The sequence below is a fragment of the Erithacus rubecula genome (genome assembly GCF_903797595.1).
Source record: "Erithacus rubecula genome assembly, chromosome: 1".
Classification (NCBI taxonomy): domain Eukaryota; kingdom Metazoa; phylum Chordata; class Aves; order Passeriformes; family Muscicapidae; genus Erithacus; species Erithacus rubecula.
In genome coordinates this window covers 78,987,279-79,045,301 of record NC_136658.1, presented here as the reverse complement: position 1 = coordinate 79,045,301, position 58,023 = coordinate 78,987,279, and the positions used below count along the sequence as shown (strand labels likewise).

Sequence of the window (58,023 nt, the reverse complement as noted above, 5' to 3'; positions counted from 1 at the left end):
GTCAGAACCTGTGACCTTAAAACCATTTCTTCCACTTCTGCCTGTCTTTCAGTACCATATGCAGTTGCAAAGAGGATAAATTAATCACCTTGTGGTGTTTTCTCCAGTAATCCAAGAGAAGCACATGCATCAAGGAGTCTTTCAGTTCCACATACAGAGGTTCCAACATCATTTGCAATATCCACAGCCTTCATTGGACCTTTACCTTTCAGATGATCAAATATCTTCAGCTTAGAGGCTACAAACAGAGCCTGTGTGTAGGTAAGGAATTGTTATTGTGATGTGTTTAAAAAGACTGCAATCAAAAACCAAAATAATTATATTGCTTGCCTTGAATTTTTCTACACAACCACTGTTAAACTACTGCAATGCAATTTAACAAACCTCCTAAAAACTGCTCCCTTTCCTTCTCAGAGAGTTTCAGTATCTTGGCCAAGTAGCAGAACTTTTAACAACGGTGTTTGGGAAAGAAGGGAACTCACAGTATTCTGGAATGCAGCCTACCAATTTTGTATGAAGACCCACTTCTTTATTGAGATATTTAGCACTTCCCCAACTATATGACTGTTTGACCTAATGGAACATTCTTCAGCATATGAACCAATATCAAAAGATCAAATTAAACTGTATATACCCAAAGGATAAGGAACTCAAAACCCTCCACTAAGACAGTGTAATAGCTTCAGTTGCTAAAATACAGGTCTTTATTAAAATTAAGGAAAAGCCCCAAAAGATTAAGAATAAAAATAATAAAACTTCACAGGACAACTGTACTACAGGCACTCCTGCACAGGATATGTAGACATGAAATGGGGACAAGAGAAGTTAGTGCCTGAAGGTGAAGAAAAACTCATGGGCAATGGCTGCCCTAAACTGAAAACTTTAGCTGAACTCTTTTAAAGATATGCTAACCAAACCAGGGAGTGAAGTTAATGAGATCTGGTAATATATACATCTCCATTCAAAACTAATTTGCAATTCTACAGTTTCTGTATTCTGAAGCAGATAAAACAATAAACCCAAGGAACTTATGGAGTGCACAACAGTGGAGGCAAATACAGCAATCACAGAATCCATTTCTTTACAAGCAACTATAATGAAATTTAAATCTAAAGCTAATCGAGGAAAGAAGGGCCTTGACATTCTGCTTAATAAAAGTCAAAGGTAGAAAAAAAAATATTAACTTTGAGAGGTAGGTCTGCTACTGTGTGTCTACATATTCTACCATTTTCACTTCTTTTTACAGTTTCCTTTGTTCTTTGAGTAAGAACATACAGCTGGGATTTATTATAATTCAGGACTTCACAATACTGAGCCAATTATATCTAGTTTACCAGATGGCTTCTGAGACCTGCCCAGTCTTTGGACTGATACCAACTGGAAATTATTAGAACAGGAAAAAGAAGGTGAGAAGATAAGGCAGAAAACTTGGCTGACCTACCTATTCAGTAATTCTCAGCTCCAGAGGAAAAAAAAAAAAAAAAAGAAAAAAAAAGAATGAAAGAAGAAAAACTGTCAAAGATCTAAGTACAGATCAGACTATGTAAATTTGGAACTTCAATAAACTCCAAAGTTTAACGTGCAAGTATTTAACCCTGATCCCTTCCTGTTCTGAAACAGAGTGGTTCAGAGGAAATTAGGCAGCAATATCTTCACCTGCAAGAGATTTTATTCTGCTTTATAAAGTTCTTGAAGTGACACCCAAAAATCAAGATGAAAAAAACTTGAGAGTTTTTGTGGAAATAAATGCTTTTGTGTACTTAAACCTATTCTGCAAATGGACTTCACACTAAAGTAGTGGGAAAGTAAAGCTCTTCCTTTTATTTCCAGCCTCCACTGTTTTTCACTGTACAAAACTATTCAGCATCACATCACTGTAAACAGTATATGTACATGCTGGTGATTCTCCATATTTATTTTTACTCAAATTGAAGAAATGCTTAGCATCATCTCACCCATTCAAACGTGTCACTCCCTATGGATACACAAGAAGTTCACAAATGCAGCAACCTCAAAGCCACTTTATTCCAAACCTCTCAGGACAGCTGTGCATGCCTGCAAGCAGCACACCCACAGAACCACACCACATGATCACACTACAGTCTTTCTTCACAACTGAGCACAACTCTCCACTGTTTCAGCAAGACTATTGTTCACTGTCTGGTGTGCCTCCCTCCATTCACCTCAAAGTTGCTGGATCTTTACTTCCAAGTGTGCATTTCACTACCACTTTAGTACTTTTTTCCAACCTCTTCCTAAAACTCAACTTGATAGAGACCAGTAATCTATTAGAATGATCACTGTTCATTTCTTTTTCTCCTTCTTCACTATTGTCTTTGCTACACTGGAACTATATAGAAAATCTAGGAGAACTGAAAATGTCCAGCTATGCATTTCTGATTACGCCTGGCTGATGATAAACAGAGCATGTGACCTTGTTTGTGAGCTGTTATGAGTATGCCTCCATCAGATACAGCAGGGACATTATCAGTTAAACACATCCAGAACACAGAACAGGTTATTAAAAAAAGAAAAAAACATCCTGGAGAGGAAATAAAAAATTAAGATCTTACACAGAGTTCTAATGCAAAACATTAAAAGCTACAAAGGAAATATATACAATTATTGTCAAAGTTTTAAATCAGGTGAGTTAAGCACATTAAATGTTTTCTTTGAAGAGTATATAATTCTAGTTTGGTTGTGCTCCTCTGACCAGTAAAAAAAAAAAAAAAAAAAAATTAAAATCGGCAACTTCTTTTCCCTCTCAGCTCAAGAGATAAAATTATCCAACATGTAACTGAAATTTCATAGAACACATTAAAACAAATACAAAAAGACAAACCCAGCAATGTTTGCACTGTATCAGAAGTTTTGGTCATCTTGTGACTCTCCAGAACATCAGTGGTCCTTTTTTACTACTTATTAAATACATTTCTCCCCCAGCTGAAGTATTTCACAATGTCTGGCACATACTGGAGTCCAGTGAAACAAATGTATCAGACAACATTGTAATGAGTAGCTTTATTTCTCCCTTACCTTTGAAGCTCTAAAACCATCCATCAGCTCTAAAATTTTGGATGGAAGTTTTGATGCACTCTGTGGCACTCCATTCTGATTTTCCAAAGGTACTGTAAAACCAGGTCTGACAGTAGAACTGTTTTCAGAAGTGTAAACAGCTCCTGAGGAATGCATCCCACTGCTGTCCAACTTACTAGAAACTTTGTGCTCTGTGAAATTTGAAGATTCACTTTTTCTATCACGTAGGTTTCTAAAAGTGTCCACAGAATGCACAGAGTCACACTTTTTATCTTGTACATCATGTTTAGAGGGCGGATAGTACAATTCTGCTAGCTTTTTGCAGAAGTGATTCAGAGGAAATCCCACCACATTCAGGAAGTCTCCATGGACATACTCAACTAACATTCCACCAAGGGCTTGGATACCATATCCACCAGCCTTGTCCCTGGGGAAGAGAAAGCAAAAACAGCATAGATCTAATTAAGGATAAGAATAGAGGTATCACAGAACACTAATAATCCACCAGTACTGCAGAGGCTGGAATAAAAACTAGTGTACCTAAGTTGGAGACAGATTAAATCTATTAGGTAGGCTCAAGACTTTAATTTGTAAATCACAAGATAAAGATCAGTATTTCTACTAAGGGTGAGTAGCCAAAAGTCCTGATGCTTCAGACAGTGCAGGTGACTGCAGTCAGAGTGCATTGTCATAGGTTACTAAGTTGTGGCTACCTAAAAGGTAACAGAGTCACCAAGCAACACTGCCACTGGGTCATTAGAGCGTACTGACCCTCACCCAATTTCAGCCTCACAAGAGGCTGAAAAGCCTTTAGGAATGTTACATCCTAAAAAAGCTCAACAAATATGACCCTTTGGAACTCAAATGCAGAGCCCAGTGATAGGAATACCTAAAAATGAGGATTAGGAAGACAGACTTTGGGAAACAGCAACCTTTTCAAACAAGATCCACTACTCCATTTGGCCCTATTGATCCATCCATCTCTTGTGCAACATCTGAGACAGAATAGAGCTGTGGCTCACAGCACTGTGCTCTCAGATGTCATGGTAATACTAGTAATTTGGCACAGGAATGTACATGCACAGAAACTAACCTTCAAAATCTAATTTGTCTTTAGGTGTAATTATGCAAATTCTACAGAGTGGAATGGAAATAAATACAAGTCAGATAAGCTGCAGTGGACCCAGCAATTTTACTGTTCTCATACAAGGAACAAGGCAATTAAAAGTATGTTTCCTACATAACAAAAGAACCTGAAAGCCTACGTCAGCAAGATTAACAACCAAAGGTCAGCCAGTCTCAGATCTACTAACTTAAGGTAGCATAGAATTACAAAAACTGCTTAAGAAAGAAGGTTACTACACAAAAAAAAAAAAATTACTAATTTTTTAATCTTAGAAACAGCTCTTTACTTTTAGTACTTACCTCTGGATTCCCTTTCTAATAGCATGGTAAAACAACCAGAGGAATCATTATACCAGCAAGTAGGATTTTCTGAATTGCTGTAAATTGTGGAATAGGAATTTTCCTTTAATCTTGCATTGTAAGCACTACCTTATAACTTCATCATTGTTTAAATTATTTCTTCTTTTATAACATTCTTACAATTTACATCAACTAAATTAGGAATATTATAATGACTAAAATGTCTTCTCATTTTTCAGTGAAGCTGTAGTCATTTTGGTATATGCTTACAGGTATACCAAAAGCAGTGGTGTCATACTCCCAGCAAGAACATTAACAGAACTGGCTATGTATTCATTTTTCTACAACACTTTATGTTCTGGGATTGGATCCTGAAAAGAATATTTATATTCTACATTTTATTCCTTCATAGGGAAGTGTGAAACTGTAGAGCTGCAGGCTCTGTCATCACCTCCTTCCCAGACTGCAGCAGGGTCCTTTGCTTTCACTGCCATCAGAGCAAAGCTACAAAAACCACATAGGATTTTCAGGCTAGGAGTTGTAAGCAGAGAGAGAAAGTTGCTCATAAGGGAAAGATTACAAAATAAAAAGCTGGGTCAAAGAGGCTGGCAGAAACTAAGTCTACTCATTATACAAGCCCAAACCAGTTAGGATTACTGTGGGACAGCCTTCTTTCTACAGATAGAAAAGAAGAAAGAGACAGTGTCTGCAAGCAGAAAAACCTTGGTTAGAAAGAAGAACAGGACTAAATCAAAAAGCAAAACAACTTTCTGGAGCCAGAATTTGAGTTTTTTTTATAGCCTCATCACAGACTAACTTGAGGCAGCAATTTCCCTTCCTTCCTTACCCATAAATTAGGTCAGCTATGAATTTCTAGTACTACTCTCCATCACCAGTGATTGACTTAAATACTATATGCAAATTTTCTTCTTCACAAAAAAACAAATTCAATTTAATCCTCTTTTTATTTTATTTTTCACATGACTACTAAGTCTTGTATTATTTCAGAAAATTATTTTGTGATGTAATTTTTTATTTTTAAAAAGAATGGTCACCTTTGGTTTAGAAAAACCTGTATGCATACAATTGTGTAACCTGTATGAGTGGACATGGAGGAAGGAACAAAAATAACCAAAAAAAAGTGCTCTGAGATACTCCCTACTGTTTTGCAAAATTTATAGGACACTGTGTTTAGTAGCTCCTTTGCAAAGTCAGAACAAATGCTTCTTATCCCCAGGATTATATAAACAAAGATCAATTGGCTTCTGCCTCAGAGAGCAATGAAATACATTCTCAGAACCTATGGTCCCTGAGAAACCCTTGCTGTCACACACCCTTTTTCAGCAGAATGAACAGAACAACACAGCACTGCTCATGAGCTGGTTTGGTGCAGTGAAGTTGAAGTACTGCTAAAGCATACTTGCTTCCAGAGGAAATATTCAGAATATTCCAAAATCATTTTCAACCTCCAACTGTTCCTAAAACTCCAGGGTAATTTCTCCTTCAAAGTGCAACTTTATGGCCCACTAAATCTAAGCATCATACTAATTGGCATAGTAAGCATCCCCTTCCAAAAACCTATGTAGGAATTTATTACAAGCTCCACATAATCCACTTTAACATAGGTCTATTCAATAAGCTGTGAACCTTACATGTTCACAAAGCAAGCCTCATTTATACATAAACATTGAAGTATATCCAAAGTCTACACTGGTTTCTCTTTCCCCAGTAAAGCAGAGCTTTATTGTTTTATAGCACAAATTAGTTTAAAAACCGCCACAATTTACATTCTTATATGGTCACAACTGAAGCTACAGGGACAAAAGTTCACACCAGATCACCTGATATGCAGTCCATAGTGCTAACTATGCCTTCATGTGGCTTCAGCTAACACAAAGGAAAGACAAATTCCTTTCCCTTGCCTCCAAATAAGTACTTATTTTGTAATTTACTCTTTTTTTAGCAATCTAGTGAACTTCATCTTAGGATGAAGGATATTAGGCATTCTGTTCTCATCCTATTTCTTCCATGGAATCACTGTTGTCTGGTACATTGTCTTTGTAAATGTTGCCTATATAGGTCAGTAACTATTACCAGTGTAGCAGAAACCCATAAGTTGAAGGACAATTTTGGCACAGCAACACACACAGACTGTGTTTTCACTTTTCACAAGTATAAGTAAAAATTAAGCTGATGCTGCTTGCATCAGAGCAGTGATTTTCATAAACTAAATACACACAGTTCCATGATGCCCTCATTATCCAACACTAACTCTTGTCACCTGTTCATAATGCATTGTCTTGGGCATTGAAAATCCATTAATGTCTCTGCTAACAGAAAAGTAATTGTATATTGCACAAGTGCTTGCTCTAATCTGGGGTATTTCAAGTTTTCCTTTTTTCAAATTCATTAGGGCTCTAAAACGGTAGCTGACTTTCACTGGAGAAATGACAGCTTTACACAAGAACAAAAGAATAGTGACCTTGCATCATCCATACTGTCATTTATCATACACACAGAGCAAAATTTCAGAAAACACAGGACAATGTTTTACACTGGCTTAATAATGTACCCTAAGGCCTATTCTCAAGTGTTGTGTGGTGGCATCAGGCCTTACTTACATTGGCTCCCCACTGTGAATGTACTCCCATAAGAGCTCCTCAGACAGCTCAGAAAATTTTACTTTAGTCTCTTCATAGAAATCAGTGATTTCCATCTCTAGCTGATTGTCTACAGAAAGAAAAAGGCCTTATTAGAAACAGTAATTGTAGTTTAGAGAGCATAGCATCTAGGTTGTATTTCTTAATCATTTGACAATTTTGCTTGAGAAAAATTAAATATATTGCATAGATGTATGAAATGACTGATGATGTTCTTTAGGGACAGTGGACTCAACTTCCCCAAAACAGTAAGAGTTTGCATTTTCAACCTCTTCAGTTCTGTCTCAGGGCTAATAGACTGCTCTTCCTGTGTGCAATATATTCATAAATTAACAATGCTTACACAATGCTATTTATGGATGCTGGCACACATCCTGCACTGTGTACAAAGAAGGCTACAATCACCCTTCCAACTTTATGACTGTTGTCAAAGAACTCTTAACAACATATCAGAGTTCAACATGTAGCTGTCATAAAAGTGGATACGTGTAGCTGCACCTGCCCTTCCGACTTGGGTGTCCAGCAGTCCTATCAAGAACCCTTGCTGTCATCTTCCAATCCTCTCTGAAGAGATTACAGACTATTTCAGATTTCTGTAGCTGGAAGTGGCTGTGAAAAGGTGCAATAAAGTATTGCATACCTGGATATGGACCCTGCTGCGTGTGGTACACTGTGACCCTGCTGACATGGCAGACAGAGCTTTTCTAAAACATGTTCAACAGGTAACAGCCTTGCACAAATCAGTGTGCACATTACAGATTATTAATTGTCTCTACTCTCTTCTATAAACACCAAGGTCAGCATCTTCTGTTACCACAGTTATGGTAGCAGTGGAAATGCTTGAGGAGAGTAAGAAATATCTACACTACAGACCAAAGGAAGAATGTTAACCAATTTCCAATAGTGATAGTGTGAAACTCAAATGAAGTAAGAAAATTGGTGCATATGAAGACAGATTACCATGTCTTTCAATATTGATAAAAAATTCTAATCAGCTTAAAATAAAAATTTCATCTTTAGCAAGTTAAAAAACACACTGTAACTATAAACTGTAAATAAAAACATATTCTACAAAACTGTTCTCCTATAAATTGCATCTCTTGGGGAATCTGCAGACTAAAGGTATATTTTTCTTCATCTGACTGTAATGCAGTTCAAATTTGCAAACTTCAAATGAGATGTGCTGTTATAGCATCACTATCACAGTTGAGTGCACTTAACTTTCTTCCTAGAGTAAACAGTTACAGGTGTTATTTACATTGCTGGGTTGCTCACAGGAAACCCTTGGTAACATGTTTTATTTCTTTTGCAGCAGGTCTCCCTCTACTGTACTAGCATATTAGCAGTACTGCATCATTAACTTTAAATCTATTTTACAAGAGTTAAGAGCAACCATTCCAGAAAAGATTAAAAACTGTTAATTTTTGTACATAAAGACTATGTCCAGTGAAATGTCTGCAAAAGCTCTACTAAAGGACTATTAGCACAATCATCAGACAATGCCCTTCAAACACTCCTCAAATTACATTAATGGTACAGTTTCCACAAAAACCATTCACTTTCTCAATAAATTATAAGATAAAGAACATTGGTGTATTGCTCTATACAACTTCTTAACAGTTCTTAACAGTCTGGGGCATTAAGCCTCAACTGGTATAAGCACAACACAGAATGAATTTGATACAGATCACATTCAGCTCAGTCTCACAGTCTGTAGTACCTTTTGTGGGGAGTCTTTAATTTATATTTTGATAAGGTTTATCTTGAGTAGAAAATCAATTCAGACTGTCTGTGAGACATTTTCATCCTGGGTCTTTACTTGTACAAGCTGAGATTAATTTTTAATACAAATACAAATATTGAATTGCAATAAAATCACACGTACCTTTACTGCAGCAGTGTATAATAGCCACCCCTGTGAAAACACTGTGCTCTTTCCCATTCAGTCTGCCAGGGAAAAAATGTCCATTAAGCAACAGTCTTATGAAATGTTCCACAGGATTATGTTGCTACAACTAAGCAGACCATGACATGAATATATCACTCTATAGATCTGACATGCATCCTGAACAAATAAATTTTATTTCAGTATTCGTGAAAAGTCATTGGCAAAACAAAACAGCCACATAAAAAACAATATCAAAAGGTGCAGTCATTTAAAGTCTCCAAAATATCACTTGTCCATGGTATCAGCTCATTCACTGTACATCAGGAAGGTGACTATTCCAAATGCATTAGAAAAGGCCAGTTGGCATGAACATTACTGTTACAGCCATCTTCACTGGAAGCTGGCAATAAATATCTAGGTGATGCAACTCAGACTAAACATGTAATAGGGAACTAGAGCATATGTTCTCATTTCATCCAGACTGGGCCCCAGAGATCCCATGGCAAGCCACAGTGCAGAGGAAGAGCCCAGACTCCCTTACCCCTGGCTCTCTCTTGCAGTGGCTCCAGAGTGCCACGCAGTGGCCAACTAGTTCTGAGGACTTTATCTCCTGTGCAAGCAATAGATGTATAATACCAGGGGACTGTGAATCTTTGAAAAGATTGTTTAAGGAACAGTCTCATATTGATTAGCCAGGGTGTTTTTGGATGTGATCAGAAGCATGTCACATGCTCTGTCCACCACAAGATTTCACACTGAATTGTAAGATGAAACAGTTTGTGAAAATTTTTATTTGACACCTTGGATACATGCAAAGATGCATCATTCTGTCTGCCTTTTTGCCTGGAATTCTAGAAAGCTAAGTATTAAGTGCATTTCATATCCCTAATTAAGAGATTGACCTACTAAACTTACAACAAACGAAACAAAACCTCCAAAAAATCTGCATGTATCCCTTCTGTGGAGCCCTTTTGAGAATCTAAGTGATGGAGAAATTGCACCTTCAAATTTTGTATCTTACTTAAAACTACGGACCTTGACAGCATCCTGTAGGCATCTTGCTTATCAACTGGTTTCTCCAGGATCTGCTCATCCACAGACTAAAACAGAAAGACAGAGTAGTGAGTGTGCTGCTTCTTCTCACTTTTCAGAAACTGAGGTCAGAAATCATGTTTAAATCATTATTTCAGCCAGGGCTTCAAACCTGAGTGTATCTAGTAAAGCAAGAATAGATACAGTTACTTTGGTAGAACAGGTAATTTAGTGTCAAGCATATGAGTGCCTCTACTCTCCAATGACTGCACCTCTCAAACAAAATGATAATTCAACTTTTTCTGTCCTTAGCAGTTCACTGTCTCTGTGAAGATGTCAGATATAAAATGATCTCCTCCTACAAGGCACAACACTGAACAGCTCACATGATCTGGACTTCTTGACAGACAAGTCACCTGAAAACAGAATTTCCATTACATATTAGAGGATCCAAGCCAGTATTTATGGCAGTGTAAGTGTCCCCAAAATCTGCAGCATGGCTTCTAGCTCTCAAAACTTAAAAAATTACCTTATTGGGAAAAAAAAACCTAAAAGCCCCATCAGCAAAACCCAAAAAGATATATCATAATGCAGATGTAACTTCACAGTGAAGGCAGCTTTCAAAGTTAAACGTAAAGATACAAGTGTTTTCTACACTTCTCATAAATTAAACTAATGCTAAATCACTACAGACTTCTTACCACAATAGTGTCTGCTCCTATGACAACATCAGGTGTTATCTGATGCTTCTGAAAAAGCATAAAAAAGAAGACATTTGTTAGAAGATGCAAGGAGAACAAAATCTTTTAAGACTTAAGATAAGAAAATAGCAGTTTACTGATTTAGTAATAAGGCTGTACACTGACCTGAAAACAAGACAGTGTTTCTCCTTTTGCACTGTTTGCAAAATAGTAATCATTTATATCACCATAAAAGTGAGGCTTCAGCACACCATTCTCAAGCCACATACTTGCCCAAATATGTTATTGATGAATAAATGCATCCAGGAAATAAAGTGCATTCTCAAAAGTCAATCTGGTCCTCAAGGTGACAAACAACTCCTTTAAAGAAAGTGCCTAGTGTTTGGAAGCCAGAGAATACAACCCTCTAGGAACATTTTTCCAAGCAAAATTTGATTGAAAAATAAAACCCCTTTTTTAGCTACACTTTGTGGTTTTATCTCAAAAGGGTACAGTCTATTTTTTTTTAAACATGAGAGGTAGTCATATATAAAAATTCCTTGTAAACCTTTCTTGACTTTAAACTGTACCTGTCCTTATAGCTAAGTTTTGATTTACCTGCATATTCTAAGGTACACTGCATTTACTATCACACACAAGTTTCATGTCAATTTGCATGTGTGACCATTACAATGAAAAATTTATAGGAAGGCAATTCTTCTAGACAAAGACTTGATGTGCTCTATACTGTTTAGTATTAGTTCTACTAATTCTTGTATGAAGAAACATTTCGAAATCCACATTATCACCAGCACAAGTGTTTTGCAATAAAAGCCCAAAGTAAGTCATTTAGTGAGGTTGGGTTTAAAATCCACTCTCCTATGTTGTACAGTTGTCTGCAAAGTAATTGACAGAATCCTGGGTAACAATTTACATTGGAGATCATGCAATATTTGCTTTGAAGAATAGTGACAACTGCCAACACTATTAATTTATAAATGTTCAACACCCTTTTTCTGCTGCTAGAATAGGATGCACAAAAACCCCTCTCTTTCAGAGCTATATTATTAAAAATTATTATGGTCCATTGTGTGAGATTTAATTAGCTCAACTTTTAAATAGGTTTTGGTAGCAAAGAGCCTTATGTGTTCAAACAATGATCACAGCCAAGGGCCTAAGTCAAACACCACTGATAGTGTAAGTTGCATCACTGGTTTTGATAAAATTTAGGATACAAAACAGTTGCCTTGTGTAACAGAACCTGAAATCATGTCAACTTCTCCCTTCTTAAAATTAAAGGAAAATTCTGTTTTAAAATATTCTGGGCAAAACAGTAATCCTTTTTTCTGCTTTCCTCCAGTACCTCCATACTCACAATTTCTGACTATTCTTGTCACTCCTTCAGTGTATTTCCATGGAGTCTATCTCCACAATCAACAAATACCTGGAATGAGGTCAGCCATACATCTGACTGTTTAAAGGAACTGTGGAATATATATATCCCACATAAGAGTAGGTATGATGCTGACAAAAGATGCAGGCCACTTCAGTTTGTGGAAAGCCTGAACTGCAGGAATGAGACTTCTGATTAGGCAATTTCAAGACACCATCTTTCACAAACGACAGGAAAACATTCATTAGGCTTCAGTGGAGAAAAAGGACTCAGGGATCATTTAAGCCGTGCAAGCAAATTAAGTCACAGTAGTATGTATCACCTTCAGACAAAAAGCTCATTGCTGGAATAGTAACTTACTACATGCATTCTGTTTGCTACTTCAAGAGCTTTCTGCTTTGCAGTTTCCACAGCATACTCATAAGGGGCTGTAAAAGATGACTTTTCAAGTTTCTCCTTAAACCAGGATGGAACCACCTCAAACCGCAGGCCCTGCAATACAGGAAAGTGAAGCAGTCAATCTGACTTCATTATTAAACACTGCTCCCAAGGCACATTAAGCAAGTAGCAAATTTGACATCTGCTTTATTCACTTTAACACATCTCCCTCCCAAACACACAGAGAGGAAAAAAAACCCCAATGCTTCTATCAGTGTTTAGTGCATACATATCCTTTGCAAGCAATCTCAAACAAAACAGTCAGAACTTTGAAACTGATGTATTTGATTTTACCCTTATTAAAACCTAATCACATTAGCAACTGCATTATTCTTTTCATATGAAAACTAACAGCGTAAGCCTACACACTTCATAAACAGATTATACTATTGGATTTTTAAAATTGAATCCCTCCATAGCACTTTACTCATGCAACAGCAGTGCACATCCTTACAGGAGTTTTACTGCACTTTTGGTGTCACACAATAAACAGAAAACAAAACCAGACAATTTCTAATTGGCTTCATCAAATAATGCCCAACTATTCTTCCAACTTTTTTGCCTCTAGGTTACACTTCTACATTTATTACACCTAGCAGGCACGCTATGTTTCTAATAACTTAGTGCCTGACTCAACCTCGGTGATTCTCCACACAAGTGTATTTTGAAGTTATTTTTTCACTTAAATTCAGTGTATTGGCTGAATTACTAAGAATGGTAATACTAAGCAACCTAAGTTGGATAGGTAATACCCAAGCGCTGTTCAAAAGTCTCCCAGCGAGCGTCAGGGAGAGTCTATCGCCCAGCGAGACCGACGCGTTCCCCCGCACGGGCTGAGCGGTGTGAATGACAGATTAGAGCCCCTTGCTCTGTACTAATGCACTTCAGAAGGGACACATGCTTTACTCCCCGCTCCCTCCCACGGTCCCACGGAGCGGGCGGGCCGGAGGCTCGGGCCCGCAGGCCGCCGCAGCCCGAGCGCCCGGCCCGTGCGAGGCCAGCGGCGCCGGCCGCACTCACCACGTTGGTGAGGATCTCCTGCCGGCGCGGCGAGGCGCTGGCCAGCACCACCCGCTTGCTGACCAGCTTCCCCAGCACCGGGTTCAACACCATGGCGGCGGCCGCCGGCCCTCAGCCTCTGCTCCGCGCTGCTCGGGGGCGGGGAGACGGCGGCGGCGGCCTTATGTGCGGCGGGGCGGAGCCGGGCCGGGGAGGGAGCGGGGAGCCAGCGGGGAGCCTGGGGCCGTTCCCGGGAGGGAGCGGGGAGCCTGGGCCGTGCCCATGCGGCATGGGGCCGTGAAGGGAAGGCTTGAAACACAGAGTCAGTCAGATTGGAAAAGACCTCTGAGATCGAGTCCAACACCACCATGTCGATAGACCACATCGAGCTTTTCCTTAAACACCTCAAGCGGTGGTGACCGCACCACTTCCCTGGGCATTCCATTCCAATGTCCAGTCACCCCGTCTGTGAAGAAATTCTTCTCCATGTCCAATTTATCCCTCCCCTGGCACAGCCTGAGGCCATTTCCTCTTGTCCTGTGGCTGGCTGCCTGGCAGAAGAGGCTGACCCCTGCCTGGCTGCCGCCTCCTTCCAGGGGGTTCTAGAGTGACAAGGTCACCCTGAGTCTCCATTTCTCCATGTTTAACAACCCAGCTCCCTCAGCCGCTCCTCTTAGGATTCGAGCTCCAGACCCTTCACCAGCTCCATTGCCCTTCTCTGGGTCCACTCCAACACCTCAATATCCTTCCTGAGTGGGGGGCTCAGAACTGGACACAGGACACGAGTGGCCTCACCAGTGCCGAGTACAGGACACACATCACGTGTAACATCCCATCCCTTTGCTCCACTGATGCTGACATGAGGCATTTGGAGAACAGGTGTTATCACTTTTTCTTAGCTCAGAAGGAACCCCAACATTAAAGTGTTGGAGCAAATCCAGAGGAGGCCATGAAATTGATCAGAGGGCTGGAGCACCTCTGCTGTGAAGACAGGCTGGGAAAATTGGCGCTGTTCTGTCTGGAGAAGAGAAGGTTTCATGGAGACCCCACAACAACCTTTCAGAACCTGAAGGATGAAAATGGAAATCAGAGAGGGATGTTTCACAAACTGAAAGAGGGGACATTTAGGTTTAGATATTCAGAAGAATCTTTGAGGTCCCTTCTATGACCATTCTATGGTTCTGCGACTCTATTGTCATCATCACCTGTTGCATTGTCATCAAACTTTAAATATCCCTTATTTGGCCTTTTAAGTGAAGAAGTAGAAAAAGTAATAGGAAAAGAATGTAAAAACTCAGATATTTTCAAATAGTGTGATCCTGCATGCTTTCTCAGTTGGTACGGAAGAAAGTGAAATGTATCCTCCAGCATTAAAAATATGTCAGTCATTAAAACAACAGTTTGCATTGCATGTTTACACCTATCTCATAGATCTTGTGTCCCATTGGTGGAGCCAGGCTCTTCTCAGTGGTTCCTGCAGAAGCTGATGCTCACAAATTTTCACTCAAGTATGATGAAGAAATTTAAAGTACAGTTGACCATGCACTGGGACAGGCTGCCCAGAGAGATTGTGGCATCTCCCACATTGGAGATATTCAAAACCCATTTGGACACAATCCAGTGCAATGTGCTCTAGGATGGCCCTGCTTGAGCAAGGAAGTTGGACCAGATGATCCCTTCCAACCTTTCCCACTGTGTGACTCCATGGTTTGTGTAAGGGGTTGGCAAATCTGACAGCCCAGTGGAGGTGAGGCTGCCTCTGCCCCGTGCCCCAGGTGCCCCCAGCAGCAGGGTTGAGTGTGCATTCCATTGCCAGCAGGCAGACATGCACACCCTGGATGGCATGTGCACTTGGAGACATGAAAATTTAAAGACATTTTTTCCCAATTACAAAGTACAAAGAACCTAGGGAAATTATGCTGAATTAAAAACGGGTAAAAACGTTAGATTAAATACAACTGTGAATGTTGACAGCTGCATTTTGCAAATGCATGATACTGAATAAAGTTCTGGGATATCTGGAGAGCCAGCAAGGAAAATAGGGAATAGTCTGTGCTTATCCTCTAGCTTGTCAGAGCAAATTCACTGTTCCTTTTTCAGGGCTGTGGAGTGTGACACTGCTCCTTGCAAATGACAGGTCTGAAAGATATTGCAGAAATGAAAAACATAGTATCTTTCTTATGATACCAATATAATTTTTGATGGAATAAAAGGACAAAGATCCCATCAAGTAGCAGAAGCTTATGTTTCCTGGCTCATACCAGAAAAGACGTGTGTGTCACATCTTCAATGTGACTGCATTACTAACCAAAGAAAGTGAAATTGCAATTGTATGGGTGTTCCTAGAATCTGGGACACATTTCTTATCCAGAGTCATCTTTATATACTATGCCTTGCTTTGTGTTGAATATAAACAAGCATGACAAACTAAAGTCAGACTTCAGAGGACTAAGATGATAATGCAAAGGTTTAATTATCAAACCAAACAGGCCAAATTTTCTTTTCCTCATTTTGTTCAGTCTTCCAATATAGTTTGGCTAGCATACCACCAGAGCAATGAAGCTGTGACTCCATCCCAATCTGTGTGTATGAATAAAGGAAAGACTTGAGATGAAAGAACACCTGTTCCTGACCGCCAAAAGAGTTTCTACTTGAAGAAAATGAGATGTGGATCTTGGATTATTTTTAAGGAGTGGTAATTACTAAACTTGCTACTCTGTTAAAATTACACGGCAAATGGTGATTTTGTTTATGTAAAACACAAAACCACAGACCTGTTAAAATACATATTTTCATTTACAATCTTTATATGCTATTTCTACTGCTCTAAATGTCAAACTGAAGAACCCTGTGAGAAAAGCCAAACCACATCACATAAGCTGCCACGTCTGGGGGAGGTTTGAGGGAGGGCTGTTCACTGCTCCACAGCAGCCTCACAAGCCAGGCACAGCAACTGTGAGGCTGCAGTGAGCTGACCAAGGGGAAGATCAATGACACCAGCAGTTATCAGAAAAGTTTGTGTCGTGGCTGACTGTGCTAGTCAAAGATTAGCTTGTCCAAGGTTGGTTATGAAACTATTGACTTTTTCAAATATCCAAGGTATTTTGAACAGGAGCAAAACAGCAGCTAAAGCTCTGAACTGTAGAGACCTCGATATTTTTGTTCTGGACTTCTTTGCTTTTCTGTCTGTGTGTTTACTTAGTGGCCATCACAGTAACACCTTCAAGCATGTAAAGAGCACTGTGATCATTGAGTTCTTATGCCTTCTTTTGTGTTTATTGTGTATGTATTTCAACCCAGATATATTATTTGCCTGTGCCACCTGTGCAAGCACAGAATCATTTTGTTTGGGAAACAATGCATTTCCACAGTGAGGAAATTAATGAACCTCTAGGGGCTTAGCCATAAAGTTGCTGTGAATGGAATGAGCATTTCACCTTTCACAGGGCAGCTTGACTTTTTTAGGATAACATCATCAAGTCAAAGAGCTCAAACTTATATTTTTCAAGGAAACTTTTTCTGCCACCGAAATCCTTGCCACAGTCTAATGTGTCTTCCTAATTAGTGAATTAATACCTCTTGTTTCTGTTACTGTAGGGGAAAAAATCATTAGTTGTTTGCAGATGGATTCTATTTCATCAGCTAATCATCAGCAACTGTTTAAAATCTTGGTGTCATTTAACATTCCCTATGGGGGTTTTTTTGCCTTTTTATATACATCCTGTATTTAGCTAGCAGCCTTCTGAGCAGAATTACTGCTTCATATAGCACTCCATCTCCTTGGTATTTTAAGATTGCTTTACATATTCACCTAGATTTGTGGTTTATGAAGAGGTATTCTGGATTTTTCCAGACTTAGGGAGTGCTTTCAGAGCAGATACCCCAGATTTCTTTCACAGTCTTATTGCTTAGTTCTGTGTTCTCATTTTTAAGAATCCCTATCAATTTGTCAGCTCAGGTCCAAATGTTCCTTCCTCTTCATCTGTCCAGTTTAGAAGACTTGTAATATCTCAATGTCTCTATGTGGCCACTTCCCAGAATTTCCTTTCTATTTGAAGTAAAGTAGTACTACAATCATATAGAGGCATTTTGTGGAGACCACAGGAAGTCAGATTAAATAAGATTTAAATTCGCAGGCTGTAGGATATGTAATGTCCCTGTAAATGTTTTTATATATACTTAAGTTGAAGATTTTTGTCTTCATAGCATAGTTATCAAAAGACATCATACCTTGGGAAGAAAGTTCACAGCTGCTGAGGGAGTGCAGTATAACTAGTACCAGAAGAATACCAACCAATTTTTAGGCAGCTCCATTCCCAATCTCCTGGGACAAGGAAAGCAGCTATGTCAAACATGGATGTAGCAATGCCCAGGAGGAGGACATGGCCATTCACAAAGCAGCTTTTAACAGTACAGAAATAATTATCCAAGCTTCAAACAATCATCTTTGGCCAGCACTTTTAAATAGTGAAAAAAATGTTCTTCCAAGAATAATTGAAGAAAGGATGTCAGGAATTTAAACTAACTACTTTGCTTTGGCCTCTGCCACAGAAAAGATATTGCAAATTGGAGAAGCCTAGAGCCTTAAAAAAATTTCTGCATGAAGACAACCAAGTCCTAGTGAGAGGAGCACAGAATGACAGATTTTGTGCCTGTGCTGGCCAAGAGGATGAGCTGCCAGATCCACGGTAGAAACACAAGATAGAAGAAAGAAAAGAATGCTCCCTTCCTGCTAGTTTCTGCCTGATATCAAAGATGTGCTGTATCCTCCTCCAGTATAAAGTGGAGTGCTACAAGCACATCCCAATTTACATGACTTAGAAACTGCATTACATTACACACGCTGCCAGTGCTGACTTCCCCAGCTGTTGCCACAGCCAGTCTCTGCTGCTGAGAGCAACTTCTGGCCTGCAGCTTTCTTTCCCTGTGCTGTGAGCTTGAGGCCAACAGGCAGCCTCAGAAGGGAAGACTGAGCAGAGTCTACTAACCCTGTAGACTCTGGGACAGGAGGATAAGTGTTTGCTGATAGCATCCCTAGATATCTGTGTGTTTGTGTGTTTGACAGCCAGTGAAATATATTGAATCCATGAGCCTCTCTTGAAGTCAAATGTCTGGTTTTTGCTGCATGTGCAGGTTTCACCTCTAATCTCAGCATTGCCCCAGCTTCTCTTCAGTTAACACTTACATAGCCTCTAGACAAAAAGAAGCTGTGTATCAGACTATAAAAAACACTGGTTCTATGTTAATTTAAATTTGAAAAATGCATAAACAAGTACATAACATATTTTGAGGAAAATGTGCATAGACATTATGCATATATATTATATATGCATATATATATATTATATATTATATATGCATATATATATTATGTATGCAGCATGCACATGTTATCTATGTGTGTGTACTTATAAAATATATATGCATACATATAGGATGTAAGATACAAATATATAGTTATCCAAGTCTGGAAAATAAGTCCTCCTTCATTTTGTACATTATAATGATAGCTGCAAAGACAATGGCATGAAGTTAGGGAAAATTAAAATAAGGTGCAGAGAAGAGACTATTAATTGGCTCAGCTGCGATCCCAGCTTTTCCAGAAAATAGCTTCTGAGGCTCTAAGGTCAAGAGCATCTGTGGAGCTCTTATATTTATTATCTGAATCTCCACTGGAGGGCAGTACGTCCCGTCTTTTTCCTACGTGTGAACAACTTTCATGACCTTATTCAGGAATTCATGAACCTTGAATTTCAAGTACCTCTAAAATGCTGCAACTTCTAAGAACTAAAGCCCACACACCCCAAACGCTCACATTTTTAGTTTTAATTTTAAAGATTGCATAATAGAGCAGTTTCAGGCCATTCTCTTTGTCTTGTCACTGGCGACCACAGAGAAGAGCTCAGTGCCTGTCCCTCCTCTTGCCTCGAGAGAAAACTGTGAACTGACATGAGCTGTGAACCCTCAGCGTCCTCTTCTTCAGGCTGAGCAATAGATGCACATCTGTGCATGCTGCTGTGTGCCTTTAGGGCCAGACAGAGCTGATGTGAATGGCAATTGTCCAGAAATACCTTGAAAGAGATGCATTGAGATTGGAGCAAGAAAGAGACACCATAAGCACACTAATAAGTGCTAAGATATGATTGCCTTTGCCTCCTCCAACAAATGTTCAGGGTTATAAAAACAGGAATAATTCTACCCTATGAAACAAATACTTTCATTGAATATGGAAATAAACACTGTCAGATTTCTGTCTTCTATCATCTCAATTTTATCAGATGTATGAACTGAAGAAAAATTAAATGTTGTATTTTAACTTATTTTTGTACTTGTTTAGAGATTTAAAAAAAAAGCTCAAACATATGGACACTTTATGTGAAAGTGTACAAGAGAAATTTGCATTACTCATCAAAATGGGTGGGATACCAATGCATTCTGCATATATTATGGAATGCAAGATGAAATAGAGAAAAGAAAAAATGTCAACATGTTGACAATAATAAGGAACTGGGGAAACCAAGTCAGAGGTGTTGTGGTGCTGAAACTTTTTGAGGGAGAAAAAGCCATTGCACTCCATAAAGGGTTTCTAACTGAGAAGGTGGACAGACTCTTTTTAGAGGTAAATTATGGGAAGAGGCTTTAACTTATACATTAACTTATATATTTTCCTTTATTTTCTGAAGCCATGTGAGTTGGGGAGGTAAGAATGACCCCCAGTCCATTTAAGTGCTTGCTGGGATCCCCAGGAATATTATTGTAACCTGCTGTTACAAGCATGAAGATGACAAAATTCAAAACCAGCTGTCAAGATGAAGATGGTAACAGTTGTGGGATACCAACATTGCTTTTGTAGTGTGTCTATGATAGCACAGAGATCTGCTGACATCTGGATGTCTGAATGCAATCAAAAGCAAAGCAGCATTGTTTAGGAAATGAAGGAGACAGTCATCAGCCATCATGAATGCTGCCAAGCAATAAGATGCTTAGGACACCACTTGATCAGGTAAGTTACACCTTTTGTACATGGCAAGCCCACATTTCCAGAGGTTTGAGTCACTCTGTGAGATGTTTGTTCTGTATCTCAATAGTGTTTATGTGTCAGTTAATCACATTCCTTTCCTTACAGCAGAGATCTGGAGATTTACTGCTGCTTCCAGCTTTTCTGCTGAGAAGGCGCCATGTTTCTAAAATGAAAGTGGTTGTTTATGAAGAAAACTATTTACAGACATTCTCTAACTGCAGATAGCCTATTGCAGAAACTAACTTCCTGTGCCTCTCTGCAGTCACTTAAAGTATTTCTGTGCCCAGCTGCCACAGAAGTTACTTCTTTAACCCCTCTCCCATCTCTGGGTCTCTGGTCCCTTTATACTTCATGTAAGTCTGTTGTCCTTTCTCCTTTGATAAAGCGTCTCAGGTACACAGAAGAGAAAAACCTTTAAATTTCCTCAGATCTAAGGCACTCAACAAAACCCTTTTCCATTTTCCTGTGACTTCACCACATCCAACAAAGAAGTTAAAATTGTGCAACACACTAGGAAGAGGTCCAAAGTACAATTAGCCTTGGTGGCTCTCAGTAGGACAAGGGCCACTTTTCTTCTGCAAATTGGGGCAGGCCAGAGCCAGGTCATGTGGGCAGTGGTGCAGAAACTGGGTGAAGAGAACAAGCTGAAAATTTCTGCAGAAGAAAATGACTGCAAGACATCATCATGAGCTAAGACAGTCAATAGGGGAGTTGAGGTATTTATTTATACTAAAAGCTGGAAGGTATTCTGTCTGGCAGCTCTGAACTTCAAATTTTATAATTAAAAAGGCTTGAGAATCTCCTAATTTGGTAACATATTCCAGCTTTAGACTTTAAGGAAAAATGCTAGAAGACTTGCAACTAAGTCATGAAAGACCAGGAGTTCAGTGGCAGTCCAGACTTTAGTTGAAGGGTTGAGGTTTTTTGTCAAATAGAAAAGAAAGCTTTAAAACATATTTTTCAACTAACCATTATGCTGTATTCTATCATGCACTTTATAGGTTCAAGAAGAAAACTTATTTGAAAACTTAATCCAGACTGAAAGTAATCTAAATATATCAAAATAGTATGACTGAAATTTTCCTCTCAATAACTCCTTTTGAGACTATGAACTGCAGCATAAATGAGGAAAGTGCATTTATTGCTATAAAAGATTCCTAGTTTTTTTGTTGTTGTTGTTTTTGGTTTGGTTTTTTTTTTTTTTTTCCAGAATAGATTTAATTACTAGGGACAATAGCCAAGGCTTATATCCTAATCATTCTTGTGACAGTTATTTTACAATTTTCATCTGGGACATTTAAAATAACTGTAAATTTAGATTTATTCGAGCATACCATGTGCTCTTACCTTGATCTCTTTTAGTATTTTTTGATCCTGTGTGTGATAGAGGCCAGAAGTGCAGAGAGTAATCTAGGTATGGGTGAGTCATGGATTTCTATGATGCTGAGCTGATGAATAGAATTATGGATTAAGATTCACAGTAGTTGCTGACAAGCAACATAATTCTATACACAAAGCTGTTTCACACATAAACATTTGTGCTATCCCTCCCATCTTTGTGTAGCATATACGCTAACCATCACCTTAGAGAAATAACATCCCAGTCGGTATTAATGTAAATCTCATGGTATTTTAAACAATTTGGACTGGAAAAAAAGATAAAAAGTGTTGAGTTGACTTCAGGATAATCTCCGTCTCTCTCATGTGTCAGTATATGTAGCCAAATGGACAATGACCCCCAAAATGGAGCATAGCCAGTCTGGGGATCATTTATGAAAGCACAGCATCACGAGCTGGTTGAGTGAGGTGATTGCCCTCCTTTTCTCTGTGCTGGTGTGGCCTTACCTTGTGTCCTGGGTGCCACAATGAAGGACAGACATGAAGTTCTTAGGGAAAATCCAAGGGAGTGCTACAAAAATAGTGAAGTGTGTAGAGGAGAAGCTTTATGAAGAGCAACTGAGGGCACTTGTTCTGTTCAGCCTGGAGGAGACTGAGGGGAGATCTCATTGCAGCTACGACTTTCTTATGAGGGGAAGAGGAGGGGGAGACACTGGCCTCTTCTCTCTGGTGACCGGGGCTAGGACAAGGGATTGGCCTGAAGTCATGTCAGGGGAGGTTTAGGTTGGATATTAGGAAAATATGCTCTATCCTGAGGTGGTTGGGCACTGGAACAGGCTCCCCAGGAAAATGGTCACAGCACCAGCCTGACAGACTTCAAGGAATAATTTGACAATGCTCTCAGGCACATGATGTGATTCTTGGGGATGGTCCTGTGAAGAGCCAGGACCTGGACTCAATGATCCTTTCAGATCACTTCCAACTTGATATATTCTATGATTCCATGACTACTGACGCTGACTGTCCAGTCCCAGTTTCCTCCAATATCCTGCTCCAGGCTGGGGTGGACAGATTCTGACTGCTAGGCTCCTTTGCAAATGCATAGAAATTAAAAAATATATGTATTAGTGCACCTATTAGGCAAGGAGAAAGATTCAAGTTAGCCAACATCTCATTAGATTATTGATACTTTTAAAATTTGTGTGAATAGTCTCTGACAATGACAACTTCTAACATATATATCTAACTTGGAAAAAATCTGAAAAAAACTGAAAAAATCCACAATAACAATGAGAAACAGATCAATTTTATTTCATAACTTTGTTTCTCTGCCCTCTCCTATGTTTGGAAGTATTTTGCACATGGCAGGTGAAAACAGGAATGAATCTTAAATCGCACTTTTTATATTTTTTTGCTATTATCAATTTATGTACAAAAAAGTTCAAGCACATTCATAGGTAAATTTCTATACAGTAATTAAAAAAAACCAAAACCAAACACAAACTCCCCTCCAAATCCCAGAAACAAACAGAAGCCTTTACATTCTTGTCTTTTCAGTTAAATTACATTAACTACATAGTAATGCTTACCAGTCAGCAAGTTGCCCAGGACCTGTCTTCCCCAAACTGAACATAATATGAACATGAACTTCTCAATAACCTCACAAATTGCAATGTACAAATATATACATATTTATGTCCATATATTTCCATGTGTAGATATATATATATATAGATGTCAATTTATACTCACTGATCAAGGAGCATGGAAGCCATTATTCTTATGATGCTCCAGAAGGATATGTTTCCAGATTCAAAGAACAGTATGATGGGCCTCTTTTAATAATAATTTATTCTTTTCCTCTCTAATAAAAACTCTCCAAGACTTCACAGTATATGCCATTGGACTTGAAGAATTGGTGTTGATGGGTTCATTTTCATATTCCTTTCTCAAGGAACAATCCCACTGACCCAATCAGGAATCTGAGCTACTAGAGACTAGTTAGTGAAATGGCATGAAGTGTACTCAAATGAGGCATCCTAACTGTTCATTTTTAAACATTTTCAGAAGAGAGATGAAAGCTTATGAAGAGCTGCATGAGGCTGGAGAGAACATTTTCAGGCAGCTGTGAGCATCTTTTCTCAGGTGAAAAAGGAGCAATTCACTATTTTTCAAAATATAGCAGTTGATGTCCCAAGTGCAAGGTTTCTGCCCTTTTGGCTCTATTTTGTGTCAGTTATAGTTCAGGCACTTTGCAGCATATTTTAGGAGGAACTATGCACTTGAGGACCATGTTCAAGATAAAACAAAGTTTGCCTTAGATGTAGCAGTAAAGGCTTTCAATGTAAAAAGATTTCCATGTTAAAAAAAAAAAAAGGAGAGAGATTTCAGGATAAACATCAAAAAATTTTCTGCCATAACAAAATGCAGAAAGTAATTTAACAATGGTGAGAAAGCTGGAATAATGTGAAAGTGAATAGTGAAGAGTAGCTGCCAGGCAAATTAATGGGAGGGTTTAGGTAAGTATCATTAAGGTTGACCTTGTACACAAAAAATGTGCAGATCAATTAAAACTAACACTGTGAAATGCCACAAAGCATTGAATGTTCACAGTGGCTTGTGAATGGTAGTGCTAGGTCCACTCACATTGATTCTGCTCCAAAAACTGACAATACTTTAGCAGAAGATAGGATATTCAAATATCTCACTGTGGTGTTGTTGTTTTCCACCCTACACTGTGAAAAAATTCATGGTGATTAGTGGTGGAAAATTATTTTTTAATCATGAGATACCCAAAGAAAAATGAAAAATTTTAAGGGCCTTGGGAGTTGCCTATTACTTAGGCACAGGAGCTCAGTGCAGCATGAAATTTCTGAACTATCCACAATCCTGCACTCAGCTTCCTCCTCAGTGTTGGATGGAGTCGCAGAGCAGCAAAAGGTGTAGCTTTGTCTTGCTTGTGAGGGCGACTCTTCTGGTCTTCTCAGGTGATTTGTTTCTCTCCTCTGTCAATGAGGGTTAAATATAGGTAAAAAGCTGTAAATACTACAAGAAAAACTTATCTTTTGTCTGTCTCCAGTGTATGTTCTGTAGCAGTTGTCTTTCCAAGCACACAGGCTTGAGATGTGAGAAGAATTAAACATGGCACAGAATATGCAAACAAGCTGTAGAAAGATATTTCAGAGGAGGGCTCCAAGCACAGGACTGCTCAATCCACCTGCCATAAATTATTTTCAAGATGTTTGGTACAACTCCCATTCTCAAGTCTTATTTTCCTCTTTCTTTTCCTCTTTCTTCTTGCCTGCCTGAAAAAAGCATGTTTCTGACATCTGGCTGTCAGGAAAAGTTTTCAGCTGGTTTCTGCTGACACAGAATGATGCTCCAGTCTGTGGTTGAATTTTCCTTTATCCAGCTGAAAATAATCCAGTTTATAATCTACACCATCTCTGTAAGGAAGAAAAACTCACTCTCTAGGCACTATGTAAAGCTAAATTCTGCTGAGGGGGATGATTCTTCTATGTGTACCCCACAGTGAGTTGGTGAAAATGACCACTTGATACCAACCACATACAAGCAGCATTGGTACTGTAATAGGTTAATGTGGGAAAGTCTGTTTCCTTAAATAAACTGCTCCCCACAGCCCTGAGAAATTAAAAACTTCAAGAAATGCAGCAGTATTTGAAAATGTTAGCTTTCCTTTCATTGTATGAGATGTTTTGCTGTATAAGATTGAAATAAATTATATGAGTCAACCTAACCTTTTCAAGTGAAAAGTGTCAGTGTGGTTTGACTCTGACAAGCAGGTGAGTGACTGTTGTGGTGATTTCACAGTGGCTGTGCATTATGTATTAATGGTAAAATGCCAGCTAATTTTATTCTTTCTTTTATAAAAGTACAACAAAAGAGAAAGAAATGTAATTTTAAAAAATCACGAAAACAAAAACAAAGCTTAGCACATTACTTAGAAAAACCCTGCTTTTATATATGCTCTATTTCATGTACAGTAATATTTCACATTCACTGAGAATCACAAGTCTTTGGTTAACTATCATACATCCTGAGAGTAAGTGTTCTAAACCTATCCCTCAGTCTTCAGCAGCAAGGCTGCTGTTTCCAGGCTGACTGTGTTTGATTTGCTTCAGTGCCTTCTTGAATAAATTCAATTCCTTTAGTACTTCAATTTCTGACCAGAAAATGCTGAAATGCAATTAAAGTACAGCTTGAGTTCTGTCACTTGAGCAAGGTCTTTTGAGTGTGGCTATTCAAAAGGAAATGTTTTCTGTGTCTACTCATGAATTTCACAGGTATCTTTGTTCTGAGAACATCTAAAGCTAAAAAACACTTTCCTGCCTTTGCAAATTGACATTTACTCCCTCTAACCCATCCATAGGTCCACTTGACATCGATCTGGCTGACATGGTCCTGCCAGAGAATAAACTTTCCCTTCTGTTTTCCAAGCTGTCGCTGAGCAGTACCGTACGGCGAAATATTTGCATGAATTTCTGGCAAAATTCCTTTGATGCAAAATAATAAATGAAGGGATCTACACAGTTGTTGAAGCAACTGAGGCACAAGGTGAGCTTGTAGGCAGGGTACAAACTGCTGTTATAAAATAGGCGGCTGATCATATGTGCAAGTAGGATGAAGTTATTGGGGGCGAAGAAAGTGACAAAGGACAGAAGGACAATTACTGCCAGGTGTATGGATCTAGTCTTTTGCCCATTACCATGTCTGCCTGATGTCTGAACTAGCTTCCTAATGATACCAATGTAGCATCCAACTGTTACAACAAAAGGGATGAGGAACAGGATAAAAAATAAAGTGAGGAGAAAGGCTACCCAAGCTCCAAAGGTGGGCAGCATATCCCATTTGAGGACATCAAAACAGGTTATAATCCCTAATTCTTTCACTTCATAGGTCAGGTCTGTAGTTTCTAGTGGGTAGAAGGCTAGTAGCAAGGAAATCCACATAATTAGGCAAGCAGCCAAGGCATATCTTTTTCTTCTCCACTTGATCCACTTCATGGGGTGTACCACACCCATGTACCGCTCCACGCTGATAAAGGTCATGGTCAGTATGGAAGAATACATGTTGGAGTAGAACATCACTGTCACAAGGCTGCAAAGAGTCCTGCCAAATATCCAGTGATTGCTTTGCAAGTGATAGTAGATCTGGAAGGGGAAACAACTGGCCAGCATAAGGTCTGTGATGCTTAAGTTGATCATGAAGATAACAGAAGGTGTTTTGGGTTTGATGTGCCAAAAGAGCACCCAAAGGGAGAAAAAGTTGCCAGGGATGCTGATCAGACCCACCACTGTATACACAACAGGGAGGGTGATGGCGACTGTTTTATTCTGCAGCATTGACAGCGTCAAATCGTCCAGGTGGGATCCGTTTTTGATCATTATTCACAAGTAGGTTGTTGATCTCTGTAAGACAGCTGGATCATATCATGAACACTGGGCTTGAAACCTGGAGGAGAAATGTCAAGTGAGAAAAACAATACATCAAAACAGAAATTAAGAATATAAATCCTGTATTAATCAACTAAAAATTATTTCGTTTGATAGATTTTCCTTGAAAGCACTGAATCCATTGAAATTTTTTTCTGAAAAGTTCTGCCTTCCTCCAAATCATCATAATGTCTTACCAGCCTGACTTTTTCCTATCTTGGAACAGCTACCTTTTCCCTCCTGAATGGTTTTTTGATACTTAGAATCATAGAATCATTAAGCTTGGAAAAGACCTTCAAGATCATGGAACCTATGAGCAAGCACCACCATGTCAATTAAATCATAGCCCTGAGTATTGTTAACCAGCACTCCTAGATTCTTTTCCATTGAGCAGCTTCCCAGCCACTCTGCTCCAAGCCTGTAGTGCTGCATGGGGTTCCTGTGACCCAAGTGCAGGGCTTGGCATTTTACCTTATTGAATCTCACACCATTGACCTTGGCCCATCAATCCCTCCCATCCAGATTGCTCTGTATTCTATTCATTATCACACCTCCTATGTTACTGTAACATAAAGAAGATCACATATCACAAGTTGAAATTCAATTGATGTCTGTGTGAGAACATTAGTCCATAAATTCTCCATGAACCAAATCCATTGTATCTACTGTAGGTGTCATGACCTTGATTTCTGTAGTGAACAATAACTTCTGAGCTTCCCCCCCAACTAAATTATGATCCATGTCAAATAATGGCTGGAATTTAATGTTTTTCTCACTTTTTTTTTCATCTTAGGGAAAGGAGAACATGCATTCAATCGCTCTTGCTATATTTATAATATAAACATTATAAGGAAAGAAACATGAGAACCAGGGAGAAATTGCAATTGCTTGGACTGGTTTACAGGCTGGAGAAGCCCTCTTCTAACTAAGAAGAAAAAACTATTGAACTTCAGTTTCTGCAAAATGTAAGTTATTTAAAAATGTTCGGTTTGCAGCTGTCTTATTTGCATCATCTGTAATTCTGCAAAATTAGTTTCAGTTTTGCAGTCTGCAAAGGAGATCCATGCTTTCACTGCCTGGTTTACATAGATCTCTCTTGCCAAATAAATAGGTCATGGTTTATATAATTGAAGCAGTGTAGTAACGTTCAGCAGCTGCAGGAAAGAACCCACACTTTAATACGTGTGCTTGCTTTCGTTAAGCTTCAAGTACAGGCAGGCAATTTCACAAAAGCACAGCACTGAAAAAGTGAAGAAATGACAACAAATGCCCAGAAAGGCAGAGGATAGATGTAAAGTAGGTTCAGTGAGGAGTTACAATAAGGCTGAAGAGGTGCCAGGCCAAGTCAGCCAATAACTGTGGGCACATCTCTACTGTTAATAGCAGCCAGAGTGACAGCTCAGGCACACTGCTGCATGTGGACTCATCACCTGCATGGTTTATCCCAAGCATCTTGTTGCAAGACAGCCCTGTGTATGAGGATAGATTAAAAAACATAGATGCCAGTTGGTGTCACTAAACCTCATATCTTGTTAAAAAGGGGCTTTAATTTGTGTGGTCATAGGCCACAAGTAGTGTAACTGGTCAGTCCTTCAAAGAGCCCAGCTCATGGTGCTGGGAAACTCTATAGCTGGAAATAACCAATCTGACAAAAACTGTGCTTTCTGAGGCAGGCTTTTACTGAAAACTGGCTTTCTGATGATTCCTGAGACCTGGCAAATATTAAGTCTCTACTGGAGGCTGCAGTGCGGTAAAAAGAGAATCAACTCAGAAAAACCTGAGTGCAGATCCAGGAAAAAGTACAGCTACAGCAGCAAGCAGCTCAGTGGAGGCTTATTGAGGTTCTTTCTTGATCTGATCTAATTGACATAGTTCTTCAAATGCCAGGTAAAAATATTAAGAAGTGGTGAGAGTCAAGACCAAGAAAGTTATATCGATTAATTTTGCTTCCAGCTGGGTTGTTGGAATCCTAGATAAAAAAACAAGAAAATAGGAATTGCAAAGTTGGAGATGTCTATATGTCATACACATGACACAGAACAAGCATGTTTCAAGTAGTGAAGTGGTCATAGGATGGGCACAATTGCAAAAAGCCCTTTGCATCAAATGTGTTGCAAATTAAATTCAGTTCTTGTCAGGGGAGTTCTGTCAAGAATGAAACTAATTCTTCATTTTTCAGGCTAACTTGAAAAAGCACTCACTGTCACATAACTCTTGGAAAAAAAGACTTAATGCTCTCTATTTCAGCTTGTCTGTGACTTACCACAGCAAATTTTTATTCATGAAGTGTATCAAGTAGCACCCCTTTGTGCCCAACAACTCTATACTTCTCAAAACAAACAGAAAATTGTTGTCTATATCAGTTAATACAGAGCTGTAGTAATATACCTTTGCAAGTGAAAGATATTTGCTATCACAGGCCCCTAGATTTTCTATAGAAATCTATATAGGTACTTGGGAAGGTAGAAATATAGTGAAAATTTCCATTAAATCTGTCACACTGATCATAAAGCTATCTAATATTTCACATTTTGGTTTGTGTTCATCTCAAATGTATTTTCTTCTATACTTGCTTTATCTGAGAGAACATCTTGATAAAAAGGAGATAAAAGGTGCACACATAGATGCTACTGAATGCATAACAGTGTCAGCATTCATGACTTGACTAAAGGCAAATTTTATGTCGTCATGGAATGCTGCTGTCAATAAAACATAAGTGCCTCCAAATGTAGGCACCTCTTGGATCGGAGTTGAAAGACAGCAGACTTATTACTTGCCTACAAGAACTTTCCAAAAAGGATAGGTCTCCTTGACATTATTTTCAGTACTGAAGATGTCCATCACAATGAGCAGAAGAATGATGGATGGTTCATTTAGAGTCTACTGCAGGGGAGAAGGGGGCATGCAAAGCACACAAGACTGATATTGCATGTCATTCTTGAGGGCAAAGTGCCTCTTGGGGAGATGTGGAGAACAGAAAATCCTCCTCTCAATTTCGTCTTTCCTTTTGCCAGATTCTCTCACACTCTAATCCTGGATTCCTTGTCAGGAAAGCCTGAACTAAAAGAAATTCCTGCTCAGATTCACTCTTTCTTGTAATGATTTGCTTTTTAAATGCCCAGGTGTGTGAGGTTTGGCTGGGATAGAGTTAGTTTTCTTCACAGTGGCTGGTATGAGACTATTGTTTGGATTTGTGCTGAACACAGGGTTGACAATAGAGAGATATTTTTGTTATTGCTGAGCAGAGCTTGCACAGAGCCACCACACTGCTTTTTGTAGGGCCACACTGGCAAGGTGGCTGGGTGTACACAAGAGGCTGGGAGGAGACAGACAGACAGGTAGCCCAAACTGACCACAGGGATATTCCACAATATGCATCATCTTTACCAGTATATAAAGTAGAGGGAAGGAGGAGGAAGGGGGAACCATATGGAGTGTTTGTCTTCCCAAGTAACCTTTTCACATGATGTGCCCTGCTTTCCTGGAGGTGGCTGAACACCTGTCAGCCCCTGGGAAACAGCAAATTAATTCCTTGTTTTGCTTTTCTTGTGTGCATGGCTTTTGCTTTCCTTATTAAATTATCTTTGTCTCAACCACAATTTTTCTTCCTTTCACCATTTCAGATCTGTCCGCAATCCTGCCTTAGTGGGGGAGGTGAGCAAGTGTCTGTATGGGGCTTGGCTGCTGGCTGGGGTGAAACCACAACAGCAGTTTGAGCACCATTTCAGTGTGCTTTATCACTCCCACTGCTGGGCCTGTTGGGGTTTAGTTAATGCTGTGTTTACATTTTCATCTTGTTCAGGGTAACTCTGTCCTTCCCTCACTGCACTCGACGTCTCTGTCTGTCTCTTGTGGTTTAATTTGAAAATGCAATACATCAAGAGAGAAAATAATCTCTCTTTAGAGATTTAGAATTAGACTCCTCTTACATTTTATGAATTTTTTCCATTTAATTTCATGTTTACAACAGAATTCAAATCAGTGTAGCTTGCATGGATTTTAAAGCACCCACCCTAAGCTATGGTTTCATATGCATAATTTTTAAAAATATAGTTCTGTTGCATAAATTTCCCTGTTAGAAATACATGGTTTTGGTTTAATTTTAGGAGACCTATATTTAAAATATGATAGACCAATGAACATATAGCCAGACTGAAACAAAAACTCGGTAAAGATTCAAGTAACATGATCCAGTCTTATTGACATTTTCATCAGTCTACAAGATTGTGACATAGAAGGAGAAATGTTAAGCTTTTCTGCTTGCCTGATTTCTGAAATATTTAGTAGAGGGATGTATATTAGTCTCATATTAAGTACTAAGCCTCTGGAGTAATACTCAATAAATCCATGTAGGATTTTTTTTTTGCTACTCTTTGTACTCACTGGCTCTTGACACTCTGCACAGAAAATTCACTTGGAAATTCAGTGGTATCAGGTTTTCATCCAATCTGCAACCATAAGCTAAGGTGACAGGTGCTTAATGCTTTTCTGACAGGAATAGGGATTTCTTTCCCCTCAGTTGTCAAAAGATGATAAATAAAATATCAAAGGGTGTACTGAAAATCAAAGACTAAAAAATCACAAGATATCTGTGTTATTTCTTTGCTGTGGAAGAGTAACAGTGGAGATGTTTCTATTTTTAGGGAGCTGCTAAATTAAGCTGATGTGATTTCTCTCTCACATCTATTATCTTCCTGTTGTCAGCGTCAAGCACACCTGTGGAAAAAACTGAAAAGCCTGTGAGCAAAGTCAAAATGGGAATTGCCAATTTATTTTAAAAATTGAGATTTGCTTTGTGGTTTGAGATGGAAAAATAGCTTAAAATATGTCATGTAGCAGAAAAGCTTTCAAAACCTGTTGTGTTTCGTAATTTTTGATTCACTACATGTCAAAGCACTACTGCATAGGGAAAAAAGTTCTTATTTCATAAAATCTTTGATATTATTACACTTTTAGAAAGACACTCTTCTAACTGAAGAGTGTAGGATGGCACATTTCAGATTACAGGAAAAACAAGCTGAAATGCAATTACAACTCAATTCCAAATAGATTTAGAATGAAGGAAAGTGAAAGCACAGATTTTATTGTAAGCACTTAGAAAAATCCTGTTAATAGTTTTTCATCAATACAAATGTAGCTGAAGAATGTATTTTGTTTTTTCTTAAAAGATTGCTTTTTAGTATATTTTTATTTTACTTTTTTATTTATTTATTTATTTATTCAGTTTACAAAACAGTAACAAGAGCTAAAGGGTTAGGATAGTTTATGTCTACCTAACAGTAGATAAAACTAGAGAAAACTTAGGGGTTCTCAGCATGGAGTGCCCCTGCTGGGTTTTCAACCCCTCCTGGACTGTCTGAATTACTATTGAGATGACAGAAGCGAGTAAAAGCACACAAAACAAATGCTTAATTTCTTTGTAGTCTGACTGTGAGCAGAAGGAGTCAGGAAGGTAAAGAACCAAGAGTCAGTAATCTTGAGCAGTGGGAAAAGTGACAAACACTTCGATATTTAAATAAAGTAAGGGATTTTAATATGAAGAGCAAGAAGAAAAATTTCCCTTTTGTAACTCATCTCAAGTACAGTTCCTTAAGCATCATTCATGTGATTCCGAGAAACACTTCTGCAAATGTTCAAGTTCAGCAAACTGAGGAATGTAAATGAGACCATCTCCACCTGAATGTTTCCTAAACTGAACATGAGCCTTACTGAGAGAGGCTGCAGGTTTTGTCTCGATGCTTCTTTCTCACCCTTGCAACAAACCTCCCATGCAAATTTTAGCTTTGCAACGTTACATCTCTACATCTCTAAAAGTCAAGAGTCTGATTCACTCAGTGAAGATGTGAACCTAAGTCTTCTAAGAAATTTCTTTGTATTTGGGCTTCCTTGTTCTTTTGGCTGATTTTTTTTTCCCTATTGTTTTGTTCTGATATCAATTTTGCAAAGGTCAGAAGCTGTTGCCAAGCTTGTAGTTATGTTATCACAAAGGCATTATTTGATGTTTTATCTTACCTTCTTTTAAGAAGAAATACATTTGGAAAATGGCACTTCTACCCTCTGTGCACTTGTGTATTACTGAGCAAAGAAAACAAAACTGAAAGCATCTAACTAGCTATGATATTCCTGACCTTCCATGCCATTTAGTTTTAAAAAAATAAAACTCTTCTTTATTTCTTATTTTTCACCAAAGATCGCTCCGATAAAGGACATAAGTAAACCATATGTGTACCTTCACTGCAAAAGCTGGCATATTTTTTTACTATGAAAACGTTAAGTTATACTTCTTATATTAGTCAAAAACTCTTTCAGAGACAAATGTCAGTCTTTATCTTGGTACTCACAGTCAAAGTAGACCCTATGGTGGTTATAGCTGTGACCTCAAACCATCAGGGCAAGGTAAAACAAGAGTGTCATCTCTCCACAAGGATTTCACATTGAGAGGTAAAAAACTCTCTGCTTTTTCAGCAAGAAAATACAGAAACATTTCCAGCGTTCATGTAGTGGAGGGGTGAATACCTCCACCTGTTAGAGCTTGTTAGTTGTATCAATCTAGAGAAAAAATACTTTATTCAAAAGTGAGGAAAAATAATGCTGTCATTTCTGCCTACTAGGGAGTGTGTCTGTTCTCCAGCTTGACAGAGTGAATACAGGCACTTTCCATGACTGAACCAAAAAATTCTTACTGAGAAATTTAAATATACAGATGAGAGGCAAAAAAACTCGGTAAGCAAATATTGTATCGAATCTTCAGAATTAGCAAAGTAGTAAAATTAAATGTAGATACTTACTTTCAAATTTCCTGTGTCTGACCTGGATTATGCAGTTTTGCTGATAGCTGAATTTTAGTTCACTTGAACCTTCACCTTTTCCAAGTATAAATCAGCAAAGTTGGGATTCTCTGCTGGTGTTAGCAACATCAGCCCTAATATAGGTAAGATTTGCATAAACAGAGCCACTGTCATCTGTGTCAATGAGCCAGTTCAGAGCGAAACTTATCAATGTGGTCTGTAAAACTTAAAAAAAGTTTATTTCTGCTGTAGTCATGTTCTTGGAAATAGTAAGTCTGTGGGCCAGTATCAACAAAAATCCTCTCAGCATCTGAAGTATGATTTTACAGCTCAGGTGCTACTTAGGTTACAAATAGAAGCAGTTTGCAATTTTCTTTGTCAGTCCACAAGTCAGCTTATAAAAATGCTGTGCACAAAACCTTAAGCCAGTTAAAACCCAAGTTGTGTGACTCCACTGTTAAATTTTGTAGGCTGGTTTAAGTTTCAGTCAGAGTAAGCATCTTAAACTGGATTTGAAGAGGCTCCAATTTAGGGGCTAATAGCCAATACAATATTATATATATGTTGATCTTTCCTAAGCAGACTTCGTAAGCTTAATTTTTTGTAGACTGATATTTTAAAAAAAATTAGCAAAGCTAAGGCAACCAAAGAGTTCAACACATTGGCTCAGGAATTCATTCCTTAGGATATAGAGTCCTTGGTGATCACTGCCCATATGCACACTTGTATTTCCTAAGAGCACAAAGTAACTTTTCTCTAATGGATGAGAGAAAAGGTTTTTTCTCCATGCACAGGGAGGAAGAGCCATGCAAACAGTTCCTGAAACTGCTGATTCCTGGCAGGGAACCTTCACTTAAATGGACCACAGTGTTTGTCAGATGGTGCAGGGCCATGAACAATCAGTTGGTAAACAATCAGCTTGTAAACCTCCCTTTAACTCCCCTGGCAGACATCCTGCATAGTGTGGAGTTATCCTGTGCCAGAAGGTCCTCCTGCAGGTACCTTGGCCTTGACTTATGGCAAAATGAAGACACATGTTTTTACAGAACTTCGATTAAATTGCCTGATCTAGTTGAAATTTAAATAACACATGAACTGATTTCCTTTATAACTTTAAGTTTTTAAATATTGTCTGTCTCCAGGATTGACAGACAATGGTTTCTGGTCATAAACATCAACTACTTCCCTCTACAAGTAATTGCCTCTCATAGCTGTTGTGAGAATCAGAGGAAAAGGTGTAGTTGATCATTTCCCTTCTGACCTCAAATTCCAGGAAAAGAATTTAACAGTTTATTGTCACAAGGCATTTGTGGTAGACAATATGACAGATTCCTAACAGAGAATCCCTCAATCTTTAGAAACTTGGTGATCTTACACTTAATCTGTGTACTGCAACTGGTATTCCTCAGCAAACAAATATATATAAATATACACATGTGTAAGCATATGTGTATATATATATATATATATATATTGTATATGTGTATATATATATATATTCTGTTTGAAATCTCTACTATCTTTTCATCTCTCTTTTCTGTGCAGCTCTCTTCATGTGTTTCCTTTTCTGATCAGTCTACAAAGGAATTGAGGTAGACTTGCTGCATGCTCTTGAAGATTATCTTTAGAGATCAAAATTATAAAAAAAAAAAAAAAAAAGATCCTTAGATGTTGCTTTTTTCATACTTGCACTAAGGACATGATGGTCTGTAGCTGTTGATCGATTTAGCTTATGATGAAGCCATAAACAGGACAGACCACAAAGGTGACCTGAAAGGATAATTTGGTGTGGTATTTGGGAAATGTTTTGAGCAAAAAATGTAGAGTAATTCTAACAGCCATATAACATACTGGGAATAGAAATTGGAAGCAATATTTGTAGGTGTGTATTAAATAACTTGGTTGAGCATGTAAGCTGTCTTCAGATGGTCCTTTTTCCACTAGTTGGTCTCAGTATATTCAAAACATCTTTCTACCTCCTAGATAAATAGATGTGTCCCAAAAAGCCATTTTGGATCCCTAACAACTGGTGACTTGTAAAAACACGGGATGAATTGTTGTTTCTCCTATTTATTAAGATCTTCATGAAGAGGAAAAACTCTTTCCAGAGCAGTAGTACTAAGTGGCAGGATTTGAGTAAAGATTTACTCCCTGGTGGTTGCTACTGCTATGGGTTTATCATCCATAGAAATCTAAGTATCTATTTTAAGGTGAGCTGGAAAGTGTTTACTGTAATGGGCAGATCTCCAGTGACTGTAGTATTTGCATACGTAGTGATGACTTCCACAGTAAATGCAGGTGTTTGGAGATTATTCCAGCCTGTTTTAAACATCCTGTTGATTCAGATCCTGGTTTCCTGGAGGCTCATAATTTCCTGGAATCTGTCAGAATCTGAGCTAGTTCACTAAAACATAATTGACTCCTTTCACACTTGGATCACTCAGCTGCTACTTTTAAATGACCAGGTCATCTTTTGTCACAGGATAGGATCAAATGCATTGTTTTACCTGTATCCATCTTCTTCCACCTGTGTGTCGAAGCCTACAGTCAGTTTTGCATAATCATAAGGACTCAGAATAAAAATTATTATGCCTTCTTCTGGTCCTGCTGCAGTACTTGCTCAGCACATATAATTTAGCCCTTTCTGGCAAACCATGGAATGGACTGGCCACTGCTGTCCCCCCAGGTGCCTTCTGCAATGTTCTGGCAGTGAACTCCTGCAGACTGGGCATTCTCCTGACTTTCAGGTAAGTTTGGAGTAATTCTCACATCAGTGCTAGTGAGAACAGTCTTGGCTGAAAAATAGGAGACCAGGGGCTCTGCAGGAGCTAAACCAATGTGCACTGTGCAGCTTTCTTGCTTTTCTTATTTTCTGCTCCTGAAAGGGTTAGAGGAACTAGATGTACAGAAAGAATGAGCCTTGCTTCCTGTCAAACTTACTGGAAGGCTTTGATATAAAAAAGGGCTGCTGGAGGCATTTTGTTATGGCTGGAACTGGTATTGCATTCAGCCATTCTCCTGCACCTCTTGTCAATACCCACTGAAAATAGGTGACTGCATATATTTTGAGAGGAGAGGTGTACCTGGGCTGACAAAGGACTAGGAGGCAGAAATGTGTGCAATCCAAGGCAGTGGGAAATGTGAGGTCATTCCCTAGCACTTTGGACAATGCTTCCTTTCCAGCTTAGTCTGAAAGGACTGGTGGTTTGGGCTCACCTCAGGTCATCTCCAGGAGAAATCTAACGCTGCCACAACCCTTTCCTTTGCCCAGTTTCTTTTACTGCTTACTGTCATGGCTCAGAATGTGAACCCTGAATTGTACTATTGAGCTATATATGAGCTGTATTTTTCCCCGAGTGATGTTGTTATTCATGTATGTAGTCACATATAAGTGGTTGTGGTTCTCTGCTCGAGAAAGTTTCTTCATTTTTTAAACCAATTGCCATCACCATTCAATTGTATTCATGCTGCAGTCATGGGGTACCCTGGCTGATTCTGCCTTTTAATTAGGATGATATCATTTATTAAGGCCCAAAGGAATGACCAGGATTCATTTCTCTCAGGAGCAGTCCTGTAGGTCTGGTATTCATGCAGCCCCCAGTGAAGTCTGAGGCAACTCTGTGTGTTGTATGCACTGCACCTCAGAGCTCTTTGCTTCATAGGAAAAGCAAGATGATTATTTCCAATCCTGTGGAAAATCACTTTGTTCAAGTGGAAAAAACTGAAAATCAGCTTCTCTGCAAGGGCTCAGCCTTATGCTGAGGATCAGTAGCTGCAGCTGAGCTGCTTGTGGCTGGCACAGGGCACAATATGGACTCACAAGTGCCTGAGCAGTGCAGAGCTCATCTACCCAAAGGCACAGTGCACAGGTAACAGGAACCTCAGAAACAGCAGACATGACCTAGTTTCAAAAGCAGCATCATATGGGTGCAGAAAGGATGAGCAAAGAGCCAACATAATTATTACTTTTTTTCATGACTTAACACTATTTTCTTGACTTCTCCTCATCTTGGCAATTTGATACCTGTTCGAGCTATGACTGGTAACATACAAGAAGTAGAGATTATAAAATGGGGAAAAAAAGGAAAACAATTTCTAAGAAAATCTTCCTTTATCCCAGTGTCTATCTACACATGTATCAGTGTGAGCTATCACACATACAAAGAGCTATAAGAGGAATAGCACCCTGAAACTGCATCTGCTTCACTTCTCTTAATATCCTTGAGTACAGGTGAGACAGGAAGTCAAAGTTCAGCTTTTGAGCTGAACCTGACTGCAGGTGCCATGGTATTCAGGGTCTGGTCAGGTTTGGTCATCTCTCCAGTCCTCTCTGCACTTAATTAACTTAAATGCAGAAATAAGAGAGAAATTGGATTCTATCCTTGTCTGACATACTCTTTTTGCTTGGAGAAGTATGATAGTGCCCTGACTATGGCCAGATATATGCTGAGGTGTTATTACAATGAATGCTGTGAAATAATCACAGAAGTCAAACTTTCTTCAGCTGGTGTGTGAGGGAGAGCCAGTCCAGGTCTCACAGGCTGACAGCACAGCACCCTGAGTATCAGCCACTCCTCCCACTCACTGTCAAACTCACAGAGGCTGCAGTCTGTCCCCTCACCCAGGTCATGGTGGGAAAGTTGAACATGACTGTACCCAGTACTGACCCCTGTCAGCTAGACTGCTCTGAGGCAATTCTGATGACTGGTACAGTTATGCTTCAATAACACACATGTAGCAGTAGAGCACTAGGAGACAGTTCTTTGGACTCTTAGGAGCCCTAGAGATCTCTAAGTGATGTGCTCTGAAACATTACCACATTCCTGCTCTTTCAGTGTGTAGCTTGACAACTGATGCACAGATAATTGATATAGATGCACTAAAGAATGAAGGCAGTGTTTGGTGCAGATGGTGCCATCAGGAAAACATGTTTTGACCTAAATTAAAATAAGGCAATGTTTCTGTTACTGAAAATTAATGTTATAGTTTCTAAACTAAAAATTAGAGAGAATCGACTCGCACAGAAAAGTGTATAGGTCAGGATGACACGTATTTAGTGGTGAGAATGTTATTAAATCCTCTGCAGTCTTAATAAAAAGGACAGGAAAAGGTGTTAATAAAGTCCAGGAAGGAACCAGACAAACAGTAGCTACGTGTGAAGTGTGTGAAGCACATCACATAAAACAACGAGCCACAAAATACCCCAGATACATAAAAAAGACCAGTTAAATGAAAAGTGTAAAAAATGCTGAGGCTGATTGCCCTGGTTTTCAGCTGGGAATCTGACCTAATTTAGGTATCTGAGAAGTCTGATGACAGAAAGGGACTGTTAGGAATGGTATGGCCAAGGCACACACTGATATAGCCCTGCCAAAATGGGCTGTGCTCCTTCAGGATCAATACTGTTGCATTACTTGGAAGCTTTGTGTCACATCCAGTAAACAATTCAGCTAGATAAACCCAGGACAGAATTTCTGTGGGCTGCAGGCTGTGACTGCAGGGCTGCATCATCAATTGAATAACAAGGGTGGTAAATGTGGCAGTGATGTGCTTGGGGTAGAAACATCAGGTGTGGGAGCAAACAATACAGAAATAACAAAACCCTTCAAGTACCCCTAACCAAATTAGGAAAATACACTGGAGATGTGTGTCTTCAGGCACATCAAATGTGATTCCTTGTGAAAGTCAGCTGTTCAAGATGCAGTGAGGAGCTCCTCACAAGATGAGGATTAGCAGCTTTTGGCTCAGGTCTTTGCCATCCTGAGTCTCCACAGTGGCAGGAGCACTCACCCAATGGAGACACCAAAGAGCTTTGGCCTACAGACTGTTGCAAACAAATTTCTACAACTTCAGCTGCTTAACTGAGAATTGCCAGCAAATGGGCAAGCTTGAAACCTGGGCTCTCATGAGGGCTTCCCTATCAAAAGGTTTTGCTTCCTTTTTTCACTCTGCTGTGGTGCCATAGATGGTGAAGAAGAGCTGCTCTGGAAGCTCCTTTGCTGGCAGACACCTGATGCTTTGGCAGTGGCTGGGATGTGATCCCAGCCTCCACAGCAGCCACCTTCTCTCCTGAAACCCCAAGGATGCCCTCAGCTACCTGGGAGTAGAGGCAGGATGGGCCTTTTGAAAATGCAGCCTGCTCCCCAGCTCACAGTGAAGAAACATGGGCACCAACTACTTTCTCACTTCTCTTTCTCAGAATAGAGGAGGTTATCTATTTTTTACTATTACTTGTTTCCCAGCTCCGTTTTGGGACTCGTTGCTCCTGCTTCTCATGAGAAGTTCAGGGGCTCAGAGCCATCATGGGGTTTTCCCACAGAGCTGCCAGGACTGTGTTCTCCCCATCCTGCTGAAATCCTCTGGAGCCTTGGCCCTTCCTGCATGTGCATGTGGCATCCAGCTCTGTGCTCAGCAGTGGGGAGCCCTGGTGGGGCACGAGAGGTGAAGTCACCGTGCTTGTGACAGTCACTGAGCACTACAGCCTGGGGGGGTGTTAATGTGGTTTGGTAAGCAAGTGAAGGAAAAGGGTTTGAAGTGTTTTGAAGCTCTTTCAGGGAACTGAAAGATCTGAGTTCTTTTTATTTTAGCACCTCAGAAAGACTTTTGCAAAAACTTAAAGGCAATGTCTATTTCAGGAGAGCAACTATAGTTTCCTTTCTTCTGTCTTACATTGCCTTGTCATCATACAAATATACAGAGAAAGAGAGAAAAAGCAATGGAAAGGAGTTTTAAGCTTTAAAATAAATCCATTTTCTTGAGGATTGTGGTTTAATAAAGGTTGTGCATTTTCATAAAAGAGCCTGGAAAAGCAAAATAAATTCTCAGAATCCCTTCTAGCCCCATCCATCCATGCAGGTGAGCAAAACATAGTGCCAACATACTAAAGATAAGAGTGCAGTGATAAAAGATGTTTCATCACAAATATGGGGAAAGTGTTTTACAAGTTAGGCTTAGCTGCTCAATGTAGGTTCCTCTTTCCATTCTCTGAAATGCTTTAAAAAATTGCACACACAAAAAAACAACTTTCAAAAGCAGTTTCCTCAGTTCAGCCCTCCCTTAACTCCCACACCATCTCTATAGATGCTTCTTAGATGTACTATAAACTCTGTGTTAAAGTTACTTGTGTTTGTACTGTGTGGGTTTTTAGTTTTTAGAGCATTGTGTTACAGCATGATGTAAACTAACCTACAAAAGCCCTCAAGGCTTGTAGTTTAGTTTTGTTAACTTGTTTATTTAATGCAAAAGAAATCCAACCCCTTTTTTTATCAAGAGCAGTAGAAAGAGAGGACCTAGCAATTCACAACCTGAAACTTATCCTTTCATTTTAAAGGTTATACAATCACAACAGGAAATATTTTGAAATGGTCACACTAATCACAAGACAGAGTACTTTTAAGTCTGAACAAGTGTTTGTATTAGTCCTCTATTTTTAGATCACATCGCATGCCAAGTTCTTGCCACTACTATTAATAGTGGTTTTTCATGGTTTTTTTTTTCCTATTTCTTTACATACCTGATGCAAAACAATATTTGGAAAATATGCTAATTCTGCCTTAAGTCCTCAGGGGGCATCCAAACATTTTAGGAAGCAGTCCTTAGCAGTGGCATTCCTTACTAGTTTCCCTTCACCCTTGTGCAAAAGCAAAATCAAATGCAAACTTGTCTCCTGCTGCCAAAACTGTCAATGAGAACACCACAAAAATACTGTGACCAGTATGTCAGTGGCCACCCCACAAAGCCATGATATCCAAAGCAAAATGATTTTCTGGATTAGAGTAAGGAGCCACCTTATTGAACATGCATGTGTAAAAGGATCTGGCACACCAAACCACTTCTAAAGTTCTGGGATGAAGGGAACACTCACAGTGAGCTTCCTCATTATCACTCCTGCAGAGAGCCATGGTAATAAGGAGATGAAAATGTTAATGACATCTTTGTATCTCTTTCTGAAAAAGCCTCCTTGCAATTACAAGAAGGAGATGATTAAGAATCAGGTCTCTTCTGAGGGTTGACTGGATTGACAAGAGTTGACAAGACTGTAGGTGTGTTCTTGAGGATGATAAGCAGAATATCTTCAATTCCAGTCCTCTCTCTCACTTGCACAATGCCTTCTAAAGTCACTTTCCTACTCTGATATAATTTTTCCTTTAAATCATACTAATATTTTTGCACAACTCAGTTCCCTTGCTGCTGATGGTTTAAGGAATATTAGTCTTATTTTGTAAATGCTACAAGAATTATAAGAACACTTTAAATGACTTTTGAAATTGAACACTTCCTTAAACTTTAACTGATGATATAATAAGACTTCCTAAATCAATTATCAAAATTTAAAAAAGCATTTCTTTAGAGGTAGTGAATATATTTTCTGCATGAATTATAATAATGTAGTAATATCCTAAAAGGAAAAATATCCACAAACTGCAGGGTAATATAAGATTCTCTTGTTCTCTAGTGACTGAATATCTTATTATAGAATCAGTGTATTATTTTGTATAGTGTATTTCTGATGTCTCCTTCTTGTTACCAGTGAAGCAACAGTTCATCTGAAAACCAGGCAAAAGACTTTCTTTAGAAACTGGGTGTAAAAAGAGATTGTGGTTAGATTTGCTCAATCACCCCCCCCCCCAAAAAAAAAAAAAAGAAAAAAGAGACAGGAGAGCAGCAAGTACCTAGAGGAGTTAAAACAGAATGCAAATCCAGAGAGAGCCCAGTGCACCACCCTCCACTCTGCCTTGGGTAGTAGAAATGTAAGTTTCAGGAGTTTCCATGGCTCCATCTGAGATATCCCCACCTCACCAGCTCATAACTGGGGATTTTACCATGGGATACAGAAAACCAGGACACTGAGCAGCAAGAAAACTAGACAGAATCACCTTAGTCTCTGAGAAAGCTTAACTTTTTGACACTTTGTGGAGGGTTTCAAGGAGATCTCTAGACATAACCATGTATCCTGACATTTCTGCTGCAGTGAGACGTTTGCCTCTGTCTTATCTCATAAAATCCAGACATACCCAAACCAGCAACAAGAGTACTATTCACACTTTCTAAATATCACACAATGGGGAAGTGGGAGATATGAATTTATTTCTCTCTTCAGAGTGATGAGATTTAAATCTACACCTTCCATGAAGCAAAAGGATTTTCTATTAGTTACTTCACAGAAAATATATAAATTACACTGAAAAAGGAACTGCATTTTGGATGTCTTCTCCTCTCAAGTACTAAACAAAAACTACAGTTTGTTTTTCTCACTCATGGAATTTATATCCCTGTGGTACCATGCAACCTGGAAAAAATTCAGCTGCAGGACTAAAGACAGGTTGTAGATAATAATGTTATGATTAATTCATTCTGCAAAAATTCTTGATTCCAATCAGGTCAGGTAAACATCCATAGTCTGTAGGGAGTGCCCTAAGTATCCACAGGACTAAAGGGCACATGGCATTGACACCTTGCTTCTTTCTGTGTCCCATGGAGAATGTACTCCCATAAATGTTTTGGCAATTTATGGTTCTCAAACTGGTGCACCACAAGGAACAGTCTTCCCCCCACTCAACAACTGTGGTTCTTCAGACCTTCAGCCTGAGCAGGATATTAGGATATGTGGGCTTCTGAGGGGTTAGTGACTGGGGTTCATAATTTTGATAATGGCACCTTTAGCAAAAGCTAAGCAGCTGAAGACCTCTGTCTTGAGTTTTAGCACTTAGTGACAACAAAAGGGTATTTAGGCTCCTAAAACCTTTTCCAGTGCTAGCATAAAGGTCAGAAATTAGAAATTCCACTTGTGGTGACAGTTTTCTCCTTCAGTGTAGGGCTAGAGTGAACCCCAGCAAGCAGGTCAGGCATATGAACATGCAGAGGCCTGATGTGAGTCACAAATGCACATTTGCTTTGCTCTGCCTCCTGAGATTATGCCCCTTCTGCAGAAGAATCTCTTATGCTCCTAGCTAAATCATCCATTTGTGAGCATAGTCCCACACTGGATGGATGGTCTTCATCTTCTATTGTAAGAATCACTGGCAGTCAAATAAAAATACTTGCCTTTTCTGCTTTTATTGCAGTCCCAATTGCTTTTCTCTAGTTCAAGAACCCTGGCAGGTCTTCCAGAATGTACTGTCACTCAATCAGTCTTCCAGATCATGGATTTAAAATGTCTTGCTAAACTATTTGAGAACAGATATCCTGTCTCAGCAGACTAGGAAAGACATTTAGCATAGAAAATCTTCCTGGCTCAACTCCACATTTTTGCACCATTCCCCCAGGCAGATATAAGGTACTTGTGGAAGTGTGTAAGGGTGAGTTTGGTGGGTGCGATGCTTTCACTGCAAATCACCTTGCTGAGTGTTCATGTATCTTTTCCCCCTGTGACAGGCAGGGTGAAGTAGGGCTGATTCTTGTTGTACAAAAGTTCTTGATTTCCTGTGTTGTTTAGGTGGATGATCTCATGATGATCAGCTTCAGCCTACAGGGGTATAGGTTATCCATGTCTTGCTAAGATCCTTTACACATTCCCCCTTCCTGGCTGGAATGGGAGAACTGTGTAAAGATCCCATACTTAACACTGACTACATTTTCCTGCCATGAGGGCACAATTACACAGGGAAATACCTAAGAAGCCAGGCCAGAGAAGAGGACTCCAGTGAGAATAAAAGCTGTGCTCATGGAGCTACAACAAGGCTCAGGCTGGACTCAGAGCAAAGACCAAACTAATGATTCTTTAACAGAACGAGGCTCTCAGGACATACATGGAGATTACACACACCTCCTTGTGCCAGCACAAGATCTCAGCCATCTCTTGTGACATCCTGTCATTGCTGGCATGACTAACTCCTATCAGTGGGCATGTGGATACATCACTGTGAAGGATAAGGTTTGAGGAACGCAGTGGATGATCAAGTCGTTTTCAGTGTTGTGTGGTCACAATACCATGCTATCTGTGATGCAGGCTGTCAAAATAAAACTCTGTCAGAAGGATGAATGAGAAGACTATGAGATTTTCAGTGGTCAGAGACTGACACCAGCTCTCTCCCCAGTCCTAGCAAACTGTTGCCAACTATTCACCTCTATCTTGCTGTTCTGATGAAAAGCTACCCTAAAGTTTGCTTTCATAATCCCACTTGGTTGTAAGGATGCACAGATCAACTAATTCATAGACTAAATGAGGAAGAAAAGCATACATAGAGATTCTCTATTAAAGAGTTAAGAGGAAGGGAGGAGAAATAAGGAAGTAGTGGTTGAAACAATCTGCTTTTAAGCAAAAAAAAGAGAAATACTTGATAACATTTTAAACGGTGTAAGAACAACACAGAAGATCCCCAGAGTAGGTGGTTTTTTTTGTTTTGGTTTGGTTTTTTTCCCTGGGGTTGTAGGTGTATATAACCAGTGGAAAATGCAATGAGAACTTCAGAAATGGAAATGCTACACTTTGAGCCAAAACACAAAAGCAGTTTTCTCACCCAGCTAGACCAAAGCATGAAGTGAAGGGATTACTTCTAATAAGGAGAAGAGAGGTTGGTCTCCAAAACCTTTCACTGTAGGGTAGCACACTTTTTTTCATCTAGTTATTTAATTTGAGATTGAGTGGATCAAAACTATATAAAACAGAGCAGGCATATTAAAACTCTTTGTGGGGTTTTCCACAAAGGACACCGGGACTGTCAGTGTCAAAAAGATAAATACAAACTGATTTGCAAAGAACATTTACATACTCTGTAATTCTGATCCGAGAATGCTCTGTTGGCTTTTTAAAAATTGTACCATATTTGGCTGTTTCTCCACTGGGGAAAAAATCTTGTCATTTGTCATGATTGATAGTAGACATTCAGCAGCAATACAATCCTTGTAGCCCTAACATATAAAAAATTAATGCATAAGACACGTTGCAGATGTGTTCAAAAAAATGATGTCATTTGCAACTGTCTGTGTGTAGGGCTTTGGCAAAATCTATGGCATAATTTCTCACCAATATGAACTTTGTGGAAAGGATTTAGATTAAAGATGGTTTAGGACAAATTAATTTCACAAGTGAAATAAATGTGAATAAAATAGGTATAAAATAAATAGATAAAGTTGAAAACATTTTATCTTGATGTTTGAAACTATTCAGTTTAATTTCTGCAAGCTTAACTTTCTGCTTCTATATAATCCCATTTAACACTGTGCACAAAACAATAAGGCAGTGACTAACAGTCTGCAAGATATTTATTTACCAGCACTACTGTGAGTTATTTATCTTTGATGCCTTTGATGGCTGCACATCAAGAGTTAAGCTTTGGCTCAGATCTCAGAAAAGGAAATAAGCCCCCACAAGTCTCTACAGTGCATTTCTCTGGAGGAGGAGAACACTGAGACAATAATATCTATGTAGAAAGCTCAGCCTGAATCTATTGTCTTCCTCCCAGAAGAAGGTAAAAGGGCACAGTGATGCTGGGCTGCAGAAATGGAAGGTGAGGCCCAGGGCTCTGTGGAGAGACCCTGCAGAGATGCTGGGCCAGGCAATTCTTTCTGTGAGTCAGTCAGTGAATGCTATTCACTGAAACCGAGTGGGCTGCTTGGGCTTGGCAGTGAAAGACTCTACTATTTCATAACAAATCTTATCAACAAATGAAGTCTGTGGGTGAGCATGCAGCCTCATCTGTAAGGGAAGGATATGGGAGAATCCAGAAGGGAATTGGGAATCCTGGGCAACTGTCAGGCAGAACAGGTATCAAACACTTGTTCACTTTATTAACATAGAAGCAAGAATGTAAATAAAATACAGAGAGCTGCTGAGCCCAGCTGCTGTCAGCTTTGTTTGGAAAGGATCTTTATCTATATATGAGTCTTTATTTCTCCTCTCTCTCTTTCCCTCAAAAAGTGTGAATTGGCTGATAAAGGGTGAAAGTCACAAGATTAACTAAGTTTCTGAGCATTGCATAGATTATTTGGCTAACTGGATGAAAGCCTGGAATTCAGACATTTACAACTCCACCTAATGTTTTTAAGTTTCTTTCTCTGATTAGTGCAATTGCAAATGATTTTCCATATGTAATGGCCATAATAACTCAGGAGAAGTTTGTAGATGTTTGCAATGGCAATAAAGATAATATTAATTATATATTAATCTATTGTAAATTGCAGTAAGAAAATAGGCTGGTGTTTTCTACTGTCCCCAGAGCACTGATCCACATGTTGGTCTTATCTCTCCTAATGGAGCAGTGTCACCAACTTATCCTAACTGTTCAAAATGCCTTTTACCGACCCCTTTTTCCTGTCTAGGGTCAAAACAAGGAAAATGTAGCTCAGAATAGAAGAAAAAGTATTTCTTGTGGATACAAATATCAGTCTGAAAATCCTACACCAAATCCTGCTTGATGAAACATGTGACATGCCCATTTATGAATGAGCCATATATTTATCTTCCATTGAAGGAAATGAAAGCATTTAGCATTCAGTTCTCTTGGGCCCATAGCTGGACACCAAAATATCTTTAATATATAAGCATGGCTTTTTTTCTAACACCTGGCACACTTTGAATTTCTGGCCAGTTCTTTGTAGACATACCCCTACTTATTTTCTTCAGATTTACTAGAAAAGTTTAAGCTGATGATACATAGAGCGCGTAAACTTTTTTACTTTGCTGAGGCAGGTGTGGGCAGGGGAGCATCTACAGCTCCTGTAGCATCATAGTGTGAAAAGAAAAATCGTTGGCAACAGCAAGCTGCAACATGGAGGTTTTTATCTGAAACTTTAGAAAGTCAGATCTCCAGGTGACCACATGTGCTTTTGAAGATGGCAAAGATTTTCAGTTTTGGGTCTCCTCCTATAAGAAAGACATTGAGGTGCTGGACAGTGTACAGAGAAGGACAATAGAGTCTGGAGCACATCTGGGGTTGCTGGGGGTGTTGAGTCTGAAGAAAAGAGGGGACCTTATCACTCTCTACAACCACCTGAAAGGAGGCTGGAGCCAGGCGGGGGTTTGTCTCTTCTCCCAAGCAACAACTGATAGGAAAAAAGGAAATGGCCTCAGATAGCACCAAGGGAGGTTTCGATGGAATAGTAGGAAAATTCCTCCATGGAAAGGATTGTCAGGCATTGGGACAGGCTGCCCAGGGAAATGGTGGAATCACCATTCCTGGAGGCACTTAAAAGATGTGTAGATGTGGCAGGACATGGTTTAGTGGCAGACTTGGCAGTGCTGGGTTAAGGGTTGGACTCGATGATCTTGAGGGTTTTTTCCAACCTAAATAATTCTATTTCTGACCCCCTCTTTTTCCTTCCACACTCATGACTACAGTAGTCCCAAAGACATGTTAGAGCAGTCAGAAAAGTAGGCACAACCAAAGGAATTGATTTTTCTGTAAAACAGTTGATTCCTTTCTCTCTGCTCTCCTGCTGCTAACTGGCATTGCAATAGTATTTCCTATGCTGGTCTTCCACATTTCACAAAGTGATTCCCAGGAACTGCTGTGAGAGTTTGCAGTTGGTTTTTGCAGTACTGGGAGGTGCTGAGAACCCACCTCACTCAGTGTAAACATTTCCAAGCCCAGGGTAGACCAATCATATTTTTTATTGATATTCTTATTGACTGTGATCTCTGTCTCTCTCATGTGGGGGTGAGTATGTACTCAACCCACAACATTAGCAGAAACAGAAATGTGGGTTGAACAAACCTATCAGCCTACTACAACATGCAAAAATGTGCCATGTCCTGTTAGTTTCTCAGAGAGGAGCTGTGAGGAGGAAACATTTCATTTAAAAAGCTCAACAAATAATTTTCACAAGTATATATGGTTTTAAATGTCAAACATTTAACATGCATTTCACCATAGAAGACCTCGGTGATGAGCTTGTGAGGCTATTTTATCCACCAAGACTGGATGTAAAGACTATGTATCTGCCCTGCTGAGAATTGTTGAGGTTACAAAAGTCAGACAGGCAACAGGAAACTTCATTCTTCATTCTCTTAGAGGTGTTAAAGATATGTTTGTGCCCCATGGATATAATCAGTGACCAAAAAGGCACATCTTCTGAGTTCCAGGGGTTTTCTTTGACATGTAATCTGCTACAATTTTTTAGGATGATTGGTAGAATAAAAACACTTCCCTTCCCTGTCTGATTGATAAAGTAGTGGTTAATTTCAGGAAATAGGTTCCTTAAGCTGCCCTCCGAGTCTGACCATGGGACTTTTTATCTGAGCTAGAGATTGCTTTGGCTACAAAGCTTCTGCTTACTGCCCATCTTTCACATCAGAGATGCACACTAAAAAATTATCAATACAACAACTCAGGGAAAGACAAAAACCATGAAGGAGAGCAAGAGATTCTCTAGTCTAGTGACAAATGCAGACATCAAGCAAGTGCTCCTGGCCTGGAATCTATTCTTCAGTTTGGCCTTTGGAGTTACCCAGTAATTACTGTGAAACAGTGTCTCTGAGGACAAGACTAGAGATTTTGTCCTCTTTTGCTTGCTGTTCCAGCTTCTACTGGCTGGGTGCAACTCAGCCCAGATCACAGTTCTAGCACACTACCTAACTAGCAAGGAAGGAGCTGGATCAGCCTTTAAGTAGTTTCCAAAGACAGAGTTGAATATGCAAGCTCTTTCCCCTAGGAATGTGCCCTAGAGGAGGAGGTGCACTATTTCCTCCTCTTGGACCTTTTGAAGAGCAAGTACTTGTATTTGTAAAGAAGAAACAGTTTCACTAACCTTCTTTAAGCATTCTCCTTGGTGGCACCAGATCAGCTCTCTCAATCCTGTAAAAATCCATTTGTTCTATAACTGCCAATGGATATCTTCTCTGTATTTGTCTCTAAGTGTCTTAAGTACTGCTATCTTGTATTATAAGAAGCAGCTGCTATGGGTAATTTCCCAGTAGTCAGAGGCTGCATTAGAATTTTCCCTATTCGGAGCTGAAGCCCTGAACTTCCATCCTAGCTCCATTTCTGGCAATTCACAGGCATCCTTTTCTTAAGAAGGAAAACCTGACTTTTTCTCAGCATCACAAAAGCCTTTCTCAGCATCTGCTTCCAGGTAGAATCAATGGCAGAATCATATTTCCCAGAACATTACTCAGTCACTAAAATCACAAGGCTGCTCTGCTTTTCCCTGTAGTTCTACATCTCAGTCAGCAAACAACTCTGAGCCAAAATCAACTTCTTGTATAGTTCAGGAGTTATGACAGACAAAAGAGCATCCCAGAAAAGAAGTTTGGATGCAGCCATAATGTTGCAGAGGCTGAAAACAGTTATTACCAGTGTGTCAAATACTCTAAAGATGAGGATATTACTTGTCCCAGCAAATGAAGGGGAAAGTTACTGCTGGGTAAAAACATTTTCTGTGTAGCCCACCAGAGGGTGCAGACACACTCGTGCTGCCTCCAAGAGGGCCAGAAAGAAAGAAAAACTTCTAACAAGATTATTTCTGCCTTTGTGCTTACTCACCTACTCAAAGCTTGTGTTCCTGAATATTCCCTTATTGCCTCAGCAATTGCCTCATACAGCTAAACTCTGCATGTAACATCCTGCCAAGGAAAATGCAAAACTTTTCATCCTAAATGTTGACCAGACTTACAGGCAGCTCCCTAAGGAATTTGTCTCGCCATCTCACCGCTGATGTTTCCGTGCTGCAGCAGATCAGATTTCCTCTATGAGTAAGATCTGCAGAAAGGAACAAACAAGAGATCTTGTAAGAATAAAAAAAATCACCAAAAAAACACAACACATACATACACAAATCCCCAAACAAACAAAAAAAAACCTCCAAACCCCACCTGTTTAAAGATAATTGGAAACAGTGACAAGCACTGATAACATTTTCTATTTTCTTTCACAGCCTTAAATATATGGTTCACTAGCTGTAAAACATACCTGTGCAGGACTACTAAAGCCTCAGAATACGGACATCTGAAGATGAAGAGAAGATAAAAAAGCACGTGCTTCTTGTTGGTTTGTAATTTTCCCTTCTCGTTTTTGCAGATGTGAATCAGCTGCAGTGTATCTCACAGTAAGTAGCCCTAGCTGCTTCTTCATGACCATAGCAAGGTGTAATTTCTGTTCTTATTTCAAGATTTAGTCAGCAGTTGGGAGAGCAGGGATTTTCAACTCACCAGCTGCTGAGCCCAAATTCTTCATGCGATACTGTGAAAATGTGACAAAAATGTGCAGCTCTTGATGACCAAGCTTACAGATCCCTGTCCCCAGCCTGACTAACTCTTGGACCCTCATCAGTCTGTGTGCAAAAAGGCAGAATCTCTCTGTTAGGATATCAATGACAGCTAAAACCCAGTATTTAATTATTGAGCTGTTGCATGAAGCATACAGACGTTTTTCTCTCTCTTCCTCTGAGTACTTAGCTTTAGTTAAATATTCATCAACACTGAAAAATAAGATTACCAATGGAAAATTTCTGTAAGGACAGAAGGCTTCCAATCAAAAATATATGAAAAAAGACTGGATCAAACTGACACTACTGAGTTCAAAGGTATAGAAAATTAATCCTGAGGGTATTTCTGATTGATTAGCAACCAAATTTAGACAAAAATTGGATTTTATTACCCATTTTGCACCTATTTTAAATAACAACCTAACTCTCAGGCTGAATCCCTCTCAAGCTTCCTGTGTATAAATAGTAAGCCCAAGAGGAACAGCAGCTTGACTTTCCCATTTGAGAGCTGGCAGTGAGAATAATCAAGCCAAAAAACCAATCCAACAGACATTTATTTATAAATAGAGCTCATTTCATCCAGGAATTCTGGAGGCAGTCGTCAAGATCTAAACTGTAATGTTATTTCTCGAATGTCATTTTCAGAGGAGAGCTACATTTTCAGGCTCCTTTTGCACGCTGTGAAGAGCATGGAACCAGGGCCAATAAATATGCCTGATAAGAAAACCTTCCTTCTGTCCAACTGAAAGTTTTTGCAAACATTAATTGTCAGCAGCAAAGCCCCCTGAACTTCTGTTTCAAAACAACTTTTTATCTGGAAACTATGCAAATGTGAAGGTTTTAAGTGGCAATACATGTGCAAAACACCAGCACATATTTTAGATGCATGGTGACAGTCTCATTGTGCCTTCTTTTTCGAGCAGGACAGGGGAGTCTAGCACAAAATAACTTGTGGCTGAGTTGTCTGGGTTTCTTCCCTCAGGCCACTTGACCAGAACGCAGCAGTTACTGTGGCAGACCAAAGTTACCTACCAGGAAGGACCTTTCTAGTATTTGTGTGTTTTCAGTGCTGCTGCACATAACCACTGCACATAATCTGTGCCACCCTCGCAGAGGAGCGCACCCTTCTCCCACATCAAACCAAGGTACTGATGCTGAAAGAACACGGGGAGCAAACATCTTAAATCACCTGAGCTGGCCTTTTCTGCACTAACAGTCATCAGTAAAGCCTAATTATGTGCACAGGCAGGCACATCTGAGTTGAACTCAAACCCACGCTGCAAGACAGAAGGTGAATACACAAGCAGAGGGTAAGATGCTGGCTGGGGACAGGGGATGCCTGGGCTCATTTGGCTCTTCCCACACAAAGCTGCTGAGCACTTTCCCTTGAGCCTTGCCTATTTAGTAACTGAGAAATGTGACTGCAGGACCTCAGCCAGCTTTCCTGCAGCAAACTATGGCATAGGCTGCAAGTATCTGCCAGCTAAGGCCGTACAGACCTGTAAGGAACAGCAAATTGCTTAGCATTGATGTTCAAACTGAGAAGACTAAAGCTGATGCAAATGCTTCTGCCCATGCTACCACCTTTTCCCTAGCAGAATGGGGACATGCTCTCTGATTTCTAAACTGACACAGCTGTTTGCAAGGGATGACTGAGGATCTTGATCAGATTGCCTGCACTGGGGAGCTGCAAAAACCAGGGCACAGGTATGGCACCAGATGGGATTCATATGAATTCCCCATCCGTAGATGCAGTGACAAAACTTCAAGTGGATCATTGAGTCTGCTGACGGTAATATTCATTACAGAGGTCCAATTGCTACTCTAACAGCAATTTTACAAGTGGAAATTATTTAGGAATGAAGTCCCAGTGTGGATGGAAATTTTGTGTCTGAATCAAATCAATGCTCTTAGAAGTCCTAACTAGATTCTCCTGGCTACTATGTATAAAATCCATAAAGTGTTTAAACCAGACATTCAAGAACTCAATGTCAAAACATTAGAAGTGATTACAAGTAAAGATTTAAAAACCCACAAATGCCAAAACCCCCTGAATCTTAAAAAACCCACAAATGCCATACCACTGTGGCATTTACCAGTATATGATTTCACTCAGGAATCAGCATGGCACAATTTCCCTTTCTGCGTAGTGATACGACGACAGCACATTATTACAACAACTGCCCCACAGATGGCTATTTTATGCTTATTTCTGAACTATTAAACAGAACAAAAAAGAACAAAATTATTTAAATGAACAAAAAACACCAATAATCTCTCTCCTCCTTATCTATTAAGAGACATCAAATGCCGTACACAAAAGTACACTGTGCCTGCACTTCCTTCTGGTGCCTGTCTGTCTGGGTTCAGCTTTTATGCATCAAAAGATCCTGGTGAAATTGTATCATTTTATGATATTGCTCCACACTTCTGTGTGTGTGTTGGGCTGTTGCAAACCTCCCGAGCAGTCTCAGGGTGAGTGCAGTACATGGCTCTGCCATAGCTACAGATAGATATCAGGTCCAGATTTACAACTAAAACTGGCCCAAAATTATCTGGGTTTGATTTTTTTTTTTTTCTGTGCTCCAATATGTAGAAGCTTATTGTTCCCCTTTTTAAAAACAGAGTTGAAGACACACTATGATTTTTACTACTGTCTTCACTAAAGCAAATTGTGCACCTGAGAACTCCTTATTTTGTTAGTGGTTCTTGCAGAGATAACTCCTTAAAACTGGCGGTAAGTTTTCTTTCTCTTTTACTGCAGTATTTGCTGTAATAATTCTGACTTCTAAATATGTGCAACAATAATTTTTTAATTATCTTTGCTCTATTATTACACCACACAGTTCTTCCTTTATTTCTACAGCTCACAGTCATCTGGCACAAAGAGACACATGTACTTCTTGGATTGCAATGAACTTTCTTCTCGTTTCAGATGTAAATAATAGGAGGGAGAAAAAATCAGTCTTGACTGAATCTGGCTCCTCTGAGAAACTATTACAAATAAACAATGAAGTGAAAAGCTGTACTCCTTACCTGGTCTGAGAGGTACAGTGCACCTTGGAAAGCCTCTTAAATGACACAGAAGAAATAGAAATAGTTGAAAGTTTTTACTCATCCAACCAGAGGACTCAGGAAATGACTATTTTTGCAATGATTAACTCCTTCCTCACTTCGAAGTCTTTCAAGTACAGTTCCACTGCAGTTTGGTAATGAATGCTCTGCCCTACTACATATGATTTCTGTTTCACACTTAGAATATGCAGGTGGCTGGAGGAAAAGACATTGATCACCCCCGTGGAAGAGAAAAACTGCAGTGTCTTCTGCATAACTGTGACCAAGTATATTTTATTGTTGAGTGATGCTTATGTAATGAAGCACAGAAATGACCTAGAGTAATGGCTTGACCTCTCAACTCTCATTTTTAGAAGAGTTTAGAGCAGTGGTGCAATATTGTCAGCACGAATTCAGTGCTGTGGTGCCCAAGAGAGCAAGGTAAAAAACTAGGTTATTTGAAGGAGTGGCATCCACTGCAGCCTGGACAAGCATTTGATATACATATAGTGTATGATTGCTCTATACACAGAGGGTCTCCAGCTGAAAAGTCAGGAATCCTGGAGCATCAGGAGTTAATCCTCTGCACAAAACACTCCTCTGTGCATAAAAACTTGTTTCCCTTGCCTAAACCTATCTGTTTGACTAAAAGGCATTTCTGAGACTGAGCTTATAAACACCCACCAGCCTGAAAGCCATTAAAGACCAGCTGCCCACAAGAGCACAAGCTGCTTCTGGGGAGGGGACACCTCTGTACAGAGCCCAAGGTGGCACCTGAGCTTCTGAGCCTGTGGAGAGACCCCGTGCTGGGGTTTTCTGAGACAGGGACAGGGTTGTCTTACCTAGCTCTGGGCATTCACACTGTCTGCACCAGAGTTTGCCATCAAAGGCACTCGAATATAGGCAGTAGAAAGAAAAAGACCTTTGCAAGACTCTTTATCTGAGAGTTTTAATAATCCAAATAAGAGTTCCTGCTGCTATATAGATGTATATGCTCACTTGATTTTTTTATGCAATCAAGATTTTATAACTACTACAAAAAAAAAATCCTTACTCTCTGCAAGTTAAGTTTAACCTTTGTTTTCTTAATTATTATTTCCAGTAACAAAGATTCAAGAGGCATGCTAGCACAAGACACTGATGAGGCTGGTCTGCACTTGAAATTTACTTTTTTTGCAGTTTGCCACAAATATAATGAGGATTCTCAAGATCCTTGATCTGAGCAGGTGCTTAGTTGCTATCTTGGAATGGAGGCCAAAACATTTGTATGACTCCTGAAGCTATGGCTATTGATGCTATAGCTTCATATGCAGAAACACCAGGGCATTTTACTTTGAACATGGTTGCAGGACAGAGACTCAAGTTCTTGCTTTATCTCCTCTCAATTCCACATAAAAAATATTGAAACCAACCGTCAGTACTCTCAAAAGCCCACAGGTAAACAGGAAGAAGTTTCAGTCTCATAGCCTCAAAAAGTGCAAAAAATATTGAATCAGACCCCATAAAAACTCCTCTAAAAATGAGATTTGGTTTGCTTCTTTGGTTGTTTTTTTTTTTAAGCAATCTTCTTTTAGTTTGAATATAGCAGGCTAGAAATAGTTATTTTCATTTTCCACTTTTTGATCCTTAAGGCTACAAATAATTGAAATTTTGCAAGTTTTAATTCACTACCATTTTAAAAGAAGCTTTCCTTTCTAAAACTAGGGAAAAAACCTTTCAGAATGAAAAGACCCACCATGTACTTTTCCTAAAAAAATCATAAAATTCTACAGTCCTGGATTATTATTATGAGTATATGCAGTAATTAATACTGCAGTACAATATATTGCGATGTATCATAACATATTATAATGAAAAGAAAATTATTTAATAATTTGATAATGATAATGATGATTGCTACTACTTCTACGAGGTAATCAATTTGATGACATTCATTTGGCCATGCTGCAATTTCCTCAGAAAGCAGTTAAGTGCTAGGAAAGCATCCCTCTGAAGGCTGGTAATGTATTTCAGAATGATTATGAGCAGAGTGTGAACTTTTGTAGGTGCATTTCCGTTGGGTGGAGTCCTCATTTGACTTCTCACTGAGCTCAGCAGGCTCTGGAGTTCACTTTGAGAGTCTTCCCTAGAGCTGTCTCAAGCAGTCTATGAATATTTGGGTTCCTGCCTTTGTTGTTAAAAAACCTGCAATTCAGCTGTGTTCTCCTGGGAGACAGGGAGATGACTTTTGTGTAAGATATTTTAGTCTGGTGGCATTTTAGACTTTTCTTTTTTTTTTTCCCTAAGTGATGTTAGAAAGCTCCTCAGTATCTCTCCAGTGCAGAGGTCTCCCTCTAGGGTCAATCTGCAACAGCCTTGAGGCTGACCTGACTGTGGCTCTGGTTCCTGCAGCCCAGAGGAAGCAGATGCAGATGGGGATCTGATTTGCACAAGGCCCTGAGGGCTACCCACCCTCAGGCCATGCCAACCTTTTGCATTAAAAAAAAAAAAAAAAAAAAAAAAAAAAAAAAAAGAAGAGAAAAATAAACGGTTTGGGAAGTTGCACTAGGGCTGAATGTTATCCTTTCTGAGCAGAAATGTTATTCCAGAGAAGCAAATGTTAGATTCTCTTCTGCAGCGGAGGAGGGTCTGGAGTAATGCAGAATTGCAGGATAAATACAGGACCTGCTTTGGGGTCTCTCTGGTGGACCTAGCCTGTCATTCCATGAGCAGAGGAAGGTGTTACAGTGGGAGGATATGGCACAACGTTAGCTGTGACAGGAAAACAAGAGAGATGCAAGCTGTCATTCCACCTTCCCAGGGGGTTCCTCATCTCAGCTTGAGTTGAGCTGTGCAGCTCTGGTTGGAGCTCAGCTTTGGCTGCACTGGGACACAAAGAGATCAGCAGCTTGCACAGGTGGTGGTGGGAGGTCTGGAAGTACAGTGACAGTAGGCAACCTCCAAAAAGAAGTCCTGTGATTTGGGAGTGAGAAGATGGAAGGATAAATCTGTGTGGATGTGAGAAAAGGTGGCAGGAGCAAGGGAGGCTGAGAGAAGAAGTCCCTGAACTGTGGAAGAGAAGCAGAACAGAGAGGGAGGAAAGAGGGTCTGGTCAATCTATCCTGTATCACAGCAAAGGTGAAGGAAAGGAGAAGAGTTTTCTAAGTTTCTGCTTCTCTCTCATCCAGCATCAGATCTTGAGCAGATCTCCAGGGTTCAGGTGCTTGGTCCATTCCAGACAGGTGAGATAACCATGGCATGAATTGTCCCATAGCAAGGTGAGCTTTTTTAAGGGATGAATGGCAGGCAGGAAAACAGTGAAAAGAACGAAGAGATCCCTAACTCAAAACCAAGCTGATTATCTTCAATCTGTGTAACACCCACCCCCTCTCAGAACTCAGAACTGAGTTGTGATGCCAACAATGATAGGAAGGGCAGGTTACATGGCAGACAGAATAATGACTCTGGTCATTGTCCAGGTGGCAAAACTCATTTTTACCCAATGCTGTTGACCTGTGTGCTAGGATGCCATTACACATCTGAAGAAACTCCAATCCTCAGTTATGACTGACTGCTCATTTTAGTGCCAACATGAAATCACCTGTGGAGCTCTCCAGAAAGGAGACATTCCTATGAGCTCCTAAAGAATAAGCAAACATCTTGACCAATTACTTTAGCTAGATTCATTACAGATGTT

At 39.5% G+C, this 58,023-nt stretch overlaps 2 protein-coding genes across 3 annotated transcripts in view; both read right to left on the bottom strand.

The window, feature by feature from the left end:
* Positions 1-13,773, bottom strand: part of ASMTL (acetylserotonin O-methyltransferase like) — a 23,850-nt gene extending 10,077 nt beyond the window's left edge. For both annotated transcript variants that reach the window (XM_079332820.1, XM_079332819.1), the window contains exons 1-8: positions 13,573-13,773; positions 12,475-12,606; positions 10,743-10,790; positions 10,045-10,109; positions 9,007-9,068; positions 7,083-7,191; positions 3,037-3,463; positions 89-251 (exon numbers count right to left, since the gene is read on the bottom strand). In XM_079332820.1, the coding sequence (XP_079188946.1) occupies positions 89-251; positions 3,037-3,463; positions 7,083-7,191; positions 9,007-9,068; positions 10,045-10,109; positions 10,743-10,790; positions 12,475-12,606; positions 13,573-13,665 (1,099 nt within the window). In that variant the 5' untranslated portion in view covers positions 13,666-13,773. The remainder of the gene's footprint in view (positions 1-88; positions 252-3,036; positions 3,464-7,082; positions 7,192-9,006; positions 9,069-10,044; positions 10,110-10,742; positions 10,791-12,474; positions 12,607-13,572) is intronic.
* A 12,100-nt stretch (positions 13,774-25,873) lies between these two features.
* Positions 25,874-54,459, bottom strand: P2RY8 (P2Y receptor family member 8). The gene is made up of 3 exons (XM_079320983.1): positions 54,330-54,459; positions 50,694-50,788; positions 25,874-27,374 (listed from the first exon to the last, which is right to left on the bottom strand). The coding sequence occupies exon 3, from the start codon at positions 27,313-27,315 to the stop codon at positions 26,242-26,244; it is 1,074 nt and encodes a 357-aa protein (XP_079177109.1). The 5' UTR covers positions 27,316-27,374; positions 50,694-50,788; positions 54,330-54,459; the 3' UTR covers positions 25,874-26,241.
* Positions 54,460-58,023: the final 3,564 nt, after the last annotated feature.

Coding starts and splice junctions, on each gene's coding strand:
- P2RY8 (XM_079320983.1), bottom strand. CDS start 27,315: ATGATCAAAAACGGATCCCACCTGGACGATTTGACGCTGTCAATGCTG.